The 72,089-nt window shown below is 43.3% G+C and overlaps 2 protein-coding genes across 6 annotated transcripts; one reads left to right on the forward strand and one right to left on the reverse strand.

Moving 5' to 3' along the window:
- Positions 1-7,062: 7,062 nt before the first annotated feature.
- LOC311147895 (mitogen-activated protein kinase 14A-like) lies at positions 7,063-20,801 on the forward strand. Of its 5 annotated transcripts, none has more exons than XM_084184726.1 (12): positions 7,063-7,925; positions 9,038-9,167; positions 9,587-9,645; positions 12,193-12,304; positions 12,429-12,458; positions 12,571-12,618; positions 12,845-12,959; positions 13,100-13,171; positions 18,792-18,871; positions 19,030-19,108; positions 19,396-19,569; positions 19,762-20,801. In XM_084184726.1, the coding sequence occupies exons 1-12, from the start codon at positions 7,807-7,809 to the stop codon at positions 19,821-19,823; spliced, it is 1,080 nt and encodes a 359-aa protein (XP_084040852.1). In that variant the 5' UTR covers positions 7,063-7,806; the 3' UTR covers positions 19,824-20,801. The 5 variants fall into 5 exon arrangements, 4 of the variants coding, with proteins under 4 accessions (XP_084040852.1, XP_084040853.1, XP_084040855.1 ...); XM_084184727.1 differs by having other exon boundaries at positions 7,664-7,925; positions 19,748-20,763; XR_014614822.1 differs by having other exon boundaries at positions 7,715-7,925; positions 18,792-18,956.
- Positions 20,802-24,163: 3,362 nt separating this feature from the next.
- Positions 24,164-29,616, reverse strand: LOC311147883 (keratin, type II cytoskeletal cochleal-like). Its single transcript, XM_084184710.1, has 8 exons — positions 28,824-29,616; positions 26,561-26,769; positions 26,320-26,476; positions 26,037-26,201; positions 25,614-25,739; positions 25,276-25,496; positions 25,036-25,106; positions 24,164-24,923 (listed from the first exon to the last, which is right to left on the reverse strand). The coding sequence occupies exons 1-8, from the start codon at positions 29,391-29,393 to the stop codon at positions 24,676-24,678; spliced, it is 1,767 nt and encodes a 588-aa protein (XP_084040836.1). The 5' UTR covers positions 29,394-29,616; the 3' UTR covers positions 24,164-24,675.
- Positions 29,617-72,089: the final 42,473 nt, after the last annotated feature.

Raw genomic sequence — 72,089 nt, forward strand, 5'->3', positions numbered from 1 at the left:
TTACATCCTCTCTCAGCATCTCTGTGATGTAGGTCTATGTGATATGAGCCTCCTCTGGTGGTTGCCAGTGGGACTGAAAGCACAGTTAGACAAAACAAAACAGATTTGATTACATTTTTTACGTCATTTAGCAGACGCTCTTATCCAGAGCGACTTACAGTTAGTGAGTGCATACATTTTTCATACTGGCCCCACGTGGGAATCGAACCCACAACGCTGGCGTTGCAAGCGCCATGCTCTACCAACTGAGCTACTACTAATAATTGTATAGCATGACATTCATTCTTTTTTGTCTAGGAGCCATTGTTGTCTACCTATGTGGTTTTTGTTTTGTGTTGTATAGTGTTGCCATTGTATGTACACTACATGTCCACTATATGTTGGGTCATGGGTCACTGGTCACAGGTATGGAGAGAATGGGGTTTTCTCGTTAGGGCAAAAGACTGTCCTTCCGTCCTCTCTCCTCCCTTCTCTCTCCTCAGTGACCCGGAAATGAATACGTTGATGGAGTGGTCGAGGAGTGTGTCAATTTGTTAGTAAGCAAATGGAAGAGTTTCCTCCCCTCCTCGATCGAGGATACTCATGTGTATCCAACCGCAGAAGAGTTTTCAAATCTGCCACACCCCCTTTGAGCCAGCTGTTGTTCTGTCAGAGGAGAAAAGCATGCTCACGATTAAAACCATATGCTACTTATTGTTTTATCTATAAAATGTCTTCCACAACTAACGTAATTAGTCTTGATCACTTTATACATTTATTTTGGGATCCACCCCTGTAAACATAATTTGCCTAATGACACGCGAATGGAGAATGACCTTTTTCAAAAGGAGGTGAGAAAGGACAGAGGAGAGGACTCGAGGAGTTGAGCAAAACCAATTCAGATTCTCCCATAGAGACTATACGACCCAATCCAAAATGGACCCCTAGACCCGACACCCTATACACTTGTGGAGATCTGAGATGATTTGACAGGTGTAAACAATAGGGTACTAGTTCCACCTTGCACTCTAATAGGATATATTTCACCATATTGCTTATACCAATCAAATACTCTCAGATCTCCACAAGTGCATGGGTGTAGGGTTTAGGGCTCCATTTGGGATTGGGCCCTCATCATAGTGTGATAGGCCTAACGTTTTACTGTGCTCACTGTAACACCTTGGAATTATAATAATAATAACAGTGGTGTAAAGTGCTTAAGTAAAAATACTTTACAGTACTACTTAAGTAGTTTTTGGGGGGGTATCTGTACTTTACTTTACTATTTATATTTTTGACTACTTTTACTTTTACTTCACTACATTCCTAAAGAAAATATTTGTACTTTTTCCTCCATACATTTTCCTTGACACCCAAAAGTACTCGTTACATTTTGAATGCTTAGCAGGACAGGAAAATTGTCAAATTCATGCACTTATCAAGAGAACATCCCAGGTCATCCCTACTGCCTCTGATCTGGCGGACTCACTAAACACACATGCTTCATTTGTAAATGATGTCTGAATGTTGGAGTGTGCTTCTGGCTATCCGTAAATGGTACCGTCTGGTTTGCTTAATATAAGTAATTTGAGATGATTTATACTTTTATTTGTACTTTTACTTTTGATACTTAAGCATATTTTAGTAATTACATTTACTTTTGATACTTAAGTATATTTTAAACCAAATACTTTTAGACTTTTACTCATGTAGAATTTTACTGGGTGACTTTTACTTTTACTTGAGTCATTTTTTATTAAGGTATCTTTACTTTTACTCAAGTATGACAATTGGGTACTTCTTCCACCACTGAATAATAATAATATAAATAATTGATTGGATTTATATAGCTCCTTTCCATCTACAGTAGGTGCTCTAAGCTCTACAAAATGTGCCTACTGCAATTATATCTGCCTGTATGGAATTATTGATATGTTTTTATCTTTGTTGTTAATAAATGGCCAAAACAAAAGACCAAAGATGGATGCTTGGAAAGCGATTACTTTGCACGTTTGAACATGTTGGAATACCACCTGTGCTAAAACGGCTATCAGGAACTTTCGAATAGGTTAGCCTCTACAACTTGGAAAACTACTTTCAGATCATCATATTACAGGGACTAAAATGAATAATGTAACGTCTCAAAAGTGCCGGCACTTGTCGTCCGTCCCACTACAGTGTTCTTTATGACCAATAAGGTCTATTTGACAGAGTGTCCAGCAGTATTCTTTATGACCAAAAATGACTATTTGACAGAGTGTCCAGCAGTATTCTTTATGACCAAAAATGACAATTTGACAGAGTGTCCAGCAGTATTCTTTATGACCAATAATGACTATTGGACAGTGTCCAGCAGTATTCTTTATGGCCAGTAAGGTCTATATGACAGAGTGTCCAGCAGTATACTTTATGACCAAAAATGAATATTTGACAGAGTGTCCAGCAGTATTCTTTATGACCAATAATGACTATTGGACAGTGTCCAGCAGTAATCTTTATGGCCAGTAAGGTCAATATGACAGAGTGTCCAGCAGTGTTCTTTATGACCAATAATGACTATTGGACAGTGTCCAGCAGTATTCTTTATGGCCAGTAAGGACTATTTGACAGAGTGTCCAGCAGTATTCTTTATGACCAATAAGGTCTATTTGACAGAGTGTCCAGCAGTATTCTTTATGGCCAGTAAGGTCTATTTGACAGAGTGTCCAGCAGTATTCTTTATGGCCAATAAGTACTATTTGACAGAGTGTCAAGCAGTATTCTTTATGACCAAAAATGACTATTTGACAGAGTGTCCAGCAGTATTCTTTATGACCAATAATGACTATTGGACAGTGTCCAGCAGTATTCTTTTATGACCAATAAGGTGTATTTGACAGAATGTCCAGCAGTATCCTTTATGGCCAGTAAGGTCAATTTGACAGAGTGTCCAGCAGTATTCTTTATGGCCAGTAAGGAATTTTTTACAGTGTCCAGCAGTGTTCTTTATGACCAATAAGGACTATATGACAGAGTGTCCAGCAGTATTCTTTATTGCCAGTAAGGACTATTTGACAGAGTGTCCAGCAGTATTCTTTATGACCAATAATGTCTATTTGACAGAGTGTCCAGCAGTATTCTTTATGACCAATAAGTGTCTTCCTCACTCCGGCTGCTGGTCTATTCAATCTGAACTTTCAGATGAGAAAATCTGGGATGGCTTTGAATCAATAACTTGTTGTATTTGTTTTGTTGCCAGGAGTGCCAATAGGATGCCCATATTCCACTAATGTTAAGAACAAGATAGAAGTCCCATAGCAAATCATTTAATGGACAAAGGTGGAGGGTCTTACAATAGCAATAAACCCGAGGGGGTGTGGAATATATTACCATTATACCACGGCTAAGGGCTGTTCTTATGCACGACGCATCGCGGAGTGCCTGGACATAGCCCTTAGCCGTGGTATATTGGCCATATACCACAAACCTGCCGAGCAGCCTTATTGCTATTATAAACTGTCACGAACGTCAGGGTAAGGAGTAGACCAAGGCGCAGCGTTGCAGGCAAACATACTCATTTATTAGCGAAACGTGATCAAAACAACAAAAGACGGTAACGTGACAGTACACGGTTAAACACAACCAACTAGAAACAAGAACCCACAAAACACAAAGGAAAACCGACAGTTTAAATATGGCTCCCAATCAGAGACAACCAGCAAACAGCTGACACTCGTTGCCTCTGATTGGGAGTCACTCAGGCCAACATAGAAAATGACAAACTAGAACCCCCAACATAGAAATATAACACATAGAATAAACACACCCTGGCTCAACAAATAGAGTCCCAGAGCCAGGGTGTGACAGTACCCCCCCCTAAAGGCGCGGACTGCGACCGCGCCTCAATAAGAGCTAAACAGGGGAGGGCTGGGTGGGCATACCTCCTCGGCGGCGGTTCTGGCTCCGGCCTTGCCCACCACCCTCCAATCAACCCCCCATAGCGCCCCTGTTCCGGTCTAGCCCCGCTGGCCGGAGCCGGACTGACGACACGCACCCCTGGCTTGTTGCGTGGAGCAGGAACGGACCGGACCGGGCTGACGATGCGCACCCCTGGCTTGGTGCGTGGAGTAGCACCTGGCCAAACCGGGCTGACGATACACACCCCTGGCTTGGTGCGTGGAGCAGGAATGGACCGGACCGGGCTGACGATGCGCACCCCTGGCTTAGTGCGTGGAGTAGCAACTGGCCGGACCGGGCTGCCGACTCACACCCCTGGCTTTGTGCGTGGAGCCGGAACGGGCCTCACCGGACTGACGACTCTCACCCCTGGCTTGGTGCGTGGAGCCGGAACGGGCCTCACCGAACTGACGACTCGCACCCCTGGCTTGGTGCGTGGAGCCGGAACGGGCCTCACCGGACTGACGACTCGCACCCCTGGCTTGGTGCGTGGAGCCGGAACGGGCCTCACCGGACTGACGACTCGCACCCCTGGCTTGGTGCGTGGAGCCGGAACGGGCCTCACCGGACTGACGACTCGCTCCCCTGGCTTGGTGCGAGTAGCAGGAACGGGCTGGACCAGGCTGACGACTCGCACCCCTGGCTTGGTGCGAGTAGCAGGAACGTTCTGGACCAGGCTGACGACTCGCACCCCTGGCTTGGTGCGAGTGGCAGGAACAGGCTGGACCAGGCTGACGACTCGCACCCCTGGCTTGGTGCGAGTGGCAGGAACAGGCCGGGCCGGGCTGGTGACGCACACCGTAGGTTTGGTGCGTGGAGCAGGGACAGGCCGGGCTGGGCTGGCGACGCACCCCGTAGGCTTGGTGCGTGGAGCAGGGACAGGCCGGGCTGGGCTGGCGACGCACCCCGTAGGCTTGGTGCGTGGAGCAGGGACAGGCCGGGCTGGGCTGGCGACGCACCCCGTAGGCTTGGTGCGTGGAGCAGGGACAGGCCGGGCTGGGCTGGCGACGCACACCGTAGGCTTGGTGCGTGGAGCAGGGACAGGCCGAACCGGGCTGTGGAGACGGATAGGAGACCTGGAGTGAAGAGCGGCCACCACCCGTCCTGGCTGAATGCCTACCCTCACACACTCTGTGTGAGGCATCCGCACAGGACGTACAGGGCTGTGTACCCGTACTGGCATAACAGCACGTGACACTGGAGCAGGATATCCGGGACCGCGGAGAGGCATTGGAGACCACGAGCGTTGAGCCGGCACACTCCGTCCTGGCTGCATACCCACCTTCGCACGACACGTGCGGGGTGCTCGCACAGGACGTACAGGACTATGCCGGACCACTCGTGGCACAGTACGCCGCTCCGCATACCGCGGAACCTGCCCCGTCCCATGCTGCCATGCCTGAGCACGGGAAGTTGGTTCCGCTCTCCATCCAGGCTCCGCCAACCTGCCTTCTGGCCCCCCAAACCCGGTGGCCTCCTCTCCAAATCGCCCTGTGGCAGCCTCCTGCTGCCCAGCCGCCCATGCCGTGTGCCCCCCCCTAAAAATTTTTTGGGGTTGCCTCTCGTCCTTCCGACGATGACACTGCTGACGCCGCTGCTCCTCTCTCGCCAGGGCCTTAATCCTACCCCAAGGTCCCTTGCCCCCGAGCATGTCCTCCCAGGACCACGATTTGCCCACCTGGGCCATCGCCAACCTCTCCATCTCTTTACCTGGCGCTTCCTCCCATGTCCAGTCTGCCTGCTCCTGGACACGCTGCTTGGTCCTTTTATGGTGGGTTCTTCTGTCACGAACGTCAGGGTAAGGAGTAGACCAAGGCGCAGCGTTGCAGGCAAACATACTCATTTATTAGCGAAACGTGATCAAAACAACAAAAGACGGTAACGTGACAGTACACGGTTAAACACAACCAACTAGAAACAAGAACCCACAAAACACAAAGGAAAACCGACAGTTTAAATATGGCTCCCAATCAGAGACAACCAGCAAACAGCTGACACTCGTTGCCTCTGATTGGGAGTCACTCAGGCCAACATAGAAAATGACAAACTAGAACCCCCAACATAGAAATATAACACATAGAATAAACACACCCTGGCTCAACAAATAGAGTCCCAGAGCCAGGGTGTGACATAAACTGGTTACCAACGTAATTAGAGCAGTAAAAATAAATGTTTTGCCATACCCGTGGTATAAGGTCTGATTTGCCATGGCTTTCAGCCAATCAGCATTCAGGGCTCGAACCATCCAGTTTATAATGTACAGTATGTATGGATTTTAAAGTAGCCTTCGAGTTGTGATACTCAATACATACTATTTATGTCATTAGTTTTCTGTACTACCAACCACGGACCAATCAAAAACTGTAACTGTGATCTGTGTGACTCTCTTAATAAGTGTGCAATCTGTGCATGACATTGACTTCTACAAAGACTTTACCAGGAACAAGAAGCCTTATTCATACCTGATATCACACACAAACACAAGCCTTTTTCTTACACATCTGATTGAACAGAAGAGCAAGAGAAATTTGGCAGCCTTTGGTAGTATTTAGAATGGTGCTACAAAAAGAGAGGAACATTAAAGTCTATAGATGTGATGTTAGTGAGTCTCATGAATGAGCACGGCCATCACTAGCCGGCTACCACCCGGCTCCTCAACCCTGCACCTTAGAGGCTGCTGCCCTATGTACATAGACATGGAATCACTGGTCACTGTAATAATGGAACACTAGTCACTTTAATAATGTTTACATACTGCTTTACTCATTTCATATGTATATACTGTATTCTATTCTACTGTATTTTAGTCAATGCCACGCCAACATTGCTCATCCTAATATTTATATATTTCTTAATTCCATTCTTTACTTTTAGATTTGTGTGAATTGTTAGATACTACTGCACTGTTGGAGCTAGGAATACAAGCATTTTGCTACACCCGCAATAACATCTGCTAAATATGTGTATGTGACCAATAAAATCAGATTTTATTTGATTTGAAATGCGTTCAAAAAGATTCCTCCATTAGTTTTACCCAAAAACATATTTTTACTTAGTGTTACTTTAAAAGTATGTGTAATCAGAGATTAGTTTATGTTGATGATTCAAGGCGGGAGGAGGTATACAGAGCCTCTGACAGGTGACTGTGTATACATTGCAGTGCAGCGGGAATGCCATTTCCACGTGATTCAGTCGAGGCGCGTTCAGGGTGTGTTCCTAAATTCAATCTGGAGTGCCAGAGTGCGCTCTGGGCGTCAGATTGTCAGATTGAGCGTTTCGTTCTGGTAGTGTTCAGAGCGCACACTGGGCTCTGGCCGAGGAGTAGGGTTGATCTGAGCGTTCTGACCTCGAAACGGCAGTCAAGCAACCAAGCTAACTGGCTAACTTGGCTAGCATGCAAGCTACGTCCTGTACAAATGAGAGACCACTTCACTCTGACCATTTTACCAGCCCTACCATTACATTTACATTTCAGTCATTTAGCAGACGCTCTTATCCAGAGCGACTTACAGTTAGTGAGTGCATACATTTTCATACTTTTACTAGCAGAGCTGGTTATTCTGTTTTCATGTTATCCAGCCCATTGGTGACTGTAACCGTGCTGCTGGCAACAATTAAAATAGCTTTTTTTGCCGACGTTTACTGACACCGGTCATATTCAACTGGTGTTGAGTGTTCATAAATTCATCGGTTATTCTGCGCTCTGGCACACTCAGACGAGAGTGCTCTGAAATCTGAGTAGATAACCAGAGTGAATTTACGAACGCACCCTCAGGGTGGGCGTCTCCCAGCTACCTTTGCATACCTGTCATGATAAAACCTTAAGGCCATAAAAAATCTCCAATAGGTACCGCACTGGTTTCAACTAAAGGGACATATTGTATTGACAAAATGGAATCGCCCGTGAAGAAAGGTTTCCTTAGACTGGAGATACAGAAAACAACATGGGAGGTTCCGGAGCAATATACCGCACTGAAAGCCGTTGGCTCGGGCGCTTACGGGACAGTATGGTGAGTTGACTTTGTGAACGGTCAGTGCAATCTGGGATCCTTGGGACGTCACTACCCAAACACTAACCTTAACCCCTACCCTTACCCTTACCTTAACCATAACCATAACCCTTACCTAACCATAACCTCAACCCTTACCATAACCATTTAAAATGTAAACTTCAATGGGGGTAGTGATGTCCCAAAGATCCTGGATAGCACGAACCCTTTGGGTGAACGGGTAATTATTGGCAGGCATCCCAGGAATAACTTCACGCCAAACCAGCATGTATTTATATTCTTTAGAATATACCTCTGTATAAATACAGTTGTTCTCAATCTCAGTCATTGCAAAAAATATGTAGAAAATAAATAGAATGTAAGGAACAGCTTAGCCTGTAATTGTTTATTTATTTTCAATAACATACTAAACTCTACATTATTGGTTTAATATCAGCTGTGTTTTTGTTGAATTTTTTCAATACAAAAAAAAAGACTCTGGACATTGCTAACAGAGGCACTATTGTATTGCCTCAAGCAAATAAGCAAGTTGAAGCAGGCTTTGAGATAAGACAAGAATTTTCCTCTCCCAGGAGCAAGCCCCATAATAACACATATTGAAACCCAGTTGTACCTCTGCCAGATATAGGTCTTATGGAATGTCTGAAATCAAATGTTATTTGTAGGACTACATATAATCATTTGGCAAACTCTGACATAAAAGTTAATCAAAGATTCTGCAGTCTTTGATGACTTGAAATCTGTCTGTTGGTACTAAGAGTAAATCACAGGAGGTTGGTGGCACCTTAATTGGGGAGGACGGGCTCATGGTAATGGCTGGAGCGGAATTAGTGGAATGGTTTCAAATACATCAAACACATGCCATTCCATTTGCTCTATTCCAGCCATTATTATGAGCCGTCTTCCCCATCAGCAGCCTTCACTGGAGTAAACCATTCTATCTATATCCCCCACAGTCTCTTGCTATTGAGAGTAAACCATTCGATCTATATCCCCCACAGTGTGCTGCTATTTAGAGTAAACCATTATATCTATATCCCCCACAGTCTGAGACAGAATTGTTATATCCAGAACTAATGTACTTTGACTTTTGACCTTGTCTCATTCATTAGTTCTGCTATTGACCAGCAGACCAAGGAGAAGGTGGCCATTAAGAAGCTCTATCGTCCATTTCAATCCCTGATCCACTCTAAACGGGCCTACCGTGAACTACGACTGTTGCGCCACATCCAGCATGACAATGTTAGTACTTGTTACCTACTATTATAGTGGGACATCTGAGATGCACTTCCCTGGACAGAGAATCCAGTCATTCAAAAATGTAGCGGCCTTTCATTACAATGCAGTAATTATCATTCTACTTCACATCAGAATAATGTGCAGTCCTATGGACACTATTCAGCATCCAGTTGTATTGCTTTGCCTCTTTCCTATGTGTTTATTTATGTTTGGAAAAGAGGAGTAGCGGCCCTCATGGGCCAGTGTTTGCACTCAACACTTCTCAGTGAACATACTGTCTACTTATAGAACTGTTCATCAGGCCTACTTGTTCTGTTACAGGTGATGAATAAGTCTTACTGCAATGTATAATGTGTGTGTGGTCACTTACTGTGGGAGTAAACCCTTCCATTCCTCTCCTTCTCCTTGTTTTTTTCCTAAAGGTCATCTGCCTCCTCAATGTCTTCACACCTGATTTCTCCCTGGAGAAATTCCAGACATTGTGAGTGGTGAGCTGTGAACTGGCATTCCTCTGCCAGTTGTTTCAGCTTGTTGACACAGGCTGCTCAGAGTGTATCTTGGAGTTTTAGTTTCATAGTGTGTGTGTGTTTTGTGTGTGTGTCTTTGTGTGTGTGTGCTTGCATGCGTGCAGGTTTGTTCATGTTTGTTTGTGCTTGGGTATGTGATATCATCTTACCTGAGATAAAAAATATATATACAGTGAGGGAAAAAAGTATTTGATCCCCTGCTGATTTTGTATGTTTGCCCACTGACAAAGACATGATCAGTCTATAATTTTAATGGTAGGTTTATTTGAACAGTGAGAGACAGAATAACAACAACAAAATCCAGAAAAATGCATGTCAAAAATGTTATGAATTGATTTTCATTTTAATGAGGGAAATAAGTATTTGACCCCTCTGCAAAACATGACTTAGTACTTGGTGGCAAAACCCTTGTTGGCAATCACAGAGGTCAGACGTTTCTTGTAGTTGGCCACCAGGTTTGCACACATCTCAGGAGGGATTTTGTCCCACTCCTCTTTGCAGATCTTCTCCAAGTCATTAAGGTTTCGAGGCTGACGTTTGGCAACTCGAACCTTCAGCTCCCTCCACAGATTTTCTATGGGATTAAGGTCTGGAGACTGGCTAGGCCACTCCAGGACCTTAATGTGCTTCTTCTTGAGCCACTCCTTTGTTGCCTTGGCTGTGTGTTTTGGGTCATTGTCATGCTGGAATACCCATCCACGACCCATTTTCAATGCCCTGGCTGAGGAAGGAGGTTCTCACCTAAGATTTGACGGTACATGGCCCCGTCCATCGTCCCTTTGATGCGTGAAGTTGTCCTGTCCCCTTAGCAGAAAAACACATCCAAAGCATAATGTTTCCACCTTCATGTTTGACGGTGGGGATGGTGTTCTTGGGGTCATAGGCAGCATTCCTCCTCCTCCAAACACGGCGAGTTGAGTTGATGCCAAAGAGCTCGATTTTGGTCTCATCTGACCACAACACTTTCACCCAGTTCTCCTCTGAATCATTCAGATGTTCATTGGCAAACTTCAGACGGGCCTGTATATGTGCTTTCATGAGCAGGGGGACATTGCGGGCGCTGCAGGATTTCAGTCCTTCACGGCATAGTGTGTTACCAATTGTTTTCTTGGTGACTATGATCCCAGCTGCCTTGAGATCATTGACAAGATCCTCCCGTGTAGTTCTGGGCTGATTCCTCATCGTTCTCATGATCATTGCAACTCCACGAGGTGTCGTAGTTGGCCGCGACCGGGAGACCCATGGGGCGGCGCGCACAATTGGCCCAGCGTCGTCCAGGGTAGGGGAGGGAATGGCCGGCAGGGGATGTAGCTCAGTTGGTAGAGCATGGCGTTTGCAACGCCAGGGTTGTGGGTTCGATAAAAAAATTATGTATGCACTAACTGTAAGTCGCTCTGGATAAGAGCGTCTGCTAAATGACTTAAATGTAAATGTAAAAATGATCTTGCATGGAGCCCAAGGCCGAGGGAGATTGACAGTTCTTTTGTGTTTCTTCCATTTGCGAATAATCTCACCAACTGTTGTCACCTTCTCACCAAGCTGCTTGGCGATGGTCTTGTAACCCATTCCAGCCCTGTGTAGGTCTACAATATTGTCCCTGACATCCTTGGAGAGCTCTTTGGTCTTGGCCATGGTGTAGAGTTTGGAATCTGATTGATTGATTGCTTCTGTGGACAGGTGTCTTTTATACAGGTAACACGCTGAGATTAGGAGCACTCCCTTTAAGAGTGTGCTCCTAATCTCAGCTCGTTACCTGTATAAAAGACACCTGGGAGCCAGAAATCTTTCTGATTGAGAGGGGGTCAAATAATTATTTCCCTCATTAAAATGCAAATCAATTTATAACATTTTTGACATGCGTTTTTCTGGATTTTTGTTGTTGTTTTTCTGTCTCTCACTGTTCAAATAATCCTACCATTAAAATTATAGACTGATCATATCTTTGTCAGTGGGCAAACGTACAAAATCAGCAGGGGATCAAATACTTTTTTCCCTCACTGTATATTTGATGTCTGGGTTAGGATTCTTCTAATAAAAAGCATGAGCTGGCGCACACCCAGAGAACATTATTTAGTGTAGAGCTTCTGACTAACGGGGAATTAACTGGAAGTCTATCAAAACAAAGAGAGTCGCACACTCCATAGATATAAACTCCCAGTAATGCATTGGGGTAAATAAATCACCCTGAAGAAGGCACAGTGATGCAAAACGTCAGTGTTTTACCCAATAAATTACTGGGAGTTTATATATACAGAGTGTGTGACTCTTTATTTTTGATAGCTTATGGGTTATGATTCTTACCATGAGACACAGTATATGATATAACCTGCATTTGTTGTTATGTAATATTAGCATATACTTGTAGCACTTAGTTGTAGGTGGTAGAACTAGTACATGATGTATCGTATCATTCCATTTCCCTGCTTGTATTCTCTGTCACAGTTACATGGTGATATTTTTTGCATCTGACTAACTGTCCCTCTCTGTCCTTCATTTTACAGTTACATGGTAATGCCCTTCGTGGCTGAGGATCTCGGTCACATCATGAAGACGAGGAGATTGACTGATCGCATCATCGTTTACCTCTTCTATCAGCTTCTACGTGGCCTTAAGGTGTTTACTACCACTTACAACTCACTATGTTTACACACAGGCCTTTAAATCATGTTATTACCAATGTGAAGATAATGTTTTTATTTATTTATTCATCACCAATGTATCTATTTCTGTCCTTTAGTATATCCATTCAGCAGGGATCATCCATCGGGTTTGCATTAGATTCTTATCAATATACATGAAACACATTTCTACGTACATTTATTTGAGTGACCAGATCGTATAACATCCAGCAATACTTTTCTTTATTCTTTATTCTTTAGGACTTAAAACCTGGCAACCTCGCAGTGAACGAGAATTGTGAATTGAAAGTAAATAAGAATCAACCTGCATTTCTACGTGTTTATTAAACTGTACTTTACATTTTATAACCTTCACACAGTGAAAGAAACATAATGTACTTGATTTAGGAAGATGACACACTGATGTTTAAAGACTACACTTTGTTTGACGGTTGTGATCACATATGAGCCTCTCTTTTAATAAGCTTCTCCTCACTTTTCCTTCACATTTCCTTGCTTTCTCTTGCTTTCGCAGATCCTGGACTTTGGTCTAGCGAGACATGCAGAGAGTGAGATGACGGGCTATGTGGTGACACGCTGGTACAGGTCACCAGAGATCATCTTCAACTGGATGCACTATAGCCAGTCAGGTGACCTATCGCCAACGCACGATATATTTGGACTTCACTTTCCTTGCATTGCAAACGCTTCTGGGGGTATCTTACTCTTGTATGAGTGGCTCATTGGTATCTCATGTGTTATATATTCTGTGTGTCTGTCTCCCTCTCAGTGGACTTGTGGTCAGCTGGCTGCATCTTGGCTGAGATGATCACAGGCCAGGTTCTGTTCCCAGGCAACGACAGTATCCTCTAATGTTCCCTCTGACATTTCCACTGTATACTCACTCATTTTACAGCAACACAAAAACATAGATTATGTTCCTCATCCTTTGTATATTGCTGACGTAGTTATCATGTAGTTATCTGATGCAATTATCATGTAGTTATCTGATGCAATTATCATGTAGTTATCTGATGTAGTTATCATGTAGTTATCTGATGTAATTATCATGTAGTTATCTGATGTAGTTATCATGTAGTTATCTGATGTAATTATCATGAAGTTATCTGATGTAGTTATCATGTAGTTATCTGATGTAATTATCATGAAGTTATCTGATGTAGTTATCATGTAGTTATCATGTAGTTATCTGATGTAGTTATCATGTAGTTATCATGTAGTTATCTGATGTAGTTATCGTGTAGTTATCTGGTGTAGTTATCATGAAGTTATCTGATGTAGTTATCATGAAGTTATCTGATGTCGTTATTGTGTAGTTATCGTGTAGTAATCTGATGTAGGTATCATGTAGTTATCTGGTGTAGTTATCATGTAGTTATCTGGTGTAGTTATCATGTAGGTATCATGTAGTTTTCTGATGTAGTTATCATTTAGTTGTCTGATGTAGTTGTCTTGTAGTTATCTGATGTAGTTATCATGTAGTTATCAGGTGTAGCTATCAGGTGTAGTTATCTGGTGTAGTTATCATGTAGTTATCTGATGTAGTTATCATGAAGTTATCTGATGTAGTTATCATGTTGTTATCTGATGAAGTTATCTGATGTAGATATCATGTAGTTATCTGGTGTAGTTATCATGTAGTTATCATGTAGTTATCAGGTGTAGTCATCTGATATAGTTCTCTGATGTAGTTATCATGTAGTTATCAGGTGTAGTTATCTGATGTAGTTATCATGTAGTTATCATGTAGTTATCAGGTGTAGTCATCTGATATAGTTATCTGATGTAGTTATCATGTAGTTATCAGGTGTAGTTATCTGATGTAGTTATCATGTAGTTATCTGATGTAGTTATCATGAAGTTATCTGATGTAGTTATCATGTAGTTATCTGATGAAGTTATATGATGTAGTTATCATGTAGTTATCTGATGTTGTTATCATGTAGTTATCTGATGAAGTTATCTGATGTAGTTATCATGTAGTTATCTGGTGTAGTTATCATGTAGTTATCATGTAGTTATCAGGTGTAGTCATCTGATATAGTTATCTGATGTAGTTATCATGTAGTTATCAGGTGTAGTTATCTGATGTAGTTATCATGTAGTTATCTGGTGTAGTTATCATGTAGTTATCTGATGTAGTTATCATGTAGTTATCAGGTGTAGTTATCTGATGTAGTTATCTGATGTAGTTATCATGTAGTTATCTGATGTTGTTATCATGTAGTTATCAGGTGTAGTTATCATGTAGTTATCTGATGTAGTTATCATGTAGTTATCAGGTGTAGTTATCTGATGTAGTTATCTGATGTAGTTATCATGTAGTTATCTGGTGTAGTTATCATGCAGTTATCTGGTGTAGTTATCATGTAGTTATCTGATGTAGTTATCATGTAGTTATCATGAAGTTATCTGAAGTAGTTATCTGATGTAGTTATCATGTAGTTATCTGGTGTAGTTATCTGATGTAGTTATTATGAAGTTATCTGATGTAGTTATCTGATGTAGTTATCTGATGTAGTTATCATGTAGTTATCTGATGTAATTATCATGAAGTTATCTGATGTAGTTATCATGTAGTTATCTGATGTAATTATCATGAAGTTATCTGATGTAGTTATCATGTAGTTATCATGTAGTTATCTGATGTAGTTATCATGTAGTTATCATGTAGTTATCTGATGTAGTTATCGTGTAGTTATCTGGTGTAGTTATCATGAAGTTATCTGATGTAGTTATCATGAAGTTATCTGATGTCGTTATTGTGTAGTTATCGTGTAGTAATCTGATGTAGGTATCATGTAGTTATCTGGTGTAGTTATCATGTAGTTATCTGGTGTAGTTATCATGTAGGTATCATGTAGTTTTCTGATGTAGTTATCATTTAGTTGTCTGATGTAGTTGTCTTGTAGTTATCTGATGTAGTTATCATGTAGTTATCAGGTGTAGCTATCAGGTGTAGTTATCTGGTGTAGTTATCATGTAGTTATCTGATGTAGTTATCATGAAGTTATCTGATGTAGTTATCATGTTGTTATCTGATGAAGTTATCTGATGTAGATATCATGTAGTTATCTGGTGTAGTTATCATGTAGTTATCATGTAGTTATCAGGTGTAGTCATCTGATATAGTTCTCTGATGTAGTTATCATGTAGTTATCAGGTGTAGTTATCTGATGTAGTTATCATGTAGTTATCATGTAGTTATCAGGTGTAGTCATCTGATATAGTTATCTGATGTAGTTATCATGTAGTTATCAGGTGTAGTTATCTGATGTAGTTATCATGTAGTTATCTGATGTAGTTATCATGAAGTTATCTGATGTAGTTATCATGTAGTTATCTGATGAAGTTATATGATGTAGTTATCATGTAGTTATCTGATGTTGTTATCATGTAGTTATCTGATGAAGTTATCTGATGTAGTTATCATGTAGTTATCTGGTGTAGTTATCATGTAGTTATCATGTAGTTATCAGGTGTAGTCATCTGATATAGTTATCTGATGTAGTTATCATGTAGTTATCAGGTGTAGTTATCTGATGTAGTTATCATGTAGTTATCTGGTGTAGTTATCATGTAGTTATCTGATGTAGTTATCATGTAGTTATCAGGTGTAGTTATCTGATGTAGTTATCTGATGTAGTTATCATGTAGTTATCTGATGTTGTTATCATGTAGTTATCAGGTGTAGTTATCATGTAGTTATCTGATGTAGTTATCATGTAGTTATCAGGTGTAGTTATCTGATGTAGTTATCTGATGTAGTTATCATGTAGTTATCTGGTGTAGTTATCATGCAGTTATCTGGTGTAGTTATCATGTAGTTATCTGATGTAGTTATCATGTAGTTATCATGAAGTTATCTGAAGTAGTTATCTGATGTAGTTATCATGTAGTTATCTGGTGTAGTTATCTGATGTAGTTATTATGAAGTTATCTGATGTAGTTATCTGATGTAGTTATCTGATGTAGTTATCATGTAGTTATCTGATGTAGTTATCTGATGTAGTTATCATGTAGTTATCTGATGTAGTTATCTGATGTAGTTATCTGATGTAGTTATCATGTAGTTATAATGTAGTTATCTGATGTAGTTATCATGTAGTTATCTGATGTAGTTATCTGATGTAGTTATCTGATGTAGTTATCTGATGTAGTTATCAGGTGTAGGTACCTGATGTAGTTATCAGGTGTGGGTATCTGATGTAGTTATCATGTAGTTATCTGGTGTATTTATCGTGTAGTTATCAGGTGTAGTTATCTGATGTAGTTATCATGTAGTTATCTGATGTAATTATCATGAAGTTATCTGATGTAGTTATCTGATATAGTTATCATGTAGTTATCTGATGTAGTTATCAGGTGTAGTTATCTGATGTAGTTATCATGTAGTTATCATGTAGTTATCTGGTGTAGTTATCATGAAGTTATCTGATGTAGTTATCATGTAGTTATCTGATGTAGTTATCATGCAGTTATCTGATGTAGTTATCATGCAGTTATCTGGTGTAGTTATCATGTAGTTATCTGATGTAGTTATCATGTAGTTATCATGAAGTTATCATGTAGTTATCTGGTGTAGTTATCATGAAGTTATCTGACGTAGTTATCATGTAGTTATCTGATGTAGTTATCATGCAGTTATCTGGTGTAGTTATCATGTAGTTATCTGATGTAGTTATCATGTAGTTATCAGGTGTAGTTATCTGATGTAGTTATCTGATGTAGTTATCATGTAGTTATCTGATGTTGTTATCATGTAGTTATTAGGTGTAGTTATCATGTAGTTATCTGATGTAGTTATCATGTAGTTATCAGGTGTAGTTATCTGATGTAGTTATCTGATGTAGTTATCATGAAGTTATCTGATGTAGTTATCAGGTGTAGTTATCTGATGTAGTTATCATGTAGTTATCTGGTGTAGTTATCTGATGTAGTTATCTGGTGTAGTTATCATGAAGTTATCTGATGTAGTTATCATGAAGTTATCTGATGTCTTTATCGTGTAGTTATCGTGTAGTTATCTGGTATAGTTATCATTTGGTTATCTGGTGTAGTTATCATGTTGGTATCTTGTAGTTTTCTGATGTAGTTATCATTTAGTTTTCTGATGTAGTTGTCTTGTAGTTATCTGATATAGTTATCATGTAGTTATCAGGTGTAGTTATCAGGTGTAGTTATCTGATGTAGTCATCTGATGTAGTTATCATGTAGTTATATGGTGTAGTTATCATGTAGTTATCTGATATAGTTATCATGAAGTTATCTGATATAGTTAACTGATGTAGTTATCTGATGTAGTTATCATGTAGTTATCTGATGAAGTTATCGTATGTAGTTATAATGTAGTTATCTGATGAAGTTATCTGATGTTGTTATCTGATGAAGTTATCATGTAGTTATCAGGTCTAGTTATCTGATGTAGTTATCTGATGTAGTTATCATGTAGTTATCTGGTGTAGTTATCATGTAGTTATCTGATGTAGTTATCATGTAGTTATCAGGTGTGGGATGCAATGCCAGGGTTGTGGGTTCGATTCCCACGGGGGGCCAGTATAAAAAAATAAACAAATATGTATTCACTAACTGTAAGTCGCTCTGGATAAGAGCGTCTGCTAAATGACTAAAATGTAATGTAAAATGTGTAGTTATCTGATGTAGTTATCATGTAGTTATCTGATGTAGTTATCATGTAGTTATCTGATGTATTTATCTGATGTAGTTATCATGTAGTTATCTGATAAAGTTATCTGATGTAGTTATCATGTAATTATCTGATGTAGTTATCATGTAGTTATCATGAAGTTATCTGAAGTAGTTATCTGATGTAGTTATCTGATGTAGTTATCTGATGTAGTTATCTGATGTAGTTATCTGATGTAGTTATCTGGTGTAGTTATCATGTAGTTATCTGATGTAGTTATCTGATGTAGTTATCTGATGTAGTTATCATGTAGTTATCATGTAGTTATCTGGTGTAGTTATCATGTAGTTATCTGATGTAGTTATCTGATGTAGTTATCATGTAGTTATCAGGTGTAGTTATCTGATGTAGTTATCTGATGTAGTTATCATGAAGTTATCTGATGTAGTTATCTGATGTAGTTATCTGATGTAGTTATCTGATGTAGTTATCTGATGTTGTTATCATGTAGTTAACTGATGTAGTTATCGTGTAGTTATCAATTGTAGTTATCTGATGTAGTTAACTGATGTAGTTATCGTGTAGTTATCTGGTGTAGATATCAGGTGTAGGTATCTGATGTAGTTAACATGTAGATATCAGGTATAGTTATCTGATGTAGTTATTGTGTAGTTATCATTGTGCAGTTGCACAAAGTACAACACCAATCATGCAATCAGACTGTTCACTGATCATTGCTGTAAATATTTTGCTTGAAGTGGTTTCCACTGTCTGCCTTGTGTGTCCCTACCCCCTCCTTGACCATCCTGTTCAGGCATTGACCAGTTGATGAAGATCCTCCACGTAACAGGAACACCACCGTCCTCCTTGCTGCAGAAGATGCAGAGCAAAGATGTAGGCCTACCGTCATCTCAATCTAATGGCAGCTATTCAGCTTGCAACGATTCAATGTATCTTGGTGTTGAAGTCACAAGTTATGGTCAGTATGGGATTAACTAGTAGGAAGGAGGAGATAACGTTGACAGTTGAACATTGTTGGTATTGTCTTGCAGGCTCGTTCATATGTGCAGGGTCTCCCTATCCAAAAGAAGAAAAACTTTAAGGAAGTATTTCCCTCCTTGGATGTACATGGTGAGTTGATCTATCTATCATTATTTTGCCAATGGAACATACTGCATGGTGGTTATGAATATCCAGTTATTCAGTGATGTTTTTCTGCTTTGTATTGAGAACAGTTGAGGTCTGTGATGACTCTTTATTCCATGCTCTATTTCCTAATGCCTCTCTCTCTCTCTCTCTCTCTCTCTCTCTCTCTCTCTCTCTCTCTCTCTCTCTCTCTCTCTCTCTCTCTCTCTCTCTCTCTCTCTCTCTCTCTCTCTCTCTCTCTCTCTTCATGTCCTGTGTGTACATCTGTCCAGCGGTGGATCTGCTGGACAGCATGCTGCTGCTGGACCCAGACACTAGGATGACAGCTAAAGAGGGCCTCTCACACCCCTACCTCTCTGAGTTCCATGATCCAGAATCTGAACCCGACTCCCCACCGTACGACGACTCCTTTGAAAGCATGGAGCTTGACGTGGGAGAGTGGAGTAGTGAGTATATCTTGTCTATGACTGATTGCATCGTTGCACATGTTGATAGCATTTATCCTGAATTACCCACTGCTCTTAGTGCCCTACAGTTACAGTTCTGCAAAGTAGCCATTTTAGGAAATTACATTTTAAAATACTGTATGGTGTGCTTCATGTGGTAAAATTCTAAAATGCTTAGTCTTTTCCTGTTAGGTCTGATCCACATGGAGATTATGACTTTTGACCCCAGCAACCCCAGTGCCACTGCAATGTAGCGGACAGATACTACAGAGCACTGGCTCCCCCAGCTTATAAAAAGTATCACATTTCACAACATGGTTTTATGACTTCATCAAACATTATACATGATACTGGTATGTCTACATTTTCATGGATCCCTCATGTTTTAAGGATAGATCATGGTTTTAACTTGTTTTAAGGTAAACATTTTCAGAATGCTTTGTAAATGCCTATGAATGATGTACAAACTTTTAATATAGTAGTAGTATTATCATTGTAAATATAGTAATGTGGTACTCGATCACACCATTTGCACACGTTTATACAATTGGCTACAATCTATGTATGAACAATGTTTTAATCTTGACTGAGTAAAACCTCAAATCAATCTCATCTATGAACACATTCTCATCTCTGACTCAATTAGCATTTACCGAAATAAAGCATGTTTTGGTATCTTAACTGAAAAATGATGTTTAATGCCAGAAAACAAAATCTCAATGAATATATGCACATAGTATACAGTAGACGGCACCTGTTCAGTATAATATATAAAGTTCTTATGTTGCTCTTTTTATAGTGAATGGGTTAGATAGGACAAGGTACCATTTCAGTTCTGTTACAGCAGTGGTGTTAAGTAAATAAGTAAAAAATACTTTAAAGCACTACTTAAGTAGTTTTTTGGGGTAACTGTACTTCACTTTACTATTTATATTTTTGACAACTTTTACTTTCACTCCACTACATTCCTAAAGAAAATAATGTACTTTTTTACTCTATACGTTTTCTCTTACACCCAAAAGTACTTGTTACATTTAGAATGTTCAGGCAGGACAGCAATATGTTCCAATTCACGCACCTATCAATATAACTCATTGTCATCCTTACTGCCTCTGATCTGGTAGACTCACTAAACGCAAGTACTGCGTATGTAAATTATGTCTTAGTGTTGGAGTGTGTCCCCTGGTGGTCCGTAAATAAAAAAATTAAAAATTGTGCCATCTGGTTTGCTTAACGTAAGTATGACAATTTAGTTCTTTTTTCACCACTGTGTTACAGCAGATGTCTGCGTGGTGTCTAACATTAGTTAAAGTAGTCTGCATGTAGCCCAGCTGCTGAAATTAAAGTAGATTTAAAAGAATTTTAATTTAATCAGATTTCATTTGATTTAAATTAATACAGTGCTACTGCTTTTGTCTGTAACGATTAACTAGCAGCCCAAAATAGGGGGCACTATGAATGTTTGATTGTATTGTTTTGCGTTCTATGAATCCTATCCCAATTTCCTCAGAAAACATCCATACATGGAAATACTTTTTTCTAGTAAAGAGATGTAACACAAGTTAACACTATCTAATACTGTCTTCATAGTAAATCACAATTAAAGGGATAGTTCACCCAAATTACGAAATTATATTGTTTTCCTTAAACTGTAAGCAGTTAATGGACAAGGTATGACAGCAATTATGCTTTGTTTATTTCTTTACCTGGTCACTGTTTCAAATGCTAACTTTTTTAGTATTTTTCGCACAAATCCAATGCAAGTACCTATATTAGCATTTTTGTTCTTTATGTGCATATCATCTATAAGTAACATCAATGAGTTGCGATACATTTGTACATACTTTAGGATGATTTGGACATGAAACGCGAAAATGCTAATATAGGTACCATTGACTTGCATTGGATTTGTGCCACAAATGCTAAAAAGATAGCATGTGAAACAGTGGCCAGGTAAACAAAACCTGCTGTCATACCTTGTCCATAGACTGCTTACAGGGTAAGAAAACAATGTCATTTTGTAATTTGGGTGAACTATCCCTTTAATAATTTGGCGGTTAGCTAGCGTATAGTGATGATAGATCCCTCTATGTTGTGTTACAGGCCTTGAAGATGTGTCATTCCATTGGGCTATTTTGTGTTTTGAAATCGAATCCTTCACAAGTCAGCTCCCACTTTGACATTGCAAAGAGCCGTTCACCTCTGATGGCATCTTGTTTTCATGGTATTAGCTGGGTATGAATCATTTAATAGGTTCTATTAATGTGTGGTTGCTAACATTCTAATAGTTAGACTAATTTCAGTTTATGTGGCAAAACAAGAAAGAATAGTGTAGAGAATCACTGTACCATATAAACTACTGTGAAATATATTTTCCATGACCAAAAATGTTGTATTTTCAGCTGTTTAAAGCTGGTGTACAAAACCGAATGTAAAAGATGCATAAACCAAATTTAAGAACATGAAGCATAGATATAGCGTACATAGAACAGATCTACCGCTTTTTAGACTTGCTTTCAAAGAGAATGACAGATCTGTAACTCACATATTACATATTACAGCTTTAAATAAAAACAAGCTGTTGAGTCATAGGGATTAAGTGCTTATGTGTACTTGCCAAAGTGGATTTAACTGTCAAGAAGTCATTTTACAGTGTTTGAGTTTATTTACAGTAAGATTTTTAAAAAGTGCAGATAGATTGTGGGTTCTATCAATGTAATTAATTGCCCACATCATTTCCAATCTCCTATATATTTAAAAAATATATATTTTCCTTATTATTTTCCCCTAACCCTACCTCCCCTCCCCTAATTGGAGTAAACTAATGGACAAAAATACTCAGGCTTCTACTTCTAGTTTATATGTAATATATACATTTAACGGACACAGTATATTTTACATTAGTTATCTTTTTTATTTGTTTTAGACATTTTTGCTAATTTATTAAAAATAAAAAACTGAAATATTACATTTACATAAGTATTCAGACCCTTTACTCAGTAATTTCTTGATGCAACTCTGTCAGCGATTACAGCCTCGAGTCTTCTTGGGTATGACACTACAAGCTTGACACACCTGTATTTGGGGAGTTTTTCACATTCTTCTCTGCAGATCCTCTCAAGCTCTGTCAGGTTGGATGGAGAGCGTTGCTTCACAGCTATTTTCAGGTCTCTCCAGATGATCGATCAGTTTGAAGTCCGGACTCTGGCTGGGCCACTCAAGGACATTCAGAGACTTCTCCCGAAGCCACTCCTGCGTTGTCTTGGCTGTGTGCTTAGGGTCATTGTCATGTTGGAAGGTGAACCTGTGCCCCAGTCTGAGGTCCTGAGCAATATGGAGCAGTTTTTCATCAAGGATCTCTCTGTACTTTGCTCCATTCATCTTTCACTAGTCTCTCAGTCCCTGCCGCTGAAAACATCCCAACAGCATGATGTTGCCACCACCACGCTTCAACGTAGTGATGGTGCCAGGTTTCCTCCAGATGTGATATTTGGCATTCAGGCCAAAGAGTTCAATCTTGGTTTCATCAGACTAGAGAATCTTGTTTCTCATGGTCTGAGAGTCTTTAGGTGCCTTTGGGCTAAGTCCAAGCGGGCTGTAATGTGCCTTTTACTGAGGAGTGTCTTCCGTCTGGCCACTCTACCATAAAGGCCTGATTGGTGAAGTGCTGCAGAGATGGTTGTCTTTCTGGAAGGGTCTCCCATCTCCACAGAGGCACTCTGGAGTTCTGTCAGAGTGACCATCGGGTTCTTGGTCACCTCCCCGACCATGGCCCTTCTCCCTCGATTGCTCAGTTTGGTCGGGCGGCCTGCTCTAGGAAGAGTCTTGGTGGTTCCAAACTTCTTCCATTTAAGAATGATGAAGGCCACTGTATTCTTGGGGACCTTCAATACTGAAGAAATTGTTTTGTACCCTTCCCCAGATATGTGCCTCAACACAATCCTGTCTCTGAGCTCTACGGACAATTCCCTTGACCTCATGGCTTGGTTTTTGCTCTGACATGCACTGTCATCTGTGGGACTTTATATAGACAGGTGTGTGCCTTTCCAAATCATGTCCAATCAATTGAATTTACCACAGGTGGACTCCAATCAAGTTGTAGAAACATCTCAAGGATGATAAATGGAAACAAGATGCACCTGAGCTCAATTTCGAGTCTCATAGCGAAGGGTCTGAATACTTATGTAAATAAGGTATTTATGTTTTTTATGTTTAATACATTTGCAAACATTTCTAAAAACCTGTTTTCACTTCGTCATTATGGGGTATTATGTGTAGATTGATTCGGATTTTTTATTTATTTAATCCATTTTAGAATAAGGCTGTAACGTAAAAAATTTGGAAAAAGTCAAGGGGTCTGAATAGTTTCCGATTGCACTGTATATATAATCACCATATATATAAATTCAAGTCGTACTTCATCAATGGCATTTTCAAAATCAGCTATGAATACCAATAGAAATACAAAGAGTTAATTTACCAGTAAGTTACCTCTTTGTGAACTTTAAAACTGTTATTGCGTTTAGTAACCCAATTAGCCCTGTCAGTAATGTCATTGTGTCTATGTAGATAGAACAGATACAGTAAGAAGAGAAAGAGTGAACACAAGTATTTTATAGAACTCCGATTTATTCACAATGTTTTGGTGGTACAGCAATAACATTCAATAAATCTGGGTGTATCAGTCAGCCCTTTTGGTCAGAATGAAAAGAAAAACACTGTTTGCAAACATCAGTGGAAAACCCATTGTCCCTAGGAAAGGGAGTGTTAAGAGTTAATGCTAGATTATTTACCTCAGAGCAAAGGGGCGACACTTTAGTATTACTGCTTATGTTGATCGCCTGGCATTCCCCACAATGCATAGCAATATGGGGGCAGCGAAGCACTGGGTGCAGGGATGTGAATCCAGTATTTCCTATCAGCCAGTAACTATGGGGCATATACAGCTAAGAAGGGGGTCAGCCCATCCTGGGTTATAGTGTAGATCAGTAGATGCTCTGTGCCTGCATGTGACAGGAGGAGTTTGTAGCTTGCTTTGGTTGTCGAGGAAGAGAGGGAGAGGAGGAGGAGAGGGGGAGGTGGGGACAGCCAGACAGACTTCTGTGTTTAGAAGCGTCTGGATGAGGAGGTCGTGGAGGAACGGGACATGGAGACACCGCCGCCTCCGCTGCTCATGCCGAAGCCGCTGCCGCCGCCGCCGCCGCTGCTCATGCCGAAGCCGCTGCCGCCGCCGCCGCCGCTGCTCATGCCGAAGCCGCCACCGCCGCCGCCGCCGCTTTTCATGGACATGCCACTGCCACCGCCATATCCGAAGCCACCGCCGCCTCCACCCATGCCGAATCCACCTCCGGAGCCTGGGAGAGGAAGATGGAAGGGGCGAGGTCAATACTTGGACTAATCAGACCTACAAGTATTGTCTTCACTGTTATACATTTCCAACTGAATTTCAATGTATGAGGTTCTTACCACCACCGCCGCTGCTGGAGGTCTGTATGTGGATGGTTGCAGTTCCACCTCCAGTTCCACCTCCGGTAATCCTTTGAAGAGATTCATAGATTAGTTGACATGATTACTAAGCATATACTACAGTGAAAGAGCTGACTTCATTTAAAAGATTTTCAATTACTTGTATTGTGACTTTACAGTTCCTAGCCATGCATTTATCATGTTTTGTTTCACTATCTCTTTATTCGATCCTGCGCTTACCTGCTCTCCTCTCCTTCCAGTAGTTTCCTGTAGGTGGCAATCTCAATGTCCAGGGCAAGTTTGACGTTCATCAGCTCCTGGTACTCGCGCACCTGCCGGGCCATGTCCTGCTTGGCTCTCTGGAGGGCCTCCTCCAGATCCCTGATGCGGAGCTTGGCATCCTTCACCGCCATCTCCCCACGCTCCTCAGCCTCTGCGATCTGGTTTTCCAGGTTAGCACGCTACAAGATAAAAGAAAGACAAGATCAGAAATAAGATATTTTCACTTAATGGAATATTAGTGTTCTGCCAGACCTGATACTATTTTGAATTGACCGTCATTTGCCAACCTACTGTACCTGTCCTTTGACGTTTTCGATCTCATTTTGGAGACGGCTGATCATGCGGTTCAGCTCGGCCATCTCTGCCTTGGTGTTGCGCAGATCTTCACCATGTTGTCCTGCAGAGGACTGCATCTCCTCAAACTGAAGGAATAGAGGATTGGCCCAGTCATGAGTCAGTGTGAAGCCTATATGTTATTATGTACTGGGGCTAATTAAAGGAAATCTATAGAAATCAGTGGAGGCTGCTGAGGGGAGGATGGCTCATAATAATAGCTGGAAAGGAGCTAATGCAATGGCATTAAACCATGTGTTTGATGTATTTGATACCATTCCACTGATTCCGCTCCAGCTGTTACCACGCGCCCGTCCTCCCCAATTAAGGTGCCACCAACCTCCCGTGATAGAAACATACTGAAATATACTGAAGTCTCCTCGTACCTTCTGCTTGTACCATGACTCGGCCTCGGCTCTGCTGCGGTTGGCGATGTCCTCATACTGGGCGCGCACTTCAGCCACGATGGAGTCCATGTCCAGGTTACGGCTGTTGTCCATCTCCACCACCACTGAGGTGTCCTTGATCTGGCCCTGCAGCTCATTCAGCTCCTGGCGAGAGAGAAGGAGATGGGAGGAAGTCAGGAAAGCCATAATGTGGATAATTTTTTTGTTTATATATCATAGAGGTTCAAATGCAAAGCTTATTATGTTTTGACATGGCCCTCACCGCTTCATAGATGGCCCTGAGGAAGTTGATCTCATCCTGAAGGGAGTCGACCCTGGCCTCCAGCTCAACCTTGTTCATGTAGGCACCATCAACATCCTTCTTGAGGAGGACAAACTCGTTCTCCACTGAGGCACGCTTGTTGATTTCATCTTCGTATCTACAAAAACAGATTGCATATGGTTACATGGGCCAGCATTTATGAGAGTTAGAGCATCCATACAATGTCTGGTGTCGAACTCACTTGTTCTTAAAGTCCTCCACCAGATGCTGCATGTTCATCAGCTCTCCTTCCAGCTTGACCTTCTCTCCTCCCAGGCCATCCAGCTGTCTGCGCAGGTTGGCGATGTAGGCCTCGAACATGGCATCGATGTTGGAGCGGGTGGTGGTCTGGTCCTGCAGGAGGCTCCACTTGGTCTCCAGCATCTTGTTCTGCTGTTCCAGGAAGCGTACCTGTGTGTTGAGATGCAAATAGAAGAGTTACAATCAGGTGGCACACATCTTCCACTACAGAATATCTATCCGGTTATGTCCTGTTATATCACCTTGTATCATGTGACATGCATTGCCAGATGACTTGCTTTGGTAACATCTCCCTGGCAACGTTTATTTATATTGTGGCTCAAGACTTGCATTCGCTTAGGTAATGAAGACGGTATGCTTGTAGTTATTTATTGGGTCTCAGACAAAGCTGCTCATGCCATGAATGCATGAATTTGGTGCACTTTGAGATGAACATTGAGAGATTAAAACATTGAGAGATGAGATATTCTTCAGGTAACTTGCACCTTCCCACCTGCCACAGCAGACACTGCCAGTACTCCATTACAGTAGCTACTGTGGGTGTATCTACTCTGGAACATCTCCCACACCTCTGTATAAAAGGACTGACTTGCACACCCAGCCCTCTGTGGGCCCTTGTTGGCAGGTACTGAGCTGAGTTCTTCCCTCAGGGCTGGGGCGGACAGGAAGACATCCATCCACTTTAGATCTCTCTGTACTATAAGTGTGTTCTGTTCTAGTGAGGTCATGTTGCCTTGACTTGCCATTACTTGAACAAGTTTCAACAGTTTCCTGCTTACAAGAAGATTCCTTCCATGTGAGCTACATGGGCGAGGCTGCACATCCCTGAGGAGGGAAGGAGTCTTACCCTGCCACGCCCGAGCCAATCCTCCCTTGTTATCACCAATGGCAAGCCCCAGCAGATATGGCTGGGTTGCCCCGCCTTAGCCTAAGGTGGAATGGCCTAGTGAATGAACTTGCCTGCTGCCACACCCTGTAATTATAAGACAAGATTCTACAGAATCCGAGAATTACCTGCCTGAGGGTATTTACTGTCCTGTTTTGGTAAAACTACCCACTGGGCACAGGCTTCATTCAGTTCAACGTCTAGTTTTGATTTACATTTGGTTGAGTTATGGAATTAAGTGTTTATTATTGTATTTTACCTTGCACAAGGTTAATACAAATGTTTTGCAGAAGAAAGGCAAATGAGATGACTGAATTTGATCTGTTCAACCATCCAAAATGAAAGCAGGTGTGGTTAGTGTCTGTGAAAAGCTTACTGTGCATTTTCACTAACAGGGTGAGGCTAGGTGATTTCTATCTCTCCCTTGATCTTCACCATTGTCTATAGTGTCGTAGTCTGAAATATTAAAGTATTTAGGAACAACCTTTAACACAACTTGCTGTTTCAGACAGATGGATAAAGTATATTATTAGCCATATTAACTTCAAACTTGTACAGGTGTGTCTGTGTCTCTGCCAGTTCTGAGGGAGAGATGGGAGAGAGGAGAAACTCTCAGGTGCACCATCAGAGACATAGCTTTCTATTGTGTCCCTTCCTGCTGCCATGGGAATGGGGCTATAACCTGATCCCCTCCATCACTCTACTCAGAGTGGGCCCATGGTTATAGGATCCGCCTGGGCTAGGGTTTCCAAACTCACCCCACTCTAACTCACAGAGCCAGGGCAATTACAGTCTAACAAAACTACTCAAGCAGTGATGTGCTTTCAGTTTCAATGCAACAGGCTGCACATTGGGACTTTGACCACCTGTGACAAGGTGATGTGCACCTGTTTATACATTAAGGTAAAGGATGCAGCCACTACAGCATTCAGTGTATTTGTTTTCACAGTCAGTCCTAACTGGTTCCTATATGGTCAGGATTTCCGGGTGCTGCATGATGAGGGGCTGTGAAATATTTAATGAGCCCTCTGGTAGTACACAACAGACACAGTCTTGCAGCTATTCAAGCGTGCTATTTGCAACCAGTACCACAAAATAATATCCCAGCTATAAATTGCTATTGCAGATACTTTGCAGTATCTTTTTGCAGTATCTCTTTGCAGTATCTGTATCTGCATTCTGTTTATGCTGGTATATGGTAGATGATGATCAATGCAATATATTTAATTTACTTGGACAGGCCAATAGTTATGGCATACTTTATACTTTTAGCATCCTGTTAGATGGAAGGGCTTTCAGAGAATAGAGCAGTACTGACCTTATCAATGAAGGAGGCGAAGCGGTTGTTGAGGCCCTTGATCTGTTCTTTCTCATGGGTACGGACGGTCTGGATGTTGGGGTCAATCGCCAGGTTGAGGGGGGCTAGCAGGCTTGTGTTGACTGTGACAGCTGTGATAGGGGCGAAGCCGCCGCCACCGCCACCCATGCCGTAGCCTCCACCGCCACCGCCCATGCCGAAGCCTCCACCGCCACCGCCCATGCCGAAGCCTCCACCGCCACTGCCGCCGCCCAGACCGAAGCCTCCACCGCCACCGCCCATGCCTCCACCACTGCTCATGTAGCTGAAGCTGGAGCCTCCTCCACCACTGCCCAGGCCGAAGCCTCCTCCACCACCGCCCAGGCCGAAGCCGCCACCACCGCTGGCTCCAGAGCGTCTAACAGACGAGCTGCTCATACGGCTGGAGCCCATGGGGGCTGCTGAAGAGGAGAAGCTGGAGAAGCTCTTCCTCACACTGCCGCCACCACCGCCACCGGAGCTGAATCCTCCGCCTCCGCCGGAGCTGAAGCCTCCGCTCATGCTGCCACTGCTCCTGTAACTGATGCTCATAGCTGCAGCTGTTCTGATCCTGTGAGGGGGGTAGTAGATTTGGAGAGAGACAGAGACAGAGAGGATTGGTGGTGCAGGTGATCTCACTAGGAGGAAAGTCAAGTCCCTCTGAGTGACTGCTCTCTGGAGGCGGCTGGCTTATATCTCCCTCTCAGGGGGTGGGTCTGCATGGCACAGGGCTCCTCCCCAGCATCTGCCTGCCTCCTAGCTCTCTCACCTGCAGGCTGAGGGGTTGGAGCGACCCAGCCCATCAGACGGGGTAGCTGCTGTAAACGAATCAGGCTTCCGGCACACCCAGGTGCACACACAGAGGAATGGCAAACCCATTCAGTTAGTTCCGGTGGAGAGGGGGAAGGAAGGTTTCTCACAGTCATTACTTTCTCATGTGTACTGAAGACTAAATGTTCATAATCTAGTTTCATCTGGGGTTTTGTGCACGGTAATAACCAAAAGGTCAGCTACTCTTTGCATGATTGAGCAAAGACTAATATCTGCATGGACTGCATAGGATAGTATAGTATAGTCTGCCGGTTGTGTTGGAATTGTTGAATGTGTAACGTTTTCTGAAGAGACTGTACCACGCTTCTTAATCTCTCACCAGAAGAGGCAATCATCTCACTCATCCCCACAGAGACAGAGACTAGGACTGTGTGGAAACACAAACACTTCTCTGTTCCCTCTGCTCAATGCCTCACTCATGGACACACAGACTGGACTGATAGTCCGGGAGACTGGTCGCATCAAAATGCCTGAGAATGGTTCAATGTTTATTCACATTTATTAGTGTTGGATCTGTGACACTTTTATTGCAGATTTACAGATTGATAAATCCACAACTACAATGTGGGTTGGCATCTCTGCAGCACTACCATGAGGGTTGTTCCTAGCACATAGTGGCGTGACAGAAATACACGACACTACATTCTGATCAACACGTTCTATAGGTGGCGTTGCAGTGCCGAGAGGAATGTAACTGCATGCCTCTCTCTGTCTCAGCCTGTCTCTTGTATGTTTACTGTCTTGGTTACGGGGAGTTGTTCTGGAGTTACTCTTGATCTTGGTTGAGGGAATGACGAAAGTTTGGAAAAAGAGCTGAACTGTGGAAGGAATGCAGAAAAGGCAGAGAATAACACTAACTTTATTGTAGGCATAGACAATATGAGAGTTTTATATTTATAATTGTAGTGCTTGTGTTGCTATAGTTACCCTGTGAAGTCAAAACACTGTAAGCTCAGTGCTGTGGGGGCACATACAGATGTAGGATCTTAATTTGATCACTCTTTTGTTGCTGATAATTTGCAAACTTGTAGTGTATTCAAGGTTTAAAAACGCTTCTAAAGTAAAAATAAATAATAATAATAATAATTTATTGGAATTTCTACTTTAAAAGGTCAGACTTGATTTGCCCTAACGATTAACCCCCATAAAATGTCCATTAATTATAATCCACATAATGATATACATTTCCTGTTGCTGCAGGATTATTTTCCTACTGTAGCAAACTGGCTCAAATTAAGATCCTACAGCTGTACTGTAAGTAATTTGATCCGCTGAGAGAACCAGGGAAATATAGCATAGAGAAATATATTTACTCTGGGGGAGTGATTGAGTTGACGGGGTTCTGAAGGGATTTGCATTAAGCAAGGAATGTACCTTACTATTATATGTCTGATTTATTTATTGGCCCATATTCTCCTGGTGAAAGGCATAGGAGAGAAGCTAGCATGATGAGGTGAGCTGGCAGCATGCCCCAAGCCTTCCAGTCATAATCTATGGCAGGGGTATTCAACTCTTACCGCGCTAGGTCCGGAGACTTCTGATTTTCTGTTCTACCTGATAATTCATTGCACACATTTGTGTCCCAGGTCTAAATCAGTCCCTGGAGGGGAACAATTTAAAAAATGCAGTGGAACTGGCTTCGAGATCCAGAGTTGAGTTTGAGGGATCTATGGCATTGGCATCGGCTGTCTTCTGTGTCTAGCTCTGTTACTTTATGGGCTGCAAGGGAAAGCATACCACTTACCACTTTGGTTCCAAAAGATGCCAGCATCCTGAAAAGTTTTTTTGGGGAGTCACAGTATATGCAACATTCAGTGGTTTATTATTTTACTGTAAATGGTCCTATATCTTAAAGGCTATTTCAGGGTTACTAAATGTACTTTAAGTTGGTTTATTGTGCAAAAAACGGAAGCTTTAACACGGCAGCTTCGCTTCAACAGTTTAGAAGAAAGGGCAGCGGTAGTGAAAATCAGAAGGAAATACCTGTTCAGACTTATTAAGGCATAGGTGGAGACAACCCTCTCTCCGTACTACACCTAGAATGTCCGCAGGGTGCAAGTGAACTATGGGTGGGACACACCCTTCACGCCGTCACGCACACAGGGCTTATACTGAAATTTTTCTCCCAAGCATGGTAATGTCAGAAAAGGGCAACCTGATATCAGAGACATTGTCAAGGTCATATCAATGTCAACGCCATGTCAGTTTAAAAGGTCTGCATGGTCTTTACAGTATGCTTGCATGCAAATTTACCTGGTGTAAATTCAGTACTGTATATGAATACTCGTATACATGGGTACGTGAGTATATGTGTGACTATACTGTTGACTTGAGTTGTATTGGTGAGAAGATACAGTGTTGTACTGTAAAACAACACTCCCCCCTTACTACCTCTGACTTTGCTGATAGTTACTTTATTGAGGAAAAATGTACTTACTATGACTGTGATATGTGGATGTCCCACCTAGCTAACTGTAAGTCGCTCTGGATAAGAGCATCTGCTAAATGACTAAAATATACATGTAAATGTTGTACAGATACTGTACCGGCTTCAACATGAGATATTGTGTCTAATGTGGATGAATGTAAATAATCATCAAATACTTTCCTAATGTCCCTGTATACCATATCTTTGTCTAATGACTGTAGTATCATAATGTCCCTGTATACCCTCTCAATGTCTAATGACTGTAGAATCGTAATCTGTAGTGGAGGCACTAGCTTTGGCACCGTGGTCCCCACAATCAGGTCACACCAATTTATTTAATTGTATTTATAATCTCTGTGCACCCATTGTTGTTAACCTTCTTCAAAGATAGTAGATGGGAATCAGCCTGTCACAGGATCTTAGAAGATCTTCTCAGCTATGACATGTGACAAGTTAGGTTGCCTGTTGGTACGGTATGTTGGTCTTGTGAATGTGTCATTGAGAGCCCAGCTTAAATTCATTTAATCTCCAGATACTTGGCAGGTTTTACTGAGAATAGCTAGAGTGATTATATGAGAAAATGAGCCTCTGGCGGAATATGAACTATTAAAATGAAGGAACTGTTTTGTTACGGTCTGAATGAATCATTGCATCTCAAACCTCTGCCAGCATTTGGGAGTTCTACTGTTAACTGAACATTGTAAACTATTCTAAAGCATACAGTAGGCCCTACTGTATATGCATGGCGTTCAGGCCTGATAAGTAACACTGCTGGTCACTTTGGGAAAAAGCGTCCGCTAAATGGCATTTATTATTATATCTTTTATACTAAAAATACTCAAGGGTATACTTCCACTACAAGACCATGGTACTTGCCTACGGAGCAACAAGAGGAACTGCCACTCCCTACCTTCAGGCTATGCTCAAACCCTACACTGCAACCTGAGCACTCCGTTCTGCCACGTCTGGCCTCTTGGCCCTCCCACCCCTACGGGAGGGCAGCTCCCACTCAGCCCAGTCCAAGCTGTTGTATGACCTGACTGTAATATCTTAATGTCCCTGTTTTCCCTAACAATTTCTAATGACTTAATGTCCCTGTTTACCCTCTCAATGTTTACTGACTGTAGTGTCTTAATGTCCCTGTTTACCCTCCCAATGTCTAATGACTGTAGTGTCTTAATGTCCCTGTTTACCCTCTCAATGTCTACTGACTGTAGTGTCTTAATGTCCCTGTTTACCCTCCCAATGTCTAATGACTGTAGTGTCTTAATGTCCCTGTTTACCCTCTCAATGTCTACTGACTGTAGTGTCTTAATGTCCCTGTTTACCCTCTCAATGTCTTGTGACTGTAGTGAATACCTTGCAATAGGCCTAACCGTACCTGGACTCTCATGAACAAGAGTAACCCCAGATCAGCTCTACATTGTATCTGGGTTCAGAACCACAATTCCAACTGTAGTGAAGGAGGCATTCTGATCAGATTGCCTTCATTTCACCACCCTGTCTCCAAAATATGAGAGACTTCAGTTGGACAAGGCACAACAAAATGCTCTAAAGGGATTTGCATGGTCTCAGACCTTGGACACGTGGTTATGCATCTCTGCAGAGCATTGTGCCATTATGTACATTCAAAAGTAGTCCACTACTTTATGTCAACAAAGGTCAGGGTCAGGCTTAGGTATAAGGTCAGATACAAACAAGCTCTCCTGCATGTTTCTTCCTATCAGTCACTGTAGGGGCTATAATACCCTCTCAGTCAGGCAGCTAAAACGCTTGTAACTGTGGATGGGCGTTCTCTTTCCAGAGTCATTAAAGTGACTTATTGCTGAGATAGAAGTGGCTTGTCAATCTCACCACAGAGATGAAAACAAGTATGTTATCATCGTAAATCGATCTTGCAGGCAATCCAACATAGGTGAAGCCGCTCCACATAGAAGTGATAAAAAACATTTTAAAGGTAGGTTTCTATTGTCATAGTATGGCATGTGCTTTCTCCCCGGGGAGTTTAGTCCTTTTAGAACACTGTCCTCGGGTTAGGGGATGTGAGAATTACAATGAAGCTGAGAACCTGAAGCGTTTAAAAAAAATATTACAATTATAGTGGATGTAAGAATGGTGAAACTAAAGTAGATGCAGCCCTCGTTAAATGTGGTAAGTGAGACATACTGTTTGACATCAGAGAGCAGTAGGGGAAAAGGTTCAGAATGCCTTCCTCGTGCTGCTAAGGTTCAGAATGCCTTCCTCGTGCTGCTAAGGTTCAGAATGCCTTCCTCGTGCTAAATAGGTTCAGAATGCCTTCCTCGTGCTAAATAGGTTCAGAATGCCTTCCTCGTGCTGCTAAGGTTCAGAATGCCTTCCTCGTGCTGCTAAGGTTCAGAATGCCTTCCTCGTGCTAAATAGGTTCAGAATGCCTTCCTCGTGCTAAATAGGTTCAGAATGCCTTCCTCGTGCTGCTAAGGTTCAGAATGCCTTCCTCGTGCTAAATAGGTTCAGAATGCCTTCCTCGTGCTGCTAAGGTTCAGAATGCCTTCCTCGTGCTAAATAGGTTCAGAATGCCTTCCTCGTGCTAAATAGGTTCAGAATGCCTTCCTCGTGCTAAATAGGTTCAGAATGCCTTCCTCGTGCTGCTAAGGTTCAGAATGCCTTCCTCGTGCTGCTAAGGTTCAGAATGCCTTCCTCGTGCTGCTAAGGTTCAGAATGCCTTCCTCGTGCTGCTAAGGTTCAGAATGCCTTCCTCGTGCTAAATAGGTTCAGAATGCCTTCCTCGTGCTGCTAAGGTTCAGAATGCCTTCCTCGTGCTGCTAAGGTTCAGAATGCCTTCCTCGTGCTGCTAAGGTTCAGAATGCCTTCCTCGTGCTAAATAGGTTCAGAATGCCTCCCTCGTGCTAAATAGGTTCAGAATGCCTTCCTCGTGCTAAATAGGTTCAGAATGCCTTCCTCGTGCTAAATAGGTTCAGAATACCTTCCTCGTGCTAAATAGGTTCAGAATGCCTTCCTCGTGCTAAATAGGTTCAGAATACCTTCCTCGTGCTGTTAATGTCTCATTTATGACGCTGCGTTGTTTCTGCACCAACAGTGGACATTTGGGTGCAGAGACCCCAGTAGATGTAAAGACAGGTACTCCAGATTAAATGTAATCACCGCAAGATAACGCCCTTCTGAGGAGTTCACTTTCTCATTTAAATTAGCTTTGATGTATTTCATTATAGAATGATTAACGAGTGGGGTGGTTGGAGTTAACCTCCCTTGGAGAACTCTAGACTGTAAAGGATTGAACAAAACAACATAAATTCAGTATTCATAATGTAACGTGTAGAGAGATGAATGGGGCAAGATTGACTCTTATTTGTCATAACGGGAGAGGTTGACTGGTCATACAACAGAGAAATGTCTTTGGTATTACAATGAGTATGTGTAAATAAATCACCTTGATGAAGTCCCATTCCCTTTGCCAAGGGACCACACCCACTCATACCCACCCAGCAGTTGGCACGGAGCAGAAAAAGCTGTGCCTGGGACTGGCACAGGACCAGCGTCCCACAAATGAATGATGAAAGCTGGCAGTGCCCTGCCACACCCTGGCGGTGTTCTCTACAATTATGTGCATGAATACTGGCAGGTGTGTGTGTGTGTGTGTGTGTGTGTGTGTGTGTGTGTGTGTGTGTGTGTGTGTGTGTGCGCGCGTGTGCGTGCAATTCACACTGTATAACAACCACACTTCTGAAAGCGCTATCCCGAAATCCAGAATCTGCAATTGATTGAATACCGGCCTTTTAGTATTCTGAGATCAATCTATAAAACATCAGTGAAAGCTTCCTTTGTGAATGTAGTTTACAACAATTATAGTTTCTGAGGTGGAAGTTGGGAGAGTTATATTTGGGAGTTGTGGTGAGGGAGGCCCCGCTCTCTCCTTTCCCAGATGTTTAGTTCATTTCATTCCGATCTCCTCTGCATTATTGTAGCCATCTGCTGCAGCCTGTCAACTATGCCTCTGCCTATCCCTGTTCTCTCCTCTCCGCACAGGCTACACAAACGCCTCACACTGCGTGGCTGCTGCCTCTCTAACCTGGTGGTCCCTGCACGCACCACCCACGTGGAGTTCCAGGTCTCAGGCAGCCTCTGGAACTGCCGTTCTGCTGCCAACAAGGCAGAGTTAATCTCAGCCTATGCTACCCTCCAGTCCCTCGACTTCTTGGCGCTGACGGAAACATGGATTACCACTGAAAACACTGCTACTCCTACTGCTCTCTCCTAGTCTGACCATGTGTTCTCGCATACCCCGAGAGCATCTGGTCAGCGGGGTGGTGGCACAGGGATCCTCATCTCTCCCAAGTGGACATTCTCAATTTTTCCCCTGACCCATCTGTCTATCTCCTCATTTGAATTCCATGCTGTCACAGTCACTAGCCCATTTAAGCTTAATATCCTTGTCATCTATCGCCCTCCAGGTTCCCTTGGAGAGTTCATCAATGAGCTTGACGCCTTGATAAGTTCCTTTCCTGAGGATGGCTCACCCCTCACAGTTCTGGGGGATTTCAACCTCCCTACGTCTACATTTGACTCATTTCTCTCTGCCTCCTTCTTTCCACTCCTCTCCTCTTTTGACCTCACCCTCTCACCGTCCCCCCCTACTCACAAGGCAGGCAATACGCTTGACCTCATCTTTACTAGATGCTGTTCTTCTACTAATCTCACTGCAACTCCCCTCCATGTCTCCGACCACTACTTTGTATCCTTTTCTCTCTCGCTCTCCTCCAACACTACTCACTCTGCCCCTACACAGATGGTAATGCGCCGTCGCAACCTTCGTTCTCTCTCTCCCGCTTCTCTCTCCTCTTCCATCCTATCATCTCTTCCCTCTGCTCAATCCTTCTCCCTCCAATCTCCTGACTCTGCCTCCTCAACCCTCCTCTCCTCCCTTTCTGCATCCTTTGACTCTCTATGTCCCCTATCCTCCCGGCCGGCTCGGTCCTCCCCTCCAGCTCAGTGGCTTGATGACTCATTGCGAGCTCACAGAACAGAGCTCCGGGCAGCTAAGCGGAAATGGAAGAAAACTAGACTCCCTGCGGACCTGGCATCTTTTCACTCCCTCCTCTCTACATTTTCTTCATCTGTTTCTGCTGCTAAGACCACTTTCTACCACTCTAAATTCCAAGCATCTGCCTCTAACCCTAGGAAGCTCTTTGCCACATTCTCCTCCCTGCTGAATCCTCCTCCCCCCCCCCCTCCTCCCTCTCTGTGGATGACTTCGTCAACCATTTTGAAAAGAAGGTTGACGACATCCGATCCTCGTTTGTTAAGTCAAATGACACTGCTGGTCCTGCTCACACTGCCCTACCCTATGCTTTGACTTCTTTCTCCCCTCTCTCTCCAGATAAAATCTTGCGACTTGTGACGGCAGGCCGCCCAACAACCTGCCCGCTTGACCCTATCCCCTCCTCTCTTCTCCAGACCATCTCCGGTGACCTTCTCCCTTACCTCACCTCGCTGATCAACTCATCCTTGACCGCTGGCTATGTCCCTTCCGTCTTCAAGAGAGCGAGAGTTGCACCCCTTCTCAAAAAACCAACACTCGATCCCTCTGATGTCAACAACTACAGACCAGTATCCCTTCTTTCTTTTCTCTCCAAAACTATTGAGCGTGCCGTCTTTAGCCAACTCTCTTGCTATCTCTCTCAGAATGACCTTCTTGATCCAAACCAGTCAGGTTTCAAGACTGGTCATTCAACTGAGACTGCTCTTCTCTGTGTCACGGAGGCTCTCCGCACTGCTAAAGCTAACTCTCTCTCCTCTGCTCTTGTCCTTCTAGACCTGTCTGCTGCCTTTGATACTGTGAACCATCAGATCCTCCTCTCCACCCTCTCCGAGCTGGGCATCTCCGGCGCGGCTCACTCTTGGATTGCGTCCTACCTGACCGGTCGCTCCTACCAAGTGGCGTGGCGAGAAGCTGTCTCCGCACCACGTGCTCTCAACACTGGTGTCCCCCAGGGCTCAGTTCTAGGCCCTCTCCTATTCTCCCTATACACCAAGTCACTTGGCTCTGTCATATCCTCACATGGCCTCTCCTATCATTGCTACGCTGACGACACACAACTAATCTTCTCCTTTCCCCCTTCTGATAACCAGGTGGCGAATCGCATCTCTGCATGTCTGGCAGACATATCAGTATGGATGAAGCTCAAGCTGAACCTTGGCAAGACGGAGCTGCTCTTCCTCCCGGGGAAGGACTGCCTGTTCCATGATCTCGCCATCACGGTTGACAACTCCGTTGTGTCCTCCTCCCAGAGTGCGAAGAGCCTTGGCGTGACCCTGGACAACACCCTGTCGTTCTCCGCTAACATCAAGGCGGTGACCCGATCCTGTAGGTTCATGCTCTACAACATTCGGAGAGTACGACCCTGCCTTACACAGGAAGCGGCACAGGTCCTAATCCAGGCACTTGTCATCTCCCGTCTGGATTACTGCAACTCGCTGTTGGCTGGGCTCCCTGCCTGTGCCATTAAACCCCTACAACTCATCCAGAATGCCGCAGCCCGTCTGGTGTTCAACCTTCCCAAGTTCTCTCACGTCACCCCGCTCCTCCGCACACTCCACTGGCTTCCAGTTGAAGCTCGCATCTGCTACAAGACCATGGTGCTTGCCTACGGAGCTGTGAGGGGAACGGCACCTCCGTACCTTCAGGCTCTGATCAGTCCCTACACCCAAACGAGGGCATTGCGTTCATCCACCTCTGGCCTGCTGGCTCCCCTACCTCTGCGGAAGCATAGTTCCCGCTCAGCCCAGTCAAAACTGTTCGCTGCTCTGGCACCCCAATGGTGGAACAAGCTCCCTCACGACGCCAGGACAGCAGAGTCACTCACCACCTTCCGGAGACATTTGAAACCCCACCTCTTTAAGGAATACCTGGGATAGGATAAAGTAATCCTTCTACCCCCCCTTACCCCAACCCAAACCCCAACCCCAAAACAAAAAAACAAAAAAATAATAATAACATTGTGAAGTGGTGATCCCACTGGCTATAAGGTGAATGCACCTATTTGTAAGTCGCTCTGGATAAGAGCGTCTGCTAAATGACGTGAATGTAAATGTAATGTAAATGAATGTGCATTCCCTATGAGGGTGAAATGGCATGTCCTGAGTTCAGTAGCTAGTTATATAATCATATGACATTTTCCCACCAGCACCTGTTTTACGTTTTCTACGGGTAGAATGGAAGACCGTCAGCCTGAGTGTGGCCTTGCGGTCAAGTGGCCTTTTGGTACATTATGCCTATCCCATCAAGGTCTGTAGTACTACTGGTTCTCTTTCCCCCCTCATTCATTGATTGATTCCTGTGTTTGATAAGCCAGAGAGTCCATTCACCGGGGGGTATCCCAAGCTTTGTCTGTTGTAAGTTTACCACAACAAAAACTGCATGCCAAAAGCAAATGCTGACAGAACACCTGGGCATTCCAAATTTAGGCACATTAGCATCACACAACTTGCTCCAGGCTGTTGGTTGTTTGCGTGTGTCTGATCAAATCAAATGAAAGTGTAACGGTCACGTACACAGTTTAGCAGATGTTAATAATAATAATAATAATAATTTACATCGATGCAGGAAATGGTCAACCTGGACTCAGGGATAGACATAAAATAGTACATGTAAATCCAGGACACTCCAATTAATACGATATGTTACATTTTATATGGTATGTAATAATTTGTGGATGTCATCCATTTCGTATGATATGTTAAGATTTAGAATTCGTATGATATGTTATCAATTGCAATTCATACAATACGTTCTGAATTGCAATTCGTACAATATGTTACGAATTTGCAAAGCATATGATAGGTTATGAATTCCAATTTGTTGTGGCTAATGTTAGCTAGGTGGCTAACTTGAGCTAGGCTAGGGGTTAGGCTTAGGGGTTAAGGTTAGGGTTAGGGGAAGGGTTAGCTAACCTGCTAAGTACACTGAATAACAATATAAACGCAACATGCAACTTCAAAGATTTTACTGAGTTACGGTTGTATAGATAAAAAAATAACATATACAAAATTAAATCAATTTGAATCCTACTTTTGTAACATAACAAAATGTGGAAAAAGTCAAGGGGTATGAATACTTTCTAAAGGCACTGTATTGTGGGAGCTGTTTTGTTAGACTTCAGTGCAGATTTTGATGTAATTGATCATAACCTATTGCTGAAAAAATTTAGGTGTTATGGATTTGCATCCTCTGCTTCATTATGGATTGAGAGTTACCCATCTAATAGAACACAGAGGGTTTTTGTTAACGGACGCCTCTCTCATGCAAATTCAGTTGAGTGTGGTGTACCACAGGGCAGCCGGCTAGGGCCATTATTGTTTTCTGTTTTTACAAATGACCTTCCACTGACCTTGAATAAAGTCTGTGTGTCTATGTACGCTGATGACTCAACAGTATACACGTCGGCTGCAACAGTAAAATAAATAACTGAGACACTTAACATAGTGCTCCAGTCAATGTTAGAATTGGTAACTAGCAATAGGCTGGCGCTAAATATAAATATAAAGCATCATTTTTGGGACAAATCACTCGCTCAACGCTAAACCTCATTTAGATCTATTATTGAATAATATGGCTATTGAGCATGTTGAAGAGACTGAACGGCTGGGGGTAACCCTAGATATCAAGCTTTCATGGTCAAAACATATAGACTCAATGGTTGCTAAAATGGGAAGAGGTCTGTCCATGATAGGGCGTTGCATGACATCTCAGTTGACCAGACAGGTCCTACAGGCCCTAGTTTTGCTGCACCTGGACTACTGCCCAGCTGTGTGGTCATGTGCGGCAAAGAAGGACATAGGTAAATTGCAGTTGATCCAGAACAAAGCAGCACGTATCGCACTTAGATGTACACGGAGGGAACGTGTCAGTAACATGCATGTCAGTCTCTCCTGGCTCAAAATTGAGGAGATATTGACTGTATCACTATTGATCTTTGTGCGAGGGGTTGAAGGCACCGAGCTGTCTGTTCAAGCAGTTGGCACACAGTTCGGACACTCATCGGTACAACATAAGACATGCAACCAGAAGTCTCTTCACAGTCCCCAGGTCCAGAACAGAGGCTGGGAAACGCACAGTGTTAAATAGAGCCATAACTACATGGAACTCTCTGCCATCCCAAGTAACTCAAGCTTGCAATAAAACCAGTTTAAAAAAACAGATAAAAGAACACCTTACTGTGAAGAGACACAGCCATTTTATATGTATTGTATTGTAATTTGCACTGTACTATGTATTAGACCTAGATATTGTGTGTACTGTTTGTACTGATATGTAGACTATGTGTGACATTTTAAATGTATGTATTTCAGTCCTTGACTAATAATGTTCTGTACTATGTAGTATGTCATGTTTCATGTGGACCCAAGAACAGTAGCTGATGCTTTTGCAGCGACTAATAGGGATCCTAATAAATACCAAATACCAATAACAAAATCTTAAGCATATTGTACCGTGTTTTGGTTTGTATATGTTCTAGGGATGTGCCGAGTAGTCGGGCAAAATGAGTATCGTCACGGATATGGGCAATTTTCTGGATATGATTATGATCCTAGTATTTTTTGTAATTATCCGTGATCGGAAAAAAAGTTATTTTTCGGGTGCCAGCAAGCATCTTTCTCATGTCAGTCACAGAGTTTCTAAACCATACTGTACTGCAGGGTTCCCCAACTGGCGGCCCGCGGCTCAAATCTGGCCTGCTAGCAATATTATTTGGCCCCCCAAATCAATTATGAATATTATTTTCATTAAAAAAAATTACAAAACAATGCAAAAAGTCCCGAATGCAATGTCCCAAGAAGGAAGTGACCCTACCTAAATAATGCAAAAGCTACATCTTAACTTAATCAATGAGGAGTGAGAATGCAGGAGACAGTCAACTAATAAAGCTAGGCAGCAGACCATTCTGTGGTGCTGAAATGTAAAGCTGCAACCGCAGCCCAATCAATAGGAGGTGAACAGCGCCTGGTGCTGAAAAATATAGCTAACTTGTTATGCAACAGATGGAGAAAACTACACAGAGTAATTAATTTCAACAACAATCTTCATTTAAATTTTACTTTACAAACAACAAGAGGGCTTAATTGGAGTCTATTTCTTCCGAGCGAAGGCCCATAAAAATAACTTAACTGGCTGAGGTAGGCTATGTGCAGCATCTTTCACAAGGAAAGAAATTGCCTAATAGAAGGGGGATATATATATATATATATATATATATATATATATATATATATATATTTGGCCTACTTACAATTGCAAAAGGTAGCATCCTACATAAAACAATCATTTAAAGAAAAAAAGGTGATGTCTGTGTCTGAATGTCTGTATCGGGAGTCTCGGGATAACCTGCTCATGTAACGACAAAACAAACAGAAAATACTTTATGCATGCTTTATGTATGTTTGCACAGTGCAGGCCAATGCAACTGTAGGCCTAATAAACAATTGTCTCACAGTCTATGTCATCACTATTATGTTGACTGATTAATTCCAGTTAATAATTTGGGGTTAAAAACGTATAGGCAGCCTAGCCAGCCTAATGTTGAATATAAACTACATTTTATCACATTTTCTCCTGACACACGTCATGGACTATAAATACATAACGTTACCAATTAGTTTACCCTGACCAGCTGGACAGGGCACATAGGATATGCAGCTGCTCTTATTAATAGCCTACAGTTGATCAAACTGAAAAATATTCTCGTTTTCATCCCATACAGCATGTCAGATCTCTAATGTTTAGGTGTAGCCTAGGCTGCTGCCACATTTATGTCATGAGTTTTTGCTTGTGTCTGTCCAGAGTGATGATGTTTTATCACCTTTGCTAAATAAATACCTGAAGAAAGTGGAAAGCCTATTTTATCGCGCGCAAAATAATGCACTACATCAACCTCTCATTTTAATCTCACTTTTAATGGATGATGCGATGTAAGTGATCAGATCATTCTGAATTGATTTCGACATCCCAGAGAAGACTGTACAAACTTCCATATGCTCCGCAAGTAAGGCTTCGTAACGTGCAATTACATTTACATTTACATTTACGTCATTTAGCAGACGCTCTTATCCAGAGCGACTTACAAATTGGTGCATTCACCTTATAGCCAGTGAGATAACCACTTTACAATATGTTGTTTTTTTTGTTGTTTTTTTTTGGGGGGGGGGGGTGGTAAGGGGGGGTAGAAGGATTACTTTATCCTATCCCAGGTATTCCTGAAAGAGGTGGGGTTTTCAAGCTCCTTGTTGTTGCCCTTGTCAGCTGAACTTTCCCACTCTTCGTGCCCCTAAGTAAAAGCCAACTCTTCCCAATAAACTGCTTGTGACCCTGTTTATCTTACCTTCTTGTTGTGTTGTGCAGTTTGAATACGTAGACGTTCGTCCATTACATGATCGATGCAGATTTTTCCCAGAAACTTGAATCTGATTTGGGCTATAAAGGGATTCTTCAACATAAAATCCACAACATTGTTGTTAGCATTAGCTAGCCATTCCGGTGGAGAAAACTGCACTCTGGAAGCTAGCTAGCTACTTGCTACTAAAGTTAGCAAGGTAAATTGAAATAAATTGAACTATACACAAAAATACAGTTCTAAAACCAAGAAAACAATATATAATCTACCTCCTCCATCTCCTGTAGTTTGAAGAAACTAATTTTAATTTAATAATATCCTAAAAATGCTCAACTATCACTCTTCACTCTTAATCTTTATCCAATATGTCACCAACTCACCAAGCTTCTCAATACATAGAACCCCCATAATGCTCTGTGGGAAAACACCACCCTAGGTTTGTTCTCTGATCCTAATCCTATGATTGGATGGACAACATGTCAGTCCATATTGCAAAAGCTTTGATTGGTTGGAGGACGTCCTCCGGAAGTGGTCATAATTAGCTTCTAGGTCTATGGAAGGGGGTAAGGCCTACAAGCCTCCTAGATTTTGTATTGAAGTCAATGTAGCCAGAGGAGGAAGGGGAATAGCTGTCCTCCGGCTACACCATGGTGCTAGGCTAGTGTGTGTTGTTGAGACTACTGTAGACCTTCATTGCAAAAAAGTGAGTTTTAATAAATTATTTGGTGACGTGAATATATTTAGTATAGTTTTATCTAAAAAGGATAACTTTATTAATGTTTCATTATTTTACATTTTTTTCTGAAATTCACTGAGTAGGATGGTCCTCCCCTTCCTTCTCTGAGGAGCCTCCACTGGTCACCATACACTTTTTAAATACCTCTGCGTCTGTGAAGGGCATGTTGTGTTTGGTTAGAACCCAGGACGCTTTTAGGGAGGCACTTGGGACCTTCTGTTGTTGGGTCAGGACACGAAGGAGGATTCTGCTGCTGTGTTTGTAGCTTGCAGTTAATGCTTCAATGTTTCTGCGTCGGGCCTCTGTCTGGGGAGGGAAGACCACTTTGAAAGTTCCATGCTTAGATTCATAATGACGTCTGAGATTGAATTATTTGCAAACAGCAACATTTTCATTGCAAATAAGACACACTGGCTTGGCATTGGAGAAAGATGGTAAGATGAACACATATCTCTCTGTCCATTTTCCCTTGAAACTTTCGATTTTCATTATCCACCTTTCTTTTGATACTTTTTGAGAGCAACATTTTCTCTTGCTATCAAGCTAATTGTTCGGAACGAATGTTGACGTTAAAAAAAGTAGCGTAGACTACATTAGGCTACTTAGACCTGTTTTTCCCCACCAATCAACGCACAGAGAAATAGATATAAAATAATAATTGAACAGAGAGGTGATTTTATGAGCTTAATCAGATCGAAAGTATTATGTTATTGTCACTGAATGTATTATGTACTAATCAGATGTGTTAAAAATGTTGTTCAATTTGTAGTGTTAATATTATATGCTAATTATGTTCTGACCTGCCGACTATTAGCTCAGAAAAAAATTGGCCCGAGGCCAAACCTAGTTGACGAACCCTGCTGTACTGTCTTTGAGTCAGTCATCTGTGTGGTCTAAATAACTCAACTGGCTAGTTTGCCTGTCTGTTAAAGAGAAGGGTCGGGATGTACATTGATCCTGCTGCTCTGATTGGATAGAGTGAAGCTGTATTTCTCCGTCCACTTGCTTGTTTTCGGTCTGATCATTTAGATTGCTCCTGCTTGCTACTATGAAATATCACATGACGAGACGTTTGCTATCAAGCTATCAATGTGCATAATATCTAACAAGCGGGGCGAGGGTAGGGAAAAAAAAAGATGAAATGCTGATGCTCAATCTGACTGAGCGACAGCAAACTTGGCTGCCCGCTGCAAACTGAGGACACACAGACACACATACACACCCAACCTATCCCTGTAATGCTTAGAGAATATCTTATGTCAAGTGTTATTGAAGTGTTGTGGTGGCAGGTTCACATCTAAAGCCTTTTATTTTGTTCTGTTGCAATAGGCCACCAAGTGCTAACAGTTAGTATCTAAATAAAATGTGTGACGTGTTTGATAGTCTATGTGATGTAAACAGAGAGGTCTACTTTTTTGGGAACCTGAATATTGACTGGTTTTCATCAAGCTGTCCACTCAAGAGGAAGCTTCTCACTGTAACCAGTGCTTGTAATCTGGTTCAGGTAATTAATCAACCTACCAGGGTGTTTACAAACACTACAGGAACAAGGTCATCCACATGTACTGATCATATTTTTACTAATACTTTATAACTTTGTTCTACAGCTGTATCCGTACCCATTGAAAGCAGTGATAACAATATAGTGGCTATATCCAGGAAAGCCAAAGTTCCAAAGGCTGGGCCTAAAATAGTGTATAAGAGATCATACAAAAGATTTTGCTGTGACTCTTATGTGGATGATGTTAAAAATATTTGTTGGTCTGATGTGATTAGTAAGGAGCATCCAAACGCTGCACTTGATGAATTTATGATAAACATGCACCTGTTAAGAAACTGACTGTTAGAACTGTTAAGGCTCCATTGATTGGTGAGGAATTGAAAAACTGTATGGTTGAAAGATATGGGGCAAAAAGAGACGCTAATAAGTCTGGCTGCACATCTGACTGGCTGACTTACTGCAAATTGAGAAATTATGTGACTAAACACAACAAAAATAAAAAGTAACTGTATTATGAAGCCAAGATCAATGATATAAAGAATGATAGTTCTTTAAATTAAATTATGGGCAGAAAGACAAATTCAACATCTTTCATCAAATCAGATGGCTTATTCATCCCAAAACCATTTGATGTTGCCAATTATTTTAATGATTACTTCATTTGCAAAGTGGGCAAACTTAGGCAGGAAATGCCAACAACGAACAGTGAGCCATCGCACATTTTTTTAAAAATTATAATGAAAGAAAAAGTATTGTTATCGATCAGTAATGACAAACCTCTTGGCATTGACAATTTAAATGGAAAGCTACTGAGGATGGTAGCTGAATCTATAGCGACTCCTATCTGTCATATCTTTAATCTGAGCCTAGAGGAAAGTCTTTGTCCTCAGGCCTGGAGCGAAGCCAAAATCATTCCACTACCCGAAAGTGGTAAAGGGGCCTTTACTGGTTCTAACAGCATGTGATGGGTGATTTGAAGGAGTCAGGCACAGTAGGGTAAATCACAGAAAACAGAGTTTATTCCGGAATAGAGAGTTACGCAGAATTACGTCAAAAACCAAACAGGCACACGGGGAAAATATACCCTGGCAAAACCAAATACACGGAGCTCAACCAAGCTACGCTCTCCTCACACTAAACAATCACCCACAAGGACAAGGGGGCAGAGGGAACACTAATGAGGGGACATGAACCATGTGTGTGTAATAGACAAGATAAAACAAATGGAATAATGAGATGAGGAGCGGCAGTGGCTAGAAGGCCGGTGACGACGAACGCCGAAGCCTGCCCGAACCAGGAGAGGAGGCAGCTTCGGAGGAAGTCGTGACACAGCAGACCTATCAGCTTGCTGCCAGCTCTTAGCAAACTGTTGGAAATATTGTGTTTGACCAAATACAATGTTATTTCTGTCACGCCCTGACTCAGGGGATTCGTATATGTTGAGTCAGGGTGTGTATGTTCTATGTTGTGTATTTCTATGTTGGTTTTCTAGTATGTGTATTTCTATGTTGGCCGGTGTGGTTCCCAATCAGAGGCAGCTGTCGCTCGTTGTCTCTGATTGGGGACCATACTTAGGCAGCCTATGGGCACTATTGAGTTGTGGGATCTTGTTCCGTGTGAGGTATGTTGTTTGTCTACCTTGGACTTCACGTTTCGTTTCATTTGTTGTTTTGTCGTGGTGTTTATTCAGTATAAATAAACATGTATGCATATCACGCTGCGCCTTGGTCCGTCCCGTCGATGAACGATCGTGACAGAAGATCCCACCAAACGAGGACCAAGCAGCGTGCCCAGGAAGAGCGAATAGCGATGTCACAGGTGGGCAAATGGTGGTCATGGGAGGAGATATTTGCGGGGAAAGGGCCATGGGCGAAGGTAGATACCCAGGCAGGAGAGGTGCAATGGCAACGCAGAGGACGCCGGTCGAGGAGGAACCCTGAGAGACAGCCCCAAGAACATTTTTGGGGGGGGGCTAAAGGGGTGGTCGGGGAGCGAGAGAGAGGAGCCCCGACCACTGCACCCGGTCGGTTTTCAGATTGGGTCCCTACGACCATCGGAAGAGGAGTGGGAACAGTATTATACTGAGGAGTCGGAGGATGATGACGACGACGAGGTTCTGTTCCCTAACTCGTGGGGGCTCCCGGAGGAGTCCTCACAGGAAGAGGAGTGCCGACGACGGAGACCCGAGAGGCAACCCCAATAAAAAAAATTTGGGGGGCACACGGTGTGGATGACGAGGCAGCAGGAGGCCGCGACAGGGCGGATCTGCAGGTTAGGAGAGGAGGCCACCATGTTACGGGGGCTATTGGTTCAGAGGGAGCAGGAGTTAGTCGGTCAGAGGGAGGCACTACAGGAGGCTATAAGGGAGAAGGAAAGTGTAGAGGCACGGCGAGAGGAGCTGGTTAGGCAGCAGAAGGAGCAAGTGGTGCGTGTCGCCAGTCCGGTCCGGCACGTTCCTGCTTCCCGCACTAAGCCAGTGGTGCGTGTTCCCAGTACGGCCCGACCCGTTCCTGTCCCTCGCACCAAGCCAGTGGTGCACGTCGCCAGTCCGGCCCGTCCTGTTCCTGCTTCCCGCACTAAGCCAGTGGTGCGTGTTCCCAGTACGGCCCGACCCGTTCCTGCCCCTCTCACCAAGCCAGTGGTGCGCGTCGCCAGTCCGGCCCGTCCTGTTCCTGCTTCCCGCACTAAGCCAGTGGTGCGCGTCGCCAGCCCGGCCCGGCCTGTTCCTGCCCCTCGCACCAAGCCAGTGGTGCGCATCGCCAGCCCGGCCCGGCCTGTTCCTGCCCCTCGCACCAAGCCAGTGGTGCGCGTCGCCAGCCCGGCCCGGCCTGTTCCTACTCCTCACACCAAGCCTGTGGTGCGTGTGTCCAGTCCGGGGTCCAGACAGGGCTTGGTACTTCGTGGGAGGAAGGAGAGGGGAAGCAGCGCGCCGAGGTCCAGACCAGACCAGGGGCGCAACAGGGAGGCGGAGAGTAAGAGGTCGTCACGCCCGGAGCCGGATCCGCCTCCGAGGCGGAATGCCCACCCGGCCCCTACCCTGTTATGTTTATGTTGCGCGGTCGGAGTCCGCACCTTTGGGGGGGGGGGGGGGGGGGGTACTGTCACGCCCTGACTCAGGGGACTCGTATATGTTGAGTCAGGGTGTGTATGTTCTATGTTGTGTATTTCATACCCCTTGACTTATTCCACATTTTGTTGTGTTACAGCCTGAGTTCAAAATTGATTAAATATGTTTTGCTCACCCATTTGCTCACCTTCACACAATACCCCATAATGACAAAACATGGTTTTAGAAATGTTAGCAAATTTATTGAAAATGAAATACAGAAATATCTAATTTACATAAGTATTCACACCCCTGAGTCAATACATGTTAGAATCACCTTTGACAGTGATTACAGTTGTGAGTCTTTCTGTGTAAGTCTTCTTTGCACACCTGGATTGTACAAGTTTTGCACATTATTCTTTTTAAGATTCTTCAAATTTGTTGATCATTTGTTGATCATTGCTAGACAGCCATTTTCAAGTCTTGCCATAGATTTTCAAGCCGGTTTACGTCAAAACTGTAATTAGGCCTCTCAGGAACATTCAATGTTGTCTTGGTAAGCAACTCCAGTGTATATTTGGCCTTGTGTTTTAGGTTATTGTCCTGCTGAAAGGTGAATTTGTCTCCCAGTGTCTGTTGGAAAGCAGAAATAAGTATTTGACCCCTCTGCAAAACATGACTTAGTACTTGGTGGAAAAACCCTTGTTGGCAATCACAAAGGTCAGACGTTTCTTGTAGTTGGCCACCAGGTTTGCACACATCTCAGGAGGAATTTTGTCCCACTCCTCTTTGCAGATCTTCTCCAAGTCATTAAGGTTTCGAGGCTGACGTTTGGCAACTCGAACCTTCAGCTCCCTCCACAGATTTTCTATGGGATTAAGGTCTGGATACTGGCTAGGCCACTCCAGGACCTTAATGTGCTTCTTCTTGAGCCACTCCTTTGTTGCCTTGGCCATGTGTTTTGGGTCATTTTCATGCTGGAATACCCATCCACGACCCATTTTCAATGCCCTGGCTGAGGGAAGGAGGTTCTCGCCCAAGATTTGACGGTACATGGCCCCGTCCATCGCCCCTTTGATGCAGTGAAGTTGTCCTGTCCCCTTAGCAGAAAAACACCCCCAAAGCATAATGTTTCCACCTCCATGTTTGACGGTGGGGATGGTGTTCTTGGGGTCATAGGCAGCATTCCTCCTCCTCCAAACACGGCGAGTTGAGTTGATGCCAAAGAGCTCGATTTTGGTCTCATCTGACCACAACACTTTCACCCAGTTCTCCTCTGAATCATTCAGATGTTCATTGGCAAACTTCAGACGGGCCTGTATATGTGCATTCTTGAGCAGGGGGACCTTGCGGGCGCTGCAGGATTTCAGTCCTTCACGGCGTAGTGTGTTACCAATTGTTTTCTTGGTGACTATGGTCCCAGCTGCCTTGAGATCATTGACAAGATCCTCCCGTGTAGTTCTGGGCTGATTCCTCACCGTTCTCATGATCATTGAAACTCCATGAGGTGAGATCTTGCAGGGAGCCCCAGGCCGAGGGAGATTTACAGTTATTTTGTGTTTCTTCCATTTGCGAAAAATCGCTCCAACTGTTGTCACCTTCTCACCAAGCTGCTTGGCGATGGTCTTGTAGCCCATTCCAGCCTTGTGTAGGTCTACAATCTTGTCCCTGACATCCTTGGAGAGCTCTTTGGTCTTGGCCATGGTGGAGAGTTTGGAATCTGATTGATTGATTTCCCTCATTAAAATGTGAATCAATTTATAACATTTTTGACATGCGTTTGTCTGGATTTTTTTGTTGTTATTCTGTCTCTCACTGTTCAAATAAACCTACCATTAAAATTATAGACTGATCATTTCTTTGTCAGTGGGCAAATGTACAAAATCAACAGGGGATCAAATACTTTTTTCCCTCACTGTACCTGATGTGGAATAGAGTTCCATGTAGTCATGGCTCTATGTAGTACTGTGCGCCTCCCATTGTCTGTTCTTGACTTGGGGATTGTGAAGAGACATTTGTGGCATGTCTTGTGGGGTATGCATGGGTGTCTGAGCGGTGTGCTAGTGGTTTAAACACCTAGGTGCATTAAGCCTGTCAACACTTCTTACAAAAATAAGTAGTGGTGAAGTCAATCTCTCCTCCACTTTGAGCCATGAGAGATTTACATGCATTTTATTAATGTTTTATTGCAAACAGGATGCACGTTTTGGAATATTTTTTATTCTGTACAGGCTTCCTTCTTTTCACTCTGTCATTTAGGATAGTATTGTGGAGTAACTACAATGTTGTTGAGCCATCCTCAGTTTACTCCTAGCACAACCATTAAACTCTGCAACTGTTTAAAGTCACCATTGGCCTCATGGTGAAATCCCTGAGCAGTTTCCTTCCTCTCCGGCAACTAAGTTAAGAAGGATGCCTGTATATTTGTAATGACTGGGTGTATCGATACACCCATCAACCAATAGGTGCCCTTCTTTGCGAGGCATTGGTCGACTAAGGGACCTCATAGATCATTGTATGTGTGGGGTACTGAGATGAGGTAGTCATTCAAAAATCATGTTAAACAGTATTATTACACACAGAATGTTTCCATGCAACTTATTATGTGACTTGTTAACCTCTTTTTTACACCTGATCTTATCTAAGCTTGCCATAACAAAGGGGTGAATTATTGCTGATTTGAGACATTTCAATTTTTATTTTTTTATTAATTTGTAAATATGTCTAAAAACATAATTCCACTTTGATATTATGTGGTATTGCGTGTAGGCCAGTGAAACAAAATCTGAATGTAATCCATTTGAAATTCAGGCTGTAACAGGGCGTGACCCTGGACAACACCCTGTCGTTCTCCGCCAACATCAAGGCGGTGACCCGCTCCTGCAGGTTCATGCTCTACAACATTCGGAGAGTGCGACCCTGCCTTACACAGGAAGCGGCGCAGGTCCTGGTCCAGGCACTTGTCATCTCCCGTCTGGACTACTGCAACTCGCTGTTGGCTGGGCTCCCTGCCTGTGCCATTAAACCCCTACAACTCATCCAGAATGCCGCAGCCCGTCTGGTGTTCAACCTTCCCAAGTTCTCTCACGTCACCCCCCTCCTCCGCACACTCCACTGGCTTCCAGTTGAAGCTCGCATCCGCTACAAGACCATGGTGCTTGCCTATGGAGCAGTGAGGGGAACGGCACCTCTGTACCTTCAGGCTCTGATCAGTCCCTACACCCAAACGAGGACATTGCGTTCATCCACCTCTGGCCTGCTGGCTCCCCTTCCTCTGCGGAAGCACAGCTCCCGCTCAGCCCAGTCAAAACTGTTCGCTGCTCTGGCACCCCAATGGTGGAACAAGCTCCCTCACGACGCCAGGACAGCGGAGTCACTCACCACCTTCCGGAGACATTTGAAACCCCACCTCTTTAAGGAATACCTGGGATAGGATAAAGTATTCCTTCTAACCCCCCCCCCCCCCCCCCCCCCAAATTGTAAAGTGGTTATCCCACTGGCTATAGGGTGAACGCACCAATTTGTGAGTCGCTCTGGCTAAGAGCGTCTGCTAAATGACGTTAATGTGCCCTTGAGCAAGGCACTTAACCCTAATTGCTCCTGTAAGTCGCTCTGGTTAAGAGCGTCTGCTAAATGACTAAAATGTAAATGTAAATGTAAAATGTGGAAAAAGTCAAGGGGTGTGAATACTTTCTGAAGGTACTGTAAGTCAAAAACACAAATGCCTGTCGGCTAGAGCCACACCTCCAGAGTGTGGAGTCCTTCCAGAGGCGTTATGTGACAGGTATTCACCACATATTCTCAACCTGCTTCAGTCTCTCCTCTGTACAGTTGTAGTTCAGCATTGCCAGGCTCATGGAGAAGCTGTTGGTACATGCCCAGTAGACAGTGTCATCCTGTTGGTTGGCTGTAGTATGGTAGAAATGCCGGCGCCTGGCAAAATAGGTGTGGCTCTCGATCACACCACTGTCGCATGACTCACACAGCTAAGCCATGAGTAAGATTATCTAGTTGGCTGCAGCCTGGCATCACTAAGTGGCCAGTGGTGCTGATTTCCCAGGCCTCCTTGCCTGGATGACTATGGTGTTCGTCCATCAATCTGTCTGTGGGCCGATCATAACTAGCCCCGTTGTTTTGACTGTGAAGGACAGAGCTGATGTAATATCATCATACACTGAAGTCTATTGAGAGGAAGCAATCCATAAACCTCCTTTGTGCAACTGTAAGGAGTTGGTGGAGTCAATATTGGACAGAATCGATGAGGATTAATACCATGATTACCGTAATACAAGAGTAGGATGGAAAGGAAGATGGAGAATTCTACATGAAGCAGACTGATATTGTAGCTGACTTTTGGCTTATTTTGGCTTCTCCCACGACATACTGTACATCAACAAGATTGTTAAGGGTTTTTACGGTGTGATGCGGCGATGGTAGAATTAGTCTGGTCGCAGACAGATTTAGGACTTAGTGTAAACTCTGTGTGTGTAGTAAATAGTCTCTCATTGATTGGCCTACAGCACCTCCAGCACCAAATCGACTATTCTTCCTGGAAGGCAGGCCCCAACAGGTGGCAGCGCCCATCCTAGAACCCTTTGTCGAGAAATGTGATATTTTTAAAGGTTGAAGGAGATTGGTGCGCCTTGTCCCAGCCTGCATTGTGCTGGGGGTATCAACAAGCGGCCTGCCGTTTGTTCTTGGTATGGAGTCCGGTCTACCTTCTCTTAGCTGACAATCCAGTACAGAACCAGTTCTAACACACATTTCTTAAAGACATGCTCCAGTACATTTCTTAAAGACATGCTCCATACATTTCTTAAAGACATGCTCCAGTACATTTCTTAAAGACATGCTCCATACATTTCTTAAAGACATGATCCAGTACATTTCTTAAAGACATGCTCCAGTACATTTCTTAAAGACATGCTCCATACTTTTCTTAAAGACATGCTCCATACATTTCTTAAAGACATGCTCCAGTACATTTCTTAAAGACATGCTCCATACATTTCTTAAAGACATGCTCCAGTACATTTCTTAAAGACATGCTCCATACATTTCTTAAAGACATGCTCCATACATTTCTTAAAGACATGCTCCAGTACATTTCTTAATGACATGCTCCATACATTTCTTAAAGACATGCTCCAGTACATCTCTTAAAGACATGCTCCAGTACATTTCTTAAAGACATGATCCAGTACATTTCTTAAAGACATGCTCCAGTACATTTCTTAACGACATGCTCCATTCTTTACTTAAAGACATGCTCCATACATTTCTTAAAGACATGTTCCAGTACATTTCATAAAGACATGTTCCATACGTCTTAAGTCATTTACCTCAATGTGGTCTCACAATCTGATGATGTTTGCACTAGACATTATCCTACAGTTATTTACAATAACAGACAGAATTAGTAAATTAAATCTATTTCTTTCTCAACTATTGACTGTCCATTACCTAGACAGCATGTGGCAACTAGGGTACCAGCCAGAGCACAGGAAAATATCAGGGCAGACGTTGAATGGTCAAACGTTCTCCTACAACTGAGATCAGGTGGCCATGATCTGGAGATTGTAGTGTTAATTATATGTTATATGTACAGTATAATGCTATAATGAGGGTGAAAACTGGGATGGGCCGTGAGTGAAATGTATAACAGTAATAATAATAATGGGATTTAAAGCACCTTTCAAGAAACCCAAGGACACTAAAAAAACTATTAAAAGGAAAAAAGGTGCATGAATTGTCAAAGATATGTTACAAGCCACATGATATCCTTAGTCTCCTGAGGCAAAAGTTCGTTATGGAGTATACTCGTGCGGCTCAGTTGGGTCCCGTGAGGCTCAGTTGGCACTTGCAACGCTAGGGTTGGTGCTTGCATGACGCTTGCAATGCTAGGTGTCACGATCGTTGACACATGATGAAGCGGACCAAGGCGCAGCGTTGAAGGTGAACATATTGTTTATTTAGAATGATCACACGATCAAAACAACAACGATAACGTGACGTCTACGGTATAACACAAACCAAATCAGAACAAGATCCCACAAAGAATAGCTGAAAACAGCCTACCTAAGTATGGCTCCCAATCAGAGACAACGAGCAACAGCTGCCTCTGATTGGGAACCACCCTGACCAACATAGATCTATATGATCTAGAACAAAACCCAAAACATAGAAAACACAACATAGAAGCTACCCCGTGAAACTAAACATAGAAAATCCACACCCTGGCTCAACATTTCAGAGTCCCCAGAGCCAGGGCGTGACAGTACCCCCCCCCAAAGGCGCGGACTCCGACCGCGCCAACAGAACACCACAGGGGAGGGACCGGGTGGGCACTCCGCCTTGGCGGCGGATCCGGCTCTGGGCATGATCCCCACTCCCTCTCTAACCCCCCACAGTACCCCTGGTCCGGTCTGGCCCTGCTGGCCGGAGCTGGACTGAACACTGGTGGAGCGGATTGCTCTAGCTCCGACGTGAAGCATCTGACCGGTGCCGGACCAGCCACCGGTGGAACAGGCACGGGCCGTGCCGGACTGACGACGCACACCACTGGCTTGGTGTGGGGAGCAGGAGCGGGCCGAGCCGGGCTGTCGAAGCGCACCCCTGACTTGGTGAGGGGAACAGGCACGGCCGTGCCGGACTGACGACGCACACCACTGGCTTGGTGTGGGGAGCAGGAGCGGGCCGAGCCGGGCTGTCGAAGCGCACCCCTGACTTGGTGCGGGGAACAGGCACGGGCCGTGCCGGACTGACGACGCACACCACTGGCTTGGTGTGGGGAGCAGGAGCGGGCCGAGTCGGGCTGTCGAAGCGCACCCCTGACTTGGTGCGGGGAACAGGCACGGGCCGAGCCGGACTGACGAAGCGCACCACTGGCTTGGTGTGGGGAGCAGGAGCGGGCCGAGCCGGGCTGTCGAAGCGCACCCCTGACTTGGTGCGGGGAGCAGGAATGGGCCGGACTGGGCTGGCGACGCACACCGTAGACTTGGTGCGAGTGGCAGGAACAGGCCGGACCGTACTGGGAACACACACCACTGGCCCTACGTGGGGATCAGGAACAGGCCGGACCGGACTGGCAACACACGCCAGTACCTCTCGCCGTGCCTCTACAACCTCCTTCCCCCTGGTGACCAGTGACTCCCGTAACCTGGCGTCCTCCTGCTGCCCCGTCGTCCACGGCGTTAGCCCCCCCCTAAAAAATGTATGGGCTTCACTCCTACCCGTGGCCAAGGCCTCCATCCCTCTTGCCAGACTCGCACTCATCTCCTCCCACGTCCATCCTCTCTCCTCGTCACGCTGCTTGATCCAGTCGAGGTGGGATCTTCTGTCACGATCGTTGACACATGATGAAGCGGACCAAGGTGCAGCGTTGAAGGTGAACATATTGTTTATTTAGAATGATCACACGATCAAAACAACAACGATAACGTGACGTCTACGGTATAACACAAACCAAATCAGAACAAGATCCCACAAAGAATAGCTGAAAACAGTCTACCTAAGTATGGCTCCCAATCAGAGACAACGAGCAACAGCTGCCTCTGATTGGGAACCACCCTGACCAACATAGATCTATATGATCTAGAACAAAACCCAAAACATAGAAAACACAACATAGAAGCTACCCCGTGAAACTAAACATAGAAAATCCACACCCTGGCTCAACATTTCAGAGACCCCAGAGCCAGGGCGTGACACTAGGGTTGTGGGTTTGTTTCCCATGGGCGATCAGTCTGAAAATGTATGCACTCACAACTGTAAGTCGCTCTGGATAAGAGTGTTTGGTAAAAATGTAATCCATTTAAATGGGTGATTGGTACATCCATTTTGGGATTTATAATTGATTCTATTGATTCTTGAAAAATACAACTTAAAACTGCCTCATTAGTCTAGTTCAACTGTCGTACCCCATCAGAATCCAAAATATAAGCTTGTTTTACTCCAATGTTTGTACACACTGTAATTGTAAACAAACACTGTTTCGCCTCAAAACATGGGTAAAACTGTACATTTGATCTCATGGATGATCAGTCCTGCATACATAGCTATGTCTATGAATTTGAGAGTGGTTACATTTCTCCAGCCCATCCCACAGCTTTTTACCAAATCAGTGGCAACGTGACCGCTATGTTATTGTTTGAGCAGCAGACTGCAGACTGCAGGGAAAAAAGCAAATCTCTCTATTCCTCCCCCTATTAAAATATACAGTAAGTACACTGCAGTGGCGCTGGTACTCCCCTACTATAACGACAAATCTTAAGAGAGGGGGGTGTCTGTGACTCCTACTCAGATGTGTGCTCTGCCGGTCCGTTGGCAACGTTGTTTACTGGCGATGAATCATCTGGCTCTAAGCTGTGGCTCTGAAAATACAAGAGAAAATGACCTGACCAAGATCCTTGCAGGATCCAAACATTGCTCGTTTGTGAATAAAGGTATGTGGTGGAGCTCATGAGCATGTGGACTCTATATCTAGTTATCTGTGAAAAGAATAAAAATATTGGTTAAGCCTACCAGTCCCAACGGGAAAATAAGGTGTGTGTGTGTCTGTGGAACACCCTGTTTCTGTGCCGATTAGTGAATGTACTCAGGTGGCGACGTCTTGGCTTGTTATCCGGTGTATCTGCTTTTATGCACATATACAGGACCAGTCAAAAGTTTGGACACACCTACTCATTCAAGGGTTTTTCTTAATTTTTACTATTTTCTACATTGTAGAATAATAGTAAAGACATAGAAACTATGAAATAACACATTTGGAATCATGTAGTAACCAAAAAAAGTGTTAAACAAATCAAAATATATTTTATTTTTGAGATTCTTCAAAGTAGCCACCCTTTGCCTTGATGACAGCTTTGCACACTCTTGGCATTCTCTCAACCAGCTTCACCAGCAATGCTTTTCCAACAGTCTTGAAGGAGTTCCCACATATGCTGAGCACTTGTTGGCTGCTTTTCCTTCACTCTGCGGTCCAACTCATCCCAAACCATCTCAATTGGGTTGAGGTTGGGTGATTGTGGAGGCCAGATCATCTGATGCAGCATTCCATCACTCTCCTTCTTGGTCAAATAGCCCTTACACAGCCTGGAGGTGTGTTGGGTCATTGTCCTGTTGAAAAACAAATGATAGTCCTACTAAGCGCAAACCAGATGGGATGGCGTATCGCTGCAGAATGCTGTGGTAGCCATGCTGGTTAAGTGTGCCTTGAATTCTAAATAAATCACAGACAGTGTCACCAGCAAAGCACCATCACACCATCACACCTCCTCCTCCATGCTTCATGGTGGGAACCACACATGCAGAGATCATCCGTTCACCTACTCTGCGTCTCACAAAGACATGGCGGTTGGAACCCAAAATCTCAAATTCTGACTAATCAGACCAAAGGACAGATTTCCACCAGTCTAATGTCCATTGCTTGTGTTTCTTGGCCAAACAAGTCTCTTCTTATTATTGGTGTCCTTTAGTAGTGGTTTCTTGGCAGTAATTCGACAATGAAGGCCTGATTCACGCAGTCTCCTCTGAACAGTTGATGTTGAGATGTGTCTGTTACTTGAACTCTGTGAAGCATTTATGAGGCTGGTAACTCTAATGAACTTATCCTCTGCAGCAGAGGTAACTCTGATTATTCCTTTCCTATGGCAGTCCTCATGAGAGCCAGTTTCATCATAGCGGTTGATGGTTTTTGTGACTGCACTTGAAGAAACTTTCAAAGTTCTTGAAACTTGGTCTTTTACCAAATAGGGCTATATTCTATATACCACCCCTACCTTGTCACAACACAACTGATTGGCTCAAACGCATTAAGAAGGAAAGAAATTCCACAAATTAACTTTTAACAAGGCACACCTGTTAATTGAAATGCATTCCAGGTGACTACCTCATGAAGCTGGTTGAGAGAATGCCAAGAGTGTGCAAAGCTGTCATCAAGGCAAAGGGTGGCTACTTTGAAGAATCTCAAAAATAAAATATATTTTGATTTGTTTAACACTTTTTTGGTTACTACATGGTTCCATATGTGTTATTTCATAGTTTTGATGTCTTCACTATTATTCTACAATATAGAAAATAGTAAAAATAAAGAAAAAACCTGAAATTAGTAGGTGTGTCCAAACATTTGACTCGTACTGTACATTTTTAGTGTAGTTGTTTTTTGTTTTGTGTTGCAATTATATTATGGTTTCTCGATTGCTCTACCACTTTTGTCAAAAAACTATACTGTATATATCTATCACTTATACTGTATATATCTATCCTTTCAAATCGGCTGTAAAGAGCATGAGCATGTTGTGTCAAGTCACAATGTCTCAGAGAGAGAGAGAGAGAATGAGCGATAGAGAGAGATGGAGATAAAGAGAGAGCTAGAGAGAGAGAGAGAGAGAGCTAGAGAGAGAGAGAGAGAGAGAGAGAGAGAGAGAGAGAGAGAGAGAGAGAGAGAGAGAGAGAGAGAGCTAGAGAGAGAGAGAGAGAGAGAGAGAGAGAGAGAGAGAGAGAGGGAGAGGCTAATTTAATAATGAGGGGGATTATTCATGGGAATAACGTATGACCTTTTATAAAGGACATGTTTGGATTGACATTTAAAGGTCAACTGCACCTTAGAACCAACTTCTCTGGTTTTAAACAGCCTATGTGGCATCGTTATGAGTCAGAAACATTACATCTAGTGTCAACATTTACTACAAAGTGTAAATAGGATAATTTTGGTCATAAAGTCAGTCTCGTCCAAAAGATTTATAGGTGTGTTCGTCACGACTTACTGGAAGGCTGGGTGTGGATTACGGTCATTCCCACTTGCCCAGTGCCCACTAACCTGAGAGAAGCAGCTGTGCTGATTGCGCTCTATCAGCTGCTAATCATAGCATCCAGAACCTCCAGACAATGAGACAGACTTCATTGACAAATACATAGTTGGAACTTAGCTACCCAGTGGGCAAAAAAATGGTTGAATCAAAGTTGTTTCCACGTAATTTCAACAAAAAAATTAAATGTGGTGACGTTGAATCAACATGGAAAACTGATTGGATTTGCAAAAAGTCATCAACGTAAGGGAATTTCATATTTATTTCACCTAACTTTTAACCTAAATCCAATGACAGGGTGTAAATCAAAACTCTAGACGTTGAACTAAAGTCCGTGTGCAGTGGGTAGCTTAGCTAGCAAGTGATTTTGGGAACTATCAAACAGTGTGTAGCTTGTGCTTTATTTAGGATAGTTTGACAGCCTGCAGACATGTAGACATGTTATTGTTCTCAGAAATCAGACCTGAGTGCGCAGCCAGACTTTCCCGACTCGATAGACTGTATGCAGTGCACTGACTAGTTTTTCATGCAAATGTTTTAACTTGAGAAATACTGCGCCAAACACCTTAGCTAGATGTAAAATTGCACGACTAAGACCTCCTTGGCAAAAACGTCTAAATAAATTACGGATTTCTTGATTTATCTTAGATTACTTCTGACCATTTTGATGAAGTGGCTATGTTGTTGCTACGGTGACTCAGGAGGGACAAACAACAGTACCTGCCAGGGTACGATAATGTTTTAATGGTCCTCTAATGGTCCTTTAATGGTCCTCTGTAGCTCAGCTGGTAGAGCAAGGCGCTTGTAACGCCAAGGTAGTGGGTTCGATCCCCGGGACCACCCATACGTAAAAATTTATGCACGCATGACTGTAAGTCGCTTTGGATAAAAGCGTCTGCTAAATGGCATATTATTATTATTATTCTGCAAACATAACACACCCACATCAAACCACACCCCCAAGACAACTCTCGTTTGGCTTCAGTCATGGCCGCTAGCATTTCTTAATGAGCATTCTTCAGAAAAAAGGCAAGATCAGGAAGTGCAGTCACCCTTTAAGTGCTGAAAAGACTGTGAAAGAAGTGTTTTGTGGGGTGAGGGGGTAGATCTGCGAGATAAAGGTGAACATCATCATGCTCTTCAACTGTGAATGAATATCTATACCTTCTGAATCCATTCAACGAGTAGGCGTGGTAGAGTAGCTATCTGGCGAGGCACACTGATTATGGTTCAACAAACTGTTATTTTTAACTTCTAGCAGAATAAATCACATAGTACTTTACATTAATCTAACATTTCTTATGAGATATGGTTTTTAAGAGCTGCATGGATACATCTGTGTTTTATGTTTTAGTAAATAGATTATACATACTCAGGCTGATGAACTGGCCATTTATCTCATTGGTATCAGCCCAGCCTACCTAAGGGAAAGCTCACCTCCTTGATCATGTGATATTTTAGTATATATATATATATATATATATATATATATATTATTTTTTCATTTTTTTATTTCACCTTTATTTAACCAGGTAAGCCAGTTGAGAACAAGTTCTCATTTACAACTGCGACCTGGCCAAGATAAAGCAAAGCAGTGCGATAAAAACAACACAGAGTTACATATGGAATAAACAAAACGTACAGTCAATAACACAATAGAACATCTATATACAGTGTGTGCAAATGTAGTAAGTTATGGAGGTAAGGCAATAAATAGGCCATAGTGCAAAATAATTACAATTTAGTATTAACACTGGAGTGATAGATGTGCAGAAGATGATGTTCAAATAGAGATACTGGGGTGCAAATGAGGAAAATAAAAAGCAATGTAAATAACAATATGGGGATGAGGTAGTTGGGTGGGCTAATTACAGATGGGTTGTGTACAGGTGCAGTGATCGGTAAGCTGCTCTGACAACTGATGCTTAAAGTTAGTGAGGGAAATAAGTGTCTCCAGCTTCAGAGATTTTTGCAGTTCGTTCCAGTCATTTGCAGCAGAGAACTGGAAGGAATGGCGGCCAAAGGACATGTTGGCTTTGGGGATGATCAGTGAGATATACCTGCTGGAACGCATACTACGGGTGGGTGTTTCTATGGTGACCAATGAGCTAAGATAAGGCGGGGATTTGCCTAGAAGTGATTTATAGATGACCTGGAGCCAGTGGGTTTGGCGACTAATATGTAGTGAGGGCCAGCAAACGAGAGCGTACAGGTCACAATGGTGGGTAGTATATGGGGCTTTGGTGACAAAACGGATGGCACTGTGATAGACTGAGTAGAGTGTTGGAAGCTATTTTGTAAATGACATCGCCGAAGTCAAGCATCGGTAGGATAGTCAGTTTTACGAGGGCATGTTTAGCAGCATGAGTGAAGGAGGCTTTTTTGCGAAATAGGAAGCCGATTCTAGATTTAACTTTGGATTGGAGATGCTTAATGTGAGTCTGGAAGGAGAGTTTACAGTCTAACCAGACACCAAGGTATTTGTAGTTGTCCACATATTCTAAGTCAGACCCGCCGAGAGTAGTGATTCTAGTCGGGCGGGCGGGTGCAAGCAGCGTTCGATTGAAGAGCATGCATTTAGTTTTACTAGCATTTAAGAGCAGTTGGAGGCCACGGAAGGAGTGTTGTATGGCATTGAAGCTCGTTTGGAAGTTTGTTAACACAGTGCCCAATGAAGGGCCAGATGTATACAAAATGGTGTCGTCTGCGTAGAGGTGGATCTGAGAGTGACCAGCAGCAAGAGCGACATCATTGATATACACAGAGAATAGAGTCAGCCCGAGAATTGAACCCTATGGCACCCCCATAGAGACTGCCAGAGGTCCAGACAACAGGCCCTCCGATTTGACACATTGAACTCTATCTGAGAAGTAGTTGGTGAACCAGGCGAGGCAGTCATTTGAGAAACCAAGGCAATTTAGTCTGCCAACAAGAATGCGGTAATTGACAGAGTCAAAAGCCTTGGCCAGGTCGATGAAGACGGCTGCACAGTACTGTCTTTTATTATATCGTTTAGGACCTTGAGCGTGGCTGAGGTGCACCCATGACCAGCTCGGAAACCAGATTGCATAGCGGAGAAGGTACGGTGGGATGAGAAATGGTCGGTGATCTGTTTGTTAACTTGGCTTTCAAAAACGTTTGAAAGGCAGGGCAGGATGGATATAGGTCTGTAACAGTTTGGATCTAGAGTGTCACCCCCTTTGAAGAGGGGGATGACCGTGGCAGCTTTCCAATCTCTGGGGATCTCAGACGATACGAAAGAGAGGTTGAACAATTTCGGCGGCAAATTTTTTGAAAGAAAGGGTCCAGATTGTCTAGCCCAGCTGATTTGTAGGGGTCCAGATTTAGCAGCTCTTTCAGGACATCAGCTATCTGAATTTGGGTGAAGGAGAAGCGGGGGGGGGGGGGGGGGGGGGCATGGGCAAGTTGCAGTGGAGGGTGCACAGCTGGTGGCCGGGGTAGGGGTAGCCAGGTGGAAAGCATGGCCAGCCATAGCAAAATGCTTTTTGAAATTCTCGATTATCGTAGATTTATCGGTGGTGACAGTGTTTCCTAGCCTCAGTGCAGTGGGTAGCTGGGAGGAGGTGCTTTTATTGGACTTTACAGTGTCCCAAAACTTTTTGGAGTTAGTGCTACAGGATGCACATTTCTGTTTGAAAAAGCTAGCCTTTGTTTTCCTAACTGATTGTGTATATTGGTTCCTGACTTCCCTGAAAAGTTGCATATCGCGGGGGCTGTTCGATGCTAATGCAGTACACCACAGGATGTTTTTGTGCTGGTCAAGGGCAGTCAAGTCTGGGGTGAACCAGGGGCTATATCTGTTCTTAGTTCTGAATTTTTTGAATGGGACATGCTTATTTAAGATGGAGAGGAAAGCACTTTTGAAGAACATCCAGGCATCCTCTACTGACGGAATGAGGTCAATATCCATCCACGCCAGGTCAGTTAGAAAGGCCTGCTTGCTGAAGTGTTTTAGGGAGCGTTTGACAGTGGTGAGGGGTGGTCATTTGACCGCGGACCCATTACGGACGCAGGCAATGAGGCAGTGATCGCTGAGATTCTGGTTGAAGACAGCGGAGGTGTATTTAGAGGGTAAATTAGTCAGGATGATATATTTGAGGGTGCCCATGTTTACGGATTTAGGGTTGTACCTGGTAGGTTCCTTGATAATTTGTGTGAGATTGAGGGCATCTAGTTTAGATTGTAGGACGGCCGGGGTGTTAAGCATATCCCAGTTTAGGTCACCAAGCAGTACGAACTCTGAAGATAGATGGGGGGCAAGCAATTCACATATGGTGTCCAGGGCACAATATGTTGATTTATTTATGAGTGATGCAAATGATGCACCTATCCAGGTATGTTTGCATGAGAAACATTGTTTGCATAAAGATCTAAAAGAATGCTAGCCTGAGTGCCAATACGTTTTGTGCTGTTATCATGCCAACTGCTTATTGTCATGTCAATGTTTGGCTTAACAATGACAGCAATGGATTTGACATGAGCGCAAACAGATCTGGGATCAGGTTAAAAGAATGCAGAACGCTAGAATTTACAAAGGCGATACAAGTCAGTGTTTTAGCATGGACTGAGACCCTCATTGCTTTATCAATCAATTAATCAAACAATTAATCAATTTGTATTTTGTTTTACATGTAATGTAAATGCCTTAATGTGTTTGGACCCCAGGAAGAGTAGCTGCCCTGGCAGCAGCTAATGGGGAACCCTAATAAACACCAATACAAATCAAACTTTATTTATACAGCACATTTTTTACAAGAAATCAAATGAAACATTAGAAGGTTCACAAGTTAGAAACACAATATGTTTTGATGCAAATCGTCGCTACCTGATGAAAACCTCTTATCTCCAAAACAGAGACTTGTCAGGAAATTGAAATGTGAACATATTTTCCTATTAACGAACATACAATTATAAAACTTCAGAAGCTATTTTGAATACATTTTCTTGGTCCTAGAGTCATGAAATGTTCAGAGTACATTGAGCTTAGTTACTGCTTCAATAAATATATCAAAATAAAAAATACGTTGTAAAATTGAGTTATGAGATTTTCATCAGACAGCGATGCAAAATAAAATTAAGATAGACAAGAATAAAATTAAGAGACAAATTCTAATAGGTTTAATCATCATGGCTTCAACTAAATTATTGTCTGCTTCTGTGAATCAGTATCACAAAGTACATTTTTGTGCCGGGCCATTATTTGTGTATTACATTCTGATAGAGTGATCCCTCAACAGCCTTTCAAGGAACATACTGTACATATAAGTGTTGGGTGATGAGGTGGAGTGGTGGAGTGGGAGATATTGTCATACGATGCTTTCCCCTGGTGAGCAACACAAAACAAGTCAGTCTGACTTCTATCAACTTCTATCACAGAGTACACCACAGGTTATACTGCTCCCTCTACTGGCTTAGACTATCAACTTCTATCACAGAGTACACCACAGGTTATACTGCTCCCTCTACTGGCTGAGACTATCAACTTCTATCACAGAGTACACCACAGGTTATACTGCTCCCTCTACTGGCTGAGACTATCAACTTCTATCACAGAGTACACCACAGGTTATACTGCTCCCTCTACTGGCTGAGACTATCAACTTCTATCACAGAGTACACCACAGGTTATACTGCTCCCTCTACTGGCTGAGACTATCAACTTCTATCACAGAGTACACCACAGGTTATACTGCTCCCTCTACTGGCTGAGACTATCAACTTCTATCACAGAGTACACCACAGGTTATACTGCTCCCTCTACTGGCTGAGACTATCAACTTCTATCACAGAGTACACCACAGGTTATACTGCTCCCTCTACTGGCTGAGACTATCAACTTCTATCACAGAGTACACCACAGGTTATACTGCTCCCTCTACTGGCTGAGACTATCAACTTCTATCACAGAGTACACCACAGGTTATACTGCTCCCTCTACTGGCTGAGACTATCAACTTCTATCACAGAGTACACCACAGGTTATACTGCTCCCTCTACTGGCTGAGACTATCAACTTCTATCACAGAGTACACCACAGGTTATACTGCTCCCTCTACTGGCTGAGACTATCAACTTCTATCACAGAGTACACCACAGGTTATACTGCTCCCTCTACTGGCTGAGACTATCAACTTCTATCACAGAGTACACCACAGGTTATACTGCTCCCTCTACTGGCTGAGACTATCAACTTCTATCACAGAGTACACCACAGGTTATACTGCTCCCTCTACTGGCTGAGACTATCAACTTCTATCACAGAGTACACCACAGGTTATACTGCTCCCTCTACTGGCTGAGACTATCAACTTCTATCACAGAGTACACCACAGGTTATACTGCTCCCTCTACTGGCTGAGACTATCAACTTCTATCACAGAGTACACCACAGGTTATACTGCTCCCTCTACTGGCTGAGACTATCAACTTCTATCACAGAGTACACCACAGGTTATACTGCTCCCTCTACTGGCTGAGACTATCAACTTCTATCACAGAGTACACCACAGGTTATACTGCTCCCTCTACTGGCTGAGACTATCAACTTCTATCACAGAGTACACCACAGGTTATACTGCTCCCTCTACTGGCTGAGACTATCAACTTCTATCACAGAGTACACCACAGGTTATACTGCTCCCTCTACTGGCTGAGACTATCAACTTCTATCACAGAGTACACCACAGGTTATACTGCTCCCTCTACTGGCTGAGACTATCAACTTCTATCACAGAGTACACCACAGGTTATACTGCTCCCTCTACTGGCTGAGAGGATGTATTGAGAGAGCGCTCTGGTAGTTCTACACCTACCGTTTCTTTAAAATGACATTCTTGACAGCTACTCGAAGTCCTTTTGTTGTGAGCACAAATAACATTATTGCATATCTAGGCTACTTTTGGTTAAATAACAAGAGAAGAAAGATGATTTTTTGTCCTGACCGGCCTTAATTTGGCCCAAAAATAGATTTGGTCCGTCCGGACCGGCCTTGAGGCAAGCCGTAATTTTGATTAAGAAATTCATGCGCAAGCTCAGACGGATGATATGCCTATTTGTTCTGCACTTTTGAAATGAACAGCGACACAATTCAGAACATGGGCCGTTCTTACACTATTCTCCCTGTACACCAAGTCAGAACCGTATGATAAATAAAGGGGGCATATAAGCAGACAATGAACGTTTTACAATATTCGTTGATGACATTTCTCTAAAACAGGTTATAGGCTACATGTGCACCACCAAGTCAGAACAGTAGGCCAAGTTATGAGGGGGAAAGTGACCAAATCATTAGGGTGAGACACATGGGCTACTAACAGCTTACTACACAACATACACTTAGTATTACTTTTTTAGGTACAGTATACATATATCCCTGGCATATTACATAATTTATGCAGCAGCGTACAATACATGGGCTTGTTTTTGGGCTCACCTTGTTGTGCTCTGCTCACTTGTGGGCAACCTTTTTAATCAAACTTTGTCATCAAAGTCTGGCATTCTCTGCATTTATGGTGCTTTCAAGAAAACTGGGAACTCGAAAAAAAAATTAGGTCGAATCACGACGTCAGTGATCTTCAGGTTGCAAGTTGATTGTCGATGTGATTCACGATGATCACTGCTTTTCTAGCTTACTAGCTAGCTAAGATTTTGAAAGTAACATGATCAGTCCAATCAAAGTTACGATAGATATAACGTGATTTGACGTAATTTTATCTGTGGCCAATGACCTTGAGCCTTCTTGGATGGGCACTTCTAATGTAAATCTATGGCAGCACCCAAGGGGGCTTGAACTGCCTAGCTCTCCCTGTAGATTATGTGGTGACGTTTTGTCCCCATGAGTGACAGAACACTGAGCCAATCACGGAGCAACCAGAGAATATTACCAATGCCTACACTCTGAATATTCCGCTGGCTGCCCCTCCACCACAGAAAGCACTGAGCTAGACTGAAACACCTGCATTTTGGGGCTGCCTTACTCAAGAAAGAGACCATGTTGGTATGTGGCTTTATTAACTCAATATATATATATGTTTTTACATTGTTTGCAAACTGATATGTGACATGAATTAATATCAAAATAACAGGCACAACATTAAAAAATATATATATAAATACACTACCGGTCAAAAGTTTTAGAACACCTACTCATTCAAGGGTTTTTCTTAATTTTAACTATTTTCTACATTGCAGCATAATAGTGAAGACATCAAAACTATGAAATAACACATATAGAATCATGTAGTAACCAAAAAAGTGTTAAACAAATCAAAATATATTAGCCACCCTTTGCCTTGAAGACAGCTTTGCAAACTCTTGGCATTCTCTCAACCAGCTTCACCTGGAATGCTTTTCCAACAGTCTTGAAGGAGTTCCCACATATGCTGAGCACTTGTTTACATTTACATTTACATTTTAGTCATTTAGCAGACGCTCTTATCCAGAGCGACTTACAGTTAGTGAGTGCCTACATTATGTTTTTCATACTGGTCCCCCGTGGGAAACAAACCCACAACCCTGGAGCATGGCAAACGCCATGCTCTACCAACTGAGCTACATCCCTGCCGGCCATTCCCTCCCCTACCCTGGACGACGCTGGGCCAATTATTTGCCGCCCCATGGGTCTGCTTTTCCTTCACTCTGCGGTCCGACTCATCCCAAACCATCTCAATTTGGTTGAGGTCGGGGGGTTGTGGAGGCCAGGTCATCTGATGCAGCACTCCATCACTCTCCTTGGTAAAATAGCCTTTACACAGCCTGGAGATGTGTTGGGTCATTGTCCTGTTGAAAAACAAATGATAGTCCCACTAAGCCCAAACCAGATGGGATGGCGTATCGCTGCAGAATGCTGTGGTAGCCATGCTGGATAAGTGTGCCTTGAATTCTAAATAAATCACAGACAGTGTCACAGCAAAGCACCCCCATACCACAACACCTCCTCCATGCTTTACGGTGGGAACTACACATGCAGAGATCCTCCGTTCACCCACAAAGATACGACGGTTGGAACCAAAAATCTCAAATTTCGACTCCAGACCAAAGGACACATTTCCACTGGTCTAATGTCAATTTCTCATGTTTCTTGACCCAAGCAAGTCTCTTCTTCTTATTGGTGTCCTTTCGTAGTGGTTTATTTGCAGCAATTCAACCATGAAGGCCTGATTCACACAGTCTCCTCTGAACAGTTGATGTTGAGATGTGTCTGTTACTTGAACTCTGTGAAGCATTTATTTGGGCTGCAATTTCTGAGGTTGGTAACTCTAATGAACTTATCCTCTGCAACAAAGGTAACTCTGGGTCTTCCTTTCCTGTGGCGATCCTCATGAGAGCCAGTTTTCATCATAGCGCTTTAAGGTTTTTGCGACTGCATTTGAATAAACGTTCAAAGTTCTTGAAATGTTCAGTATTGACTAACCTTCATGTCTTAAAATAATGATGGACTGTCATTTATCTTTGCTTATTTGAGCCTTCAACACGACCAGCAGTCACTACGAGTATCTGGTCATGCATTTTGGCCTTACCAATGCTCCAACTGTGTTCCAGGCCCTGGTTAATTATGTTCTCCACAACATGTTGAACCGGTTCGTCTTCGTTTACCTCAATGACATCCTCGTCTTCTCCCGCTCCACCCAAGAACACGTACTCCACATCCGACAGGTCATCCAACGCCTCCTGGAGAACCAGCTTTTTGTGAAAGCGGAGAAATGCGAATTCCATCGCTCCACCATCCCCTTCCTGGGCTACATCATCCCTGCAGGGAGTGTACAGATTAATCCCGGGAAGGTGAGAGTGGTAGTGGATTGGCCCCAGCCTACGTCCAGAGTGCAGCTGCAACGTTTCCTGGGATTCGCCAACTTTTATTGCCGCTTTATCCGGGGTTACAGCACCCTGGCTTCCCCCTTGTCTGCACTCACCTCTCCCAAGGTTCCGTTCACATGGTCCCCAGCTGCTGACCGGGCGTTCCGGGACCTCTAACACAGTTTCGCCACTGCTCCCATCTTGGTTCATCCTGACCCATCCCGCCAGTTCGTTGTAGAGGCCGATGCTTCGGATGTCGGAGTGGGGGTGGTCCTGTCCCAGCATTCGGCCCTGGACCTCAAGTTACATCCCTGCGCCTTCTTCTCCCATCGACTCAACACCACGGAGAGGAATTACGATGTGGGGAATTGTGAGCTTCTCACGGAGGAGTGGAGGCACTGGCTGGAGGTGGCGGAACATCTGTTCATTGTGTGGACAGACTACAAGAACTTGGAATATCTCCGCACCGCCAAGCGTCTCAATTCCAGGCAAGCTAGGTGGGCCCTGCTTTTCACCAGGTTCAACTTCTCCCTCTCATACCAACAACGATCCAAGAATGTCAAGCCAGATGCGCTGTCACGCCGCTATTGCCCCACGGCTACACCCCTGGAATCCGAGACCATCCTTCCCACCTTCTGCTTGGCGACGGCACTCAGTTGGGGAATAGGGAAGGAGGTCCGGGAGGCGCAGTGTTCCCAGCCAAACCCTGTGAGGGGGCCCCAGATAACCGGATGTTTGTTCCTGACGCTGTCCGCTCCTTGGTCCTGGAGTGGGCCCACTCCTCCAGGCTTGCCTGCCACCCGGACTCCCGTCGGACCCTGGCCTTTGTGCGACAATGCTTTTGGTGGCCTACCATGGTTCCTGACATCACCACGTTCGTCCCCGCCTGCACGATCTGTGCGCAGAACAAGACTCCTCAGCAAGCTCCGGCTGGTCTCCTCCAACCTCTGCCTGTTCATCACCGTCCCTGGTCTCACATATCCCTGGACTTTGTCACATGTTTTCCCCTGTCTGATGGAATCACCACCATCGTGACTGTTGTGGACCGGTTTCCAAAACCTCCCACTTCATTCCTCTCCCCAAGCTACCCTCCACCAAAGAGACGGCTCAGCTCATGGTGCAGCACGTCTTCCGGATCCATGGACTCCCAGTGGACATGGTCTCCGACCGGGGTCCTCAGTTCTTGTCCCGGTTCTGGAAGGCGTTCTGCATACTGATTGGGTCATCGGCCAGCCTTTCCTCTTGTTTCCACCCTCAATTCAATGGCCAGTCGGAGCAAGCCAACCAACACCTGGAGACGACTCTGCGCTGCCTGGTCTCCGCCAACCCTACCACCTGTAGCCAGCAACTAGTATGTGTCAAAGGATTGACAGCCGTCCCATATAGATTGCAAAATAGTTGGGAAGAGATTTTTGACGTACCGATCCCATGGCATAGTGTTTATGAACTGATACGCAAAACGACACCGGATTCAAAACTTAGAATCTTTCAATTTAAATTATTATATAAAATTCTTGCTACCAATAGAATGTTATTTATATGGGGGATACAATCTTCCCAGCTCTGCAGATTTTGCTGCGAAGAGACAGAATCATTAGATCATTTGTTTTGGTACTGTCCATTTGTAGCTTGTTTTTGGACACAGGTCCAGGAATGGCTAAAGGATTGCAATATTTACCTGGAGCTAACCTTGCAGATAGAATTACTGGGTGATCTGAAAAGTCATAGTCAATCGATCAATAACATAATAATACTTTTAGCAAAAACGTTTATTTTCAATTCACAATCTGTAGAAACAATGAGAATAGAAAGGTTCAGAACTTTTGTAAGACATCACAGTACAGTTGAAATAGATATGGCAAATATAAATCCTATATGGATGGTGTTAAAAGATAGATGGGAGGTGTTGAATGGAATTGAAGGATGGGACTAATAACAACTAACAACAAATAATAACAAGATAACTAATAATGTAAGCATACTGTGTCCATAATAAGTATATAGGTTGTAGGTTGGGAGCTTTGTGAAAGAGCACAGTTAGAAATATATGGCATATAGAAGCAAACCGGATGGACATCATGAAAATGATCGGAGAGGTTGAGAGTAGAATAAGTTCATTAGAAAAAACAAACAAAATATAATTATTGTAAAATTGACTGTTTCCATAAAATGTAGATAGTAAGTATAAGCTGGAAGTAGAGGCCTAAGCATTGTTGTTCACTAGTTTACTCCAAGTAGGGAAAGGGTGGCGGAGTTGGAAAGTAATAAAGGGGAATATCTATATTTTTAAAGGATATGTATGTATGTGTATGTATGTATGTATGTATGTATGTATGTGTGTATGTGTGCGCGTGTGTAGGTGTGTATATGTGTATATATATATATATATATATATATATATATATATATATATATATATATATACAAAGATGGGGTATTGGAAATGATGCAGACAATTACATTGATGGAAGTTACAATCTATCTGCAATATTAAGCTGATCTACCCCCAAAAAAAAAAAATGTTTATCAGACCCGCGTCTTCCTGGAGCAAGAGGAAGAGGTCGACATCCCCTCGCCCAGATGTTTGTCCGCCGCTGTCGTCGTACCTGGAGGAGAGCCCGGTCGGCTCTTCTCAAGACCATCTCCAGGTATCGACGACAAGCGGACCGCCACCAGACCCTGTTCCCCGGTATCGTCT

This window comes from Coregonus lavaretus, assembly GCF_964263955.1.
Source record: "Coregonus lavaretus genome assembly, chromosome: 20".
Lineage (NCBI taxonomy): Eukaryota > Metazoa > Chordata > Actinopteri > Salmoniformes > Salmonidae > Coregonus > Coregonus lavaretus.

Coding starts and splice junctions, on each gene's coding strand:
- LOC311147895 (XM_084184726.1), top strand. CDS start 7,807: ATGGAATCGCCCGTGAAGAAAGGTTTCCTTAGACTGGAGATACAGAAA. Junction 12,305..12,428: donor AGCTTCTACGTGGCCTTAAG/GTGTTTACTACC, acceptor TCTGTCCTTTAG/TATATCCATTCAGCAGGGAT. Junction 12,619..12,844: donor ACGAGAATTGTGAATTGAAA/GTAAATAAGAAT, acceptor TTGCTTTCGCAG/ATCCTGGACTTTGGTCTAGC.
- LOC311147883 (XM_084184710.1), bottom strand. CDS start 29,393: ATGAGCATCAGTTACAGGAGCAGTGGCAGCATGAGCGGAGGCTTCAGC. Junction 25,740..26,036: donor AGTCATGGTACAAGCAGAAG/GTACGAGGAGAC, acceptor CTATTCCTTCAG/TTTGAGGAGATGCAGTCCTC. Junction 25,497..25,613: donor TCGAAAACGTCAAAGGACAG/GTACAGTAGGTT, acceptor TTTATCTTGTAG/CGTGCTAACCTGGAAAACCA.